Consider the following 70792-nt stretch of genomic DNA (forward strand, 5'->3'; position numbering starts at 1 on the left):
GAATAAATAGATCTAGGTTCAGGACCAGACTGAATTGACTGAATACTCAGTTCATCACCCCAGGTTGATATTGAGCCACTGACACTACAGAATAGTAGTTTCAAATACAAACTTTTCCATCAGGTCCTGAAGAAGACTAAGCAGGCATCTCTTATGCCCTAGGGACGCCCTGGGCTATGGCTCGTCTTCAGGGGCACCTCAGAGAATAACTTTGCAGTCTCCTCGGCTCAGCCGACTGAGCATCTCACGTCAATCAGTGGTATTTATTGAGCACTTACTGTTTACAGAGTATTGTACTAAGCACTTGGGAGAGTACAGTGCAACACAGTTGGTAGATAAAATCACTGTCCACAAGGAGCTTGCAGTCTGTGGAGGGGATTAGGCCTTAGGATAAATTACAGATAAGGGAAATAGAACATAAGTATATGAACATAAGTGCTGTGGGCCTGGGAATGGGGTGAAAATCAAAATGCTTAAGGGGTACAGGACCAAGTGCATAGTCACCGGGAAGGGGAGGGATAAATAGGGGAAGGCCTCTTGAAGAAGATTTGATTTTAGTAGGATTTTGAAGTTGGAAAGAGTGGAGGTCTGTCGGTTATGAAGGGGAGTTCCAAGCCAGAAAGAGGATGTCGGTTAGGAGTTAGCAGTGATATATAAAAGATCAAGGTATCATGAATCAGTTGGGGTTAAAGGAGTGAAGTGTGAGGGTTAGGTTGTAACAGGAGATCAACGTGGTAAGGTAGGAAGGGGAGAGCTGATTGAGTGATCTAAAGCCAATGTTAGTAAAACTACTGGGGATTTGTTAAGCTCTTTCTTTGTGCCAAGCCTATACTAAGCACTGGGGGAGATTCAAGATAACTGAGTCAGGGTTCCGCATGGGCGTACAGTCTAAATAGAAGAGCAAACGGGTATTGAATCTCCATTTTACAGATGAGCCAACAGAGGCAGAGAGAAGTTAAGTGACTTGTCCAAGGTCACACACTGCAGGCATGTGAAGGAGCTGAGATTAGAATTCAGGTTCAGTTGTCTCCCAGGCTCATGTTTAACCCACTAGACCATGATGCTAATAAGGAGTTACTGTTTAATGTGGAGATGGATGAGCAACCACTGAAGATTTTTGAGGTCTGGGGAGATATTAACTAAAGGTTTTTTCAGAAAAATGATCTCAGCAGCAGAGTGAAGTATGAACTGGGGATGGGGGAGAGAGAAGGCAGGGAGGTCAGTGAGGAAGCTGATGCAGTAGGTAAGATAGCATATGATAAGTGTTTGGATCAGGGGGTTGCAGTATGGAGCACTTACAAATACAACAATTATGATTATATGGAGCATAGAAGGGGACCTGGAACTGATCCTTGAGGGACTGCTAGTTGGGGGTTGGGAGAGAGAGGAGTCTACAAAAGACCCTGAGAAGAAGTTTCCTGCAAGATAGGAGGAACACCAGGGTTGAAGCAGTGTAGGCTAGTGAATAGAACATGGGCCTAGGAGTCAGAAGAACCTGGGTTCTTCTCAAGACTCCACCACTTGTCTGCTATGTGACCATGGGCAACTTACCTAACTTCTCTGTGCCTCAATTACCTCATATGTTAAGTGAAGCTTAAGACTTTGAGCCCCATGTGGGATACTGAATGTGTCCAGCTATATTACCTTGTATCCATCCCAGTGCTTAGTACAGTGTCTGGCATATATTAGGTACTTAACAAATAGCAAAAAAAAATGTTTCCAGAAGAAGGGGTTGGTCCAGAGTACCAAAGGCAGCTGAGAGATCAAGAAGGCTTAGGATGAAGTAGAGGTAATTGAAATGTCAAGGAGATCTTTGGTGATCTTAGAGAGGGCAGTTTCCGTGAAATGGAAGGGGCAGAAGCCAGATTACAGGGGCTCAAGGAGAGAACTGTAGAAGAGAAAGAGGAGGCAGCAGATGTAAACAACTTGCTTGAAGAATTTGAAAAGGAATGGTTGGAGGAAGATGACAGTGGGATAACTGTAGAGTGCCATGGGGTCAAAAGAGGGTGTTTTTTTTTTTTTAGGGGATACATGGATATGTTTAAAAATACTGTGGAAAGAACCATTGGAAAATGAACAGTTAAAGAGGGCAGTCAGAATGAGAAGAAGAGGGCAGGGGCAAGTATTTTTAATAAGGTGTGAAGTGATGGGGTCGGCAGTGCAGGTGGATGGGGTAGAATTTAAGAGGAGGCGGGAGATCCCTTGAAACGTTGCTGGGAAGGATGGGAGACTCAAAGAGAGGAAGAGGGAGGGCTGGGCTGGGGAGGAGCAGGGTAAGTTTTAGCGGTTCCCTGGGCCTTCGTTCCTCTGCAGAGGCACCCAAGTGCCAAGCTCTGAAACATACCCAAAGGAAGGTATCTCTCTGGACAAAGGAAGGGCCCCTACCTGTCAAAGTTTCATATCCTGCTCCTTCTATCTGTTTTTCCCACTTTTCTTCCTCCTCTTTTCTTCTTGTCCTCTGGATGCAGCTGAGAGCTACCCCAGCCCAACCCAAGCGGTACCAAATGGACTCCAAACAATCCTTTTAGTGTCCCTCTTCTACTGCTCCCTCCCTGCATCACTTCTGCAAAGCAGCTTGGTCAACCTTGAGAGCCACTGCTCTCCCACTAGCTGGTCCCCACTCTGTTCTCCCACCAATCAGTCAGTCAATTGTATTTATTGAAGGCTTACTGTATGCAGTGCACTGTACTAAACACTTGGGAAAGTACAACTATAAACAGACACGTTCCCTGCCTTTTATAAGCTAACAGTCTAGAGGGGGAGACAGACATTAGTTTAAATAAATAAATTCCAATATGTTCAGAAGTGCTATGGGGCTTGCAGGAGGTGGGGGGAGGGGGGTGGTGAATAAAGGGAGCAAGTCAGGGTTATGCAAAAGGGAATGGGAAAAGAGGAAAGGAGGACTTAGTCCAAGAAGGTCTATTGGAGGAGATTTGTCTTCAATAAGGCTTTGAACAAGGGAAGAGTAATTCCTGTCAGATATGAGGAGGGAGAGCGTTCCAGGCCAGAGTCAGGACTTGGGCAAGATTTCAGGAGTGGCATAGGCAAGATCAAAGTACCGAGAGAAGGTTAGCACTAGAGGAGAAAAGTTTGCGGACTGGGTTGTAGTGAGGAGTTTCTGTTTGATATGGAGATGGATGGGTGACCACTGGAGTTTCCTGAAGAATGGAGAAACATGACCTGAACATTTTTCTAGAAAAATGATCCAAGCAGCAGAGAGAAGTATGGACTGAAGTGGGGAGACAAAGGAGACAGGGAGGTCAGCTGGGAGACTGATAGAGTAATCAAGAGGGGATAAGAGAAATGATTGGGTTAATAATGATGATGGGATTTGTAAAGTGCTTTCTAAGTGCCGAGCACTGTTCTAAGTGCTGGGGTAGATGCAAGGTAAGCAGGTTGTCCCACGTGGGGCTCGCAGTCTTAATCCCCACTTTACAGATGAAGTAACTGAGGCACAGAGAGGTTGTGACTTGCCCAAGGTCACACAGCAAACAAGTGGTGGAGCTGGGATTAGAACCCACATCCTCTGCCTCCCAAGCCCGGTTCTTGCCACTAGGCCATGCTGTTTCTTTAATGAGGTAGTAATTTGGTTGGAGAGGAAAGGGCAACTCTCACAACTTCTTGCCAGAAATATAACCTGGGAACTCTGACAAAGGTCCGATTTCTGACCAACTGAAATACTTTGCTGAGTCAGATTTCTGCCCCATGCGGTGCAGGACCAGTCTTCTCACTTTCATTTCTTGCCAAAGGGATGACCCCAACTTGAGACTGCTTGTTTCCTTTCCTGAGATCTTGCCAGGCATAGGACAGGATTATTTGTCTAATCAATCGCCGATTGCCTCACAGCGAAGTCTAGTCCATGTACCTGATGTGAGGGAACTCTGATTGGTTTTGCACATCCTTATCAGATGGCATCTTCCAAACATGACAAGAGGGTGGCTGAGCATAAAGGTCCATGGGACAAGGCAAGGAGGACAACTGTCCAGGCAGATGAACCTGCTTTGAGAAGCACTTTTGCCTAGTGGACAGAGCATGGGCCTCTAATCCTGACTCCACCACACACCAAGACCTGCCAGTCTCACCTTTATAATATCGCCAAGATCCGCCCTTTCCTCTCCACCCAAACGGCCATTTTACTGGTACAGGCTCTCATAATATCCCAGCTGGATTATTGTGTCAGCCTTCTCTCTGATCTCCCTTCCTCCTGTCTCTCCCCACTCCAGTCGAGTCTTCATTCCGCTGCCCGGATCATCTTCCTGCAGAAATGCTCTGGGCATGTCACTCTCCTTCTTAAAAACCTCCACTGGTTGCCTATCAACCTCCACACAAAACAAAAACTTCTCACTCTGGGCTTCAAGGCTCTCCATCACCTTGCCCCCTCCTACCTCTCATCCCTTCTCTCTTTCTACTGCCCACCCCGCACACTCCGCTTCTCTGCTGCCCACCTCCTCACCGTCCCCTGTTCTCGCCTATCCCGCCATCGACCCCTGGGCCACGCCCTCCTGCCGTCCTGGAATGCCCACCCCCTCACCTCCACCAAACTAACTCTCTTCCCCTCTTCAAAGCCCTACTGAGAGCTCACCTCCTCCAAGAGGCTTTCCCAGAATGTTTCCCCTTTTCCCTCTGCTTCCTTGGCTGCCTCTCTGCCCCCCCCCCATCTCCCCTCAGCTAAGCCTTCTTTCCCCACCTTTCCCTCTGCTCCTTCCCCTCTTCCTTCCCCTCCCCTCAGCATTGTGCTCATCTGCTCATTTGTATATATTTTTATTACCCTATTTATTTTGTTAATGAGATGTACATTCCCTTGATTCTATTTATTGCTATTTTTTTTTGTCTGTCTCCCCTGATTAGACTGTAAGCCCATCAGTGGGCAGGGATTGTCTCTATCTGTTGCCGAATTGTACATTTCAAGCGCTTAGTACAGTGCTCTGCACATGGTAAGTGCTCAATAAATACTATTGAATGAATGAATGAATGCTGTGTGACCTTGGGCAAATCACTTAACTTTCCTGTGCCTCATCTTTTTACCTCATCTGTAAAATTGGGATTAAAATTGTGAGTCCTATGTGGGACAGGGACTATGTCCAACCCTATTTGCTAGCCCAGCACTTAGAACAGTGCTTAACACATAATAAGTGTTTAACAAATAACACAGTTATTATTATGAACCCAGTGGCAGACAAAGAACTATGAAGGGGTGGAAAGAGGCAGAAAGGGAATAATTTAGCAGAGTCCTTTCACACGGTGATGTGCAGCTCTTCACACTCCTGCCCCAAGAGCCTCACTGCTAGTTTACTTTCAAGGAGCTAAAGTCAGACAATCAGTTGTATTTACTGTGTGCTTACTGTGTGCAGAGCATTATACTAAGCATTTGGGAAAGTACTTTATAACAGTATAACAGACACATTCCCTGCCCACAACAAGCTTACTGTCTAGAGGAAGGACAGACATTGATATAAAAAACTTTTAATTAATACTAATAATAATAATAATGACATTTGTTAAACATTTACTATGTGCCAGGCACTGCTCTAAGCTATAAAGTAGATACAAGCAAATTAGGTTGGACGCAGTCCCTGTTCAATTTTACAGAGGAGGTAACTGAGGCACAGAGAAGTTAAGTGACTTGCCCAAGGTCATACAGCAGACATGTGGCAGAGCTGGGATTACAGTTATGACCTTCTGACTCCCAAGCCTGTGCTTTATCCACTACACCTTGCTGCTTCCGATAATAATTATGGTATTTGTTAAGCACTTACTATGTGTTGTACTGTTGCAGTGCTAGGGTAGGTAAAAGCTAATTAGGTTGGACGCAGTCTCTATCCCACATGGGGCTCACAGCCTTAATCCCCATTTTACAGATGAGGTAACAGATATGTACATAAATGCTGTGGTATGCAGATACGTACATGAGTGCTGAAGGCATGCAGGTTGTGGGCAGTGTGACAGGCTGATTTTCATGGCCCTCTACAGCAATGCATGACCCATGGTGTCTCCTCCCTGTGTCAAATTAAGAACTGTGGCACTGGTTAAGTGCTTACTATGTGCCAAAGCACTGTGCTATATGCTGGGAGAGGAAGCCCCTAATCAGATCAGCCACAATCACAAGCTCCAGGGAGCCAAGGGCACGACTTTTCCCAAGAAGGGCCACATGGGGATGAAAATAGCCAGCAGCGGCTTGAAACCAGGGGCATGGCAGAGCTGGCCGCCCAGAACTGGCTCTGAATTGTCTGTTCCTGAGTCAAAGGGCCACATATTCTCCCAAAACGAGGTCCTAGCTTGCTGACCCACTCCTGGCCAGGGTCATTTGACCTCAAGGTAACTGGCTCTACTGGTGCCCTGAGCTCCTTGCGAATCCCTCAGTCCATCAGAGGCATTTGTTCAGTACCTATTGGCAGCAAAGTACTAGACTGAAGGGTTGGGAGAGTACAACATAAGCAAAAGACACATGCCCTGCAGTTATGGAGTTAATCATCTATTGCAGAAGACAGACAAAAATGATTTAGAAAAAAAGGAAGCAGGAGGAAGAGTAAGGAGTTAACAGGTCTTTATCCAGATATGAGAGGATGAAATAATGGGATAAAGAGTCAAGTAAACCATCCCTACTCCCTTTTGGCTCCTGGTACTCTACTGTTTCCCCTTACTGTAATGTAATTTAATGCCCAATACATCTTCTATCTTGTAAGCTCCTTGAGGTCAAGGATCATGTCGACCAACTCAAGTGTATTTTACTCTCCCAAGCATTTAGTACAGTGTTCTGAATGCAGTAAATGCACAATAAATACTACTGATTGATAGATAAGTACTATTCATTCATTCGATTGTATTTTTTGAGCGCATATTGAGTGCAAAGAGCTGAAATAAGTGCTTGGGAGAGTAGAATGTAACAATAAACAGACACATTCCCTGCCCACAACAAGCTTACAGTCTAGAGGGAGCTTATTAATGCCACTGATAGATTGACAGATTTCCTCTATGCAATAGTGTTGTTCAATGATTTTCCCAAGAGATCCCCAGCCAGTCTTGAATCATTTTAGATATTTGGGAATCTTACGTTTTGCAAAATTAAGCATTCTCTGCCATGTTGCCCACAGAATCAGTCCCTTTTACCAAGGAGTCATTTCTGGCACTGAAATCTTACCCAAATTTGGTTGGACCTCTGACCTCACTGAGTGACCAGGCAAGAGGTGGTTAAGGAAGGGCTTTGGAAACAGCACTTCCAAGAAAGTCAAATATTTGTGGACTCAGAGAGCTAAAATCCAATGCTCCATAGAAGGATGAGCCAATGGTCAGTGGCATTCTTCCCACTCTCAAACCCAAACACTCAGATTCAATTCTTCTCCAGAAGAGATTAAGCTTTAACCAATGTAATAAAGTGGCTGAACTTTATTCTGACCGGCCCCCTCCAAAACGTAAGTGTGGGCTCTGTTAAAAGCTGATTGAGAAAGCAATTTAGCCTTGTCTCACTCTCTGTTCTTCTGAGACTGGTCATGGGCAGAAGACTAGGGCCCACACCCAGCATAGGAATTTCTGAGTCTGGCTCTTCTCCGGGAGAATGTGAGTAACTGAAAAGTTCACCCTGAAAACAACAGAGGAAAGCAGTGACCAAGGCCCTGGGGCCGACATTCTCCCTCCCTCTACTCACTTTCCTCCGGTTTGGAAGGAAAAGGCAGCATAAGACTGAGTCTCCAATTTAGCCCCGCTGGGCCTTAGGACCAGGATGTGTTGCTTGTCTCAATTCTCTTGAGCCAATTTAGAGCCGTGATCTTTCCAGCAGTGCTTCCGGCTGGCAGAGCCCACAGCTCTGGGCAGGCACCATGGGTTTTGATGATCTGCTGGATCAGGTTGGAGGTGTGGGAAAATTCCAGGTTATCCAGTTGGTTTTCCTCGCCATTCCCATCTGTTTCACCACCCCGCAGCTCCTGCTGGAGAATTTCTCTGGAGCCATCCCTGCCCACCGCTGTCGAATCCCTCTCCTGGATAATCACACTGGTTCCTCGGGAGTCCTGGGGAATCTGAGCACAGAAGCCCTGCTGAGAGTCTCTATTCCCCTGGACCAGAACCAGAAGCTTGAGAAATGCCACCGGTTCTCCCAAACCCAGTGGCCACTCTTAACCGAGAACGGGACAGGCCCACAGCCCCACGAGCCAGCCACTGAGCCCTGCGAGGACGGCTGGGTGTATGACCGGAGCGTGTTTACCTCCACCTTTGTGACTGAGGTAAGAAGATCTGGACTCCCCAGCCCTCCCGAGGGGACCGCACCTCCTGAATAGAGCTGTGAATCCAGGGCAATAACCGGCCTTACCGGCCCACTTTTCCAGCCCAGAATTTCTGTTCTGTCTAAACCCTAAACTTCTGAATTCTTTCTGTTCCAGTGGGACCTGGTATGCGAACTGCTGCCTCAGAAGGCAATGTCTCAATCAATTTACATGGCAGGGATTCTGCTGGGCAGCATCATATATGGCCATATCTCAGATCGGTGAGTGCCTTCAGTCGGTGGCTGTCTCTCTACAGGCTCTCATCCTTTCCCCGGAAAACTCAGCGGTGATTCCCCAAGCCCTGAATCTCAGCTCCGGGGGCAGGGAGTGGGTCTCTGCTCCCCTCTGTGGCCTCGACTTGCTTTTCTGTGGCTTAGGTTCGGACGAAAGTCTGTGCTGATCTGGGCCTATCTACAGCTGGGGATGGCCAGTACCGGCGTTGCTTTCTCACCCACATTAACTATTTACCGCCTGCTCCGCTTCCTGTCGGCCTTTGCCTTGGCTGGGATCATGATCAACACGGGGTCTCTCAGTAAGTCTCTGGCTGAAGAGCTACCTGGTTTCTCCTACTAAATATTTTTGTCTTCATTTTCTCTTTTGTATTTGGGAGAGGCTAGCTATGAAAATTCCCTGGGCATCTCAGTACTGGGGTGAGAGTAGGTGGCTGTTTGTATACACTGTGCCCTCCCCCAGCACACACTATGCTAGCTAGCATCTGGTGAGTGTCTGTCCAGCTGTGGGGAGTGGTAACAGCCAGGAACCTGCCCTCCTGAGTCATGTAATCCCACATCCCCTTGCCCCAACTCAATCATACAGAGAGAGATGCTGCCTTTGGAAATACTCCAACACTACTGGAATCAGGTTTTGGAGAAAGGAAGGAAAGGAGGGAGGGAGAGAAAGAGGAAAGGAGAGAGAGCAAAATGATGATGTTGGTATTTGTTAAGCGCTTACTATGTGCCGAGCACTGTTCTAAGCGCTGGGGTAGACACAGGGGAATCAGGTTGTCCCACGTGGGGCTCACAGTCTTAATCCCCATTTTACAGATGAGGGAACTGAGGCACAGAGAAGTTAAGTGACTTGCCCAAAGTCACACAGCTGACAAGTGGCCGAGCCGGGATTCGAACCCATGAACTCTGACTCCAAAGCCCATGCTCTTTCCACTGAGCCACGCTGCTTCTCTAAAGCAAAAGGAAGGAAGAACTAGAGAGAAAGAAAGGAGGAAAGGATGGAATGAAGAAAGGAGGAGAAAAAGAAAAGAAAGAAGTAGGAAAAGCTTTTGTTTCACAGTTCTGAGGTACTAAGCAGTGTCAGAACCAGGTTTCATTGGAATGGAATGGGGAAATGATTGCATTCTAGACTGCCCAGGATCCCTCCTTCCAGAAAGATCATTGCTGTTTAACAGACAAGGGAGGTTTCAAGTGGTTCCTTCTCCTCTTGATGATGCAGCGTGGCTCAGTGGAAAGAGCACAGGCTTTGGAGTCAGAGGTCATGGGTTCGAATCCCGGCTCAGCCACTTGTCAACTGTGTGACTTTGGGCAAGTTACTTAACTTCTCGGTGCCTCAGTTACCTCATCTGTAAAATAGGGATTAAGACTGTGAGCCCCACGTGGGACAACCTGATTCCCTTGTGTCTACCCCAGCGCTTAGAACAGTGCTCGGCACATAGTAAGCGCTTAACAAATACCAACATTATTATTATTATTATTATTATTATTATTATGCAGCTTACCCCAACTTGATCTTATGGGGGAGATGGCTGGGGAGAGGAAGGAGTGGACAGGAGAGGCTGAATCTTAGTTGTTGAGGAATTTGGGGAAAACCTGGGGGTAAGGGGGTTGGCTGTGTTAGCGGAGAGGGAATGTGTTGCAATTCTGTTAAATCAGGAGGGTTCTCGTGGAAAACAATGAGTCTCTGACAGTGAAGATGGAAGCTTTGGGGGAAAGAAGGCGTCACTGCTTGAGAAAGGAGGGGATTCAAAATACATCCAGTTTCCAGAAATCAATCAGGGCGGGAATGTCCACATTACACTCCTCGCAGATCTCAAAGCGCAGAGCTAACTTCCCTCTTGTGGTTTCCTTTCAGTTCTGGAATGGACTCCAACTGTATCCCGGGCCTTCTTCATGATGATGTTTGTAGCCTGCTACAGCGTGGGCCACTTGGTGTTGGCTGGGTTCGCATATGCCATCAGAGACTGGCGCAGCCTCCAGGTGGCTGTGTCTGTGCCCTTCTTTGCCATCTTCTTGTATTCCTGGTACCTAGTTAGTTTTCTTTCCATTGGAGCATTGTGTCCTGGGGAAAGGAAAGGGGATGGGAGTCAGAGTCATTGCAGTTGGCATCCAGGCCAGGGTGAACATCTAGGGAGAGAATGAGTGGTCCAACAAAGCAAGCCTCCTGACCGAGCACCCCTTGGGAGCCCGACGGCCTCTAGGCCCAAGGAGAGAGTGCAAACTCTTGGAGCAGAGGGAAGACTCTGCTCTCTCTGCCCTTGCAGGCTCACAGCACACCCAAAGAAACTGAAAATCAGCATATGGGAAGGTGGGGTTGGGTTTGATGAGGTGGAGAATTTCTGCAGGTGAGACCAGGTAGCAGGTCTGGAGTGACTGAAGATGCCTTTAGACTTAAAGTTCATTATGGGCAGGGAATGGGTCTGTTATAGTGTTCTCTTCCAAAAGCACTTAGTACAGTGCTCTGCCCACAGTAACCACTCAGTAAATATGATTGACTGACTGTGTCACCCATAGCCTCTTTCTCTAAGCTGAAATTCATGAAAGAGTTCTGATGCCATCAGAGGGATTCCCTTCTCAGGCCCAGTGCGCTCTTGTGCCCTGTCGTTCTCCCTGTTTACCCAGGGGGTATGCAGAGTCCGCTCGATGGCTCAGCATGGCAGGGAGGCCAGGCCAAGCACTGAAGGAGCTCCGGAAAGTTGCCCGGATAAACAGGAAAGCAGTCGCGAAGGGCTGCCTGACAATAGAGGTAAGAAGGAAGAAGCAAAGCTGACTAGACCACTGCTTGTCCTCTACACTGGAAGCTCGTTATGCACAAGGAACATGTCTGCTAATTCTGTTGCATTGGACTCTCCCAGGAGCTTAGTACAGCACTCTGCACATAGTAAGTGCTCAATACACACCACTGAATGATTATAATCACGTAAGCTCAATATGGGCAGCGAATGTGTATTGTCATTCTGATGGAAAGGACTCTCCCTAGCAGTTAGTATAGGGTTTTGCACACAGTAAGTACTCAGTACATACCACTGAATGATTATAATCACATAAGCTTATTATGGGCAGCAAAAGTGTGTGCTAATTCTGTTGCACTGGACTCTCCCAAGTGCTTAGTATAGAGTTCTGCACACCATAAATGCTTAATAAATACCATTATTTTTATGTTAGCTCCTTATGGGCAGGGAATGTGTCTGCTACTTCTATTGGATTGGACTCTTCCAAGTGCTTAGTACAGAGCTCTGCACAGAGTAAGCACTGTATAAATATGATTGATTGATCAATTGCTCCCTCTGGCCACCCCAATGGTGGATTTAGTGGCTAAGCAAGCTCATGTTTAGTGGCTAAGCAGAGGACTGTGGCTAAAGTAGGACATGGTTTCCAGCCATGACATGCCCCAGCGCTCTTGATTACTTTGCCTCAGTCCCTTGCCTTAGCAGAGTGCAGTACTAGTAATAGTAGTAACTGTAAGCTCCTCCTCAAGTCTGCAGTCCTGTTATGGGCAGGGAAGGTGTTTACCAACTCTGTTGTATTGTACTCTCTGAAGTGCTTAGAACAGTGTCCTGCACATAGTAAGTGCTCAAAAAATGCCATAGATTGATAAATAGCATTTGTTAAGTATTCACTGTGTGCAGAGCACATTACTAAGTGCCGGGAGAGTTACAGGTGGGAAGAGCACTGACTTCATTCATTGATTCTTTCAGTTGTATTTATTGAGTGTTTACTGTGTGCAAAGCACTGTACTAAGTGCTTTAGAGACTACAGTATAACTACAAACAGACATATTGCCTGCTCACAGCGAAGTTATTAGAAGTCAGAGGATCTAGGTTCTAATCCCATTCCTGTCATTTTTGTGCTGTGACCTTGGACAAGTCACTACACTTCTACATGCCTCATATGTCATCTGTAAAATGGGTATTAAGACAGGGAGGCCCACGCGGGACAACGACTGAACAATTAACCTATTTCTACCTCAGTGCATAGTATGTCTGGTATATAAAAAGTGTTTAACAAATTCCATTTTCAAAAAATTAGACAGGGACCCCTCCCTGGGGTGGCCGGGGCCAGGGAGTGGGAGGGGGGTTCGTTTCAAAATCTAAAGCACAGCAGATCTAAAGCAGTTCCTGTGCCACTTGGGCCTCACACTTACAGTCTTGGTGGGGTTAGGACTGTGATAACAGAAGCAGTGAAGTCCAGGAGCCAAGTGAAAGAATGGCTTTTGGAGTTAGGAGTCCCCAGTCTCTCCATTGCCCCAGGTAACAGTCCTTAGTTACAAAAAAATCCTCTAGACTGAAGCTCGTTATGGGCAGGGAATGTGTCAGTTTACTGTTATAGTGTACTCTCCCAAGAGCTTAGTACAGTGCTCTGCACACAGAAAGTGCTCAATAAATACAACTGAATGAAACCCCCACAGCCTCCCTAAGGTTCACGGGGCTGGGAAAAGCTGGACCTCGGGGTGAGAGCAGACTCAAGGAGCCCCAGCTGTAAGGGGGCATCCAGCCACAGTAGCACTAATTAAACACCCACTTGGAGCTGTACTAGACACTTGGGAAGTACAGAATACCCACTCGCCACATTCCCTGCCCATGAAGAGCTTTACTCTCCTAAGGGGGAGACAGTAAACATAGCCATACCTATCTCCTGGTGAACAAGGGCTCTGCCCACCAAGTGGTGATGATGGTGAGGCCTCCTGGTGGGTCTGCTTCTCTCCCTAAAGATGCTGAGGTCCCTCTCGCAGGATGAGCTGACAGCAGCGAAATCCCACTATACGGTGATCGACTTGTTCCGCCTGCCCGCCCTGCGCCGGATCTCCTGCTGCATCACCTTGGCATCGTATGTTTCCCTCATTCTGTCCCTCGGGGAGGCCTGGGTCCTTAGTGTTTGTTCCTGCAGCCTCTGTTCAGGTGGAGAGCAGGACCAGTCCCCCAAGGGAAATAGGTTGTTGTCCATCAGGGGCAGCCCCTGTCTTCTGGCTTTCTGCTATCCCAGGGAGGGTTTCGGCACCAGTCCAGTAGGTCGCCGGTGCCAAGTTTGGATGGGGAGGAAGCAGGAATCTCCTCCCCAGGCTGGTTTCCCCCCAGGATGCCATGGCTTTCTGCCATGAGTCTGTGCAGCAGGCCTGGCCCAAGAGGTTTGTTCCTGTGGGGGAGTATTCCCAGATGGAATGGGAGCATGAGCTCCCCAGAAACGAACCGAAGAAACCATTGCCATTAGAGAAACACTCTAGTCGCTCTGGTGCTTGCACTGCTCAACGCTGTTGGATTTTCAGGTCTCCTGTCTCAGGGCTTTATGCAACTTAACACTTTGGGGGTAGAAACCAGGGACTGTGTTTGGCAGATTTGAAATAGGAGGAAGTTCCAGGAGAGAGGAAGGACGAGAGCCAGTGATCGGGGGCTGAAGAGCCGAGAATGAGGAGTGAGAAAGTGGACCTGGCAAGACCAGCCAATGGCCTTTTCTTGCTCCAGGACCAGATCCTTCAACAGTCCGGCAAGCCCCATACGGGGGAATACCTTCTCCCAACAGAGCTGATAGATTTGCTGCCCGGTCCCTCCTGCTGAGGGGCTGCAGAAATGCTTTATCATTGGGGGATTTCCTGGAATTCCGAGGTTAATGCGATCGGACCTGTGGCCACTCTTTATTTAGCTGGGTCACTTGCCACACAGGTGCTGGACTGACTAGCTAAGACTCCCTTAGGTGAGATGCCCCCCGTGGCCAGGAGGAAAGATTTGCTAGTCAACCTGGTCCCAGCTGGCCTCCTCCTGGCCTAGAGGCCTAGAGGGCAGGGCCGGTGACCTCCCAGCTCTCCTCCACAGGTTTGCAGTCACGTTTTCCTTCTATGGCCAGTCCCTGGACCTGCAGGACCTCGGTGGCAACCTGTTCCTGACCCAGACACTGTTCGGCTCAGTTGACTTCCTGGCCAAGCTCATGGCTTACATCTTCTTGAACCACCTCAGCTGCCGCACGACCCTTTCAGTGTTCATGGTCCTGTCTGGGCTTTTCCTCCTGGCCAACATCTTTGTGCCTGCAGGTGGGCCCAGGGCAAGCTGTGGGAAACAGGCGGATGGGCCCTGGCCTTGGCTTTTGAGCTGAAGGAGTGGGCAGAAGGAGGCGGGCCATATTTGTGCTGTTGCTGCCAGAGAGGAGGATAACCCTTGGTGATGCCTTGGAGGCTATCAGTCTAGGAGTCCAAAGGAGATGGGGGAAGTCAGAGGGGTGGAGTCACAAAGTGGGGATCAGGAAGTGGGGATATGCAATGGTGGGGGTCCCCCAGATCCTCTTCTCCCAAACAGATTGCCCCTAGTGGCTGTTCCCTTCCTTGGGGAGTGAGGTGTCCTCTCCAAGCCCTGAGTGATGGCCCTGTGATGCCTGAGGAAGCATTGATTTCTGCCCCGGGCCGTGTTCCTCTGGTTGCTCTGGTATCTTTTATCTTGCTGCTCCTTCCACACTGCTCAGGTTGAACTGCCTTGTCTTCCTCAGAGAGGACTCACCTGCTCAGGACTAAAGTATGTCCCCCTTCTCGCTCTTCCTTGTAGAGAAGTAGTGTGGCTCAGTGGAAAAAGCCTGGGCTTGGGAGTTGGAGGTCATGGGTTCGAATCCCAACTCTGCCACTTGTCAGCTGTGTGACTGTGGGCAAGTCACTTCACTTCTCTGGTCCTCAGTTCCCTCATCTGTAAAATGGGGTTGAAGGCTCACAGTCTTCATCACGTGGGACAACCTCATTCCCCTGTATCTACCCCAGCACTTAGAACAGAGCTCTGCAGTAGTAAGAGCTTAACAAATACCCACATTACTATTATTATTATTCCTTTCCAGACCAGCCGGGCCTGCGTGTGGGATTTGCCGTAATTGGAATTGGGTGTCTGGGAACGGCAGTCAGCTGCATCACCCTGTGTGTGGGCGAACTGTACCCCACCGTGCTGAGGTAGGGGTAGGATAGAAGGCCCGGAGATCAGAGGGAGTGCTGAGAGGGTTGCGGGGAGAGAGAGCCAGGGCATTGTGCTTCCCCCAGATTCTCTGGTGGTGACTGTGGCTACAGGTGGCTCGGAGACCCACTCAGGGGCTGTCGTTCCTTCAGGCAGCAGCAGCAGCAGCAGAGGCTGAAAGGGTTGAGGCCCTTGATTCTCTCCAGAAACTGGAGGTTTCCAATCAGTCAGTCAGTCAAGCATTTTTTTGAGTGCTTACTGTGTGCAGAGCACTGTACTAAGACTGTAAGCTCATTGTGGGCTGGGAATGTGTTGGTTTATTATTATATCTCCCAAGCACTTAGTACAGTCCTCTGCACATTGTAAGTGCTCAATAAATATGAATGAATGAATAAGCACTTGGGAGAGTACAATATAACAATATAACAGACACATTCCCTGCCCACAACAAGCTTACAGACTGGAGGGGAAGACAGACATTAATATTATTAAATAAATGAAAGATAGGGACATAAGTGTTGTAGGGCTGGGATCAGGGCTGGGCAGAGCCCAGGGTGGCAAGAGGAACAGCCTGAAGTTAGGGTGTGGTGGAGCAGTTGAGGGTGACTAGAGAAGCAGCTTGGCCTGGTGGAAGGAACATGGGAAAGGGCGTTGGGACACTTGGGTCCTAATCACGGCCGCTGTGTGACCCTGGGCAAGTCACTTTAAGTCTCTGTACCTTAGATCTCTGATCTGAGAAATGGGGATAAAATATCTATTCTCCCTCCCCGTTAGAATGTGAACTCCATGTGGGACAGGGATTGCGTCCAATCTGATTGTATTGTATCTATGCCAGTGCTTAGCATAGTACTTGGCACATAGTAAGCACTTACTATCACAATTATTATTACCGATTATGCTCCTGCTGTCCAGAAGGGCTTTAGGGTGTTGTGGCCCTAGGAGGAGAACTCTGGGCTGTCCAGCTGGTTCTGACCCTTCTGTGGGCATTGCCCACCTGCCTGGAAGGGCACCTCCCCTCCAGGCCTCAGATTCTGGTTTTCCACATGGGCAAAGTCACCAATCAATAGGTAGTATTTATTAGGGAGCTAACTCAGGGCAGAGCACCGTACTCAGCTTTAGGGAGAGTACAATAGAGGGAGTAGACACTATCCCTGGCCTCAAGGAGCTATGGCCCAGCAGGAAAGAGAGAAAGAGATGCTAAAATAAATTATAAGTAGGGGGAAGCTCCCTCTCCTCCTTCTGGGGTTTTGTCTAGGGCTCCGGCCTTGCCCCGGGTACTACAATCCTGGACCCAGGAACAATGACTAAATTCACTTGTCATCAGAGTTGCTGCTGCTGTGCTACTGCTCCCCTGTTGCTCATTCCTGCTGCTACTGCTGATCTGGGACTGCTACTGCTGTGCTGCTGCTACTGCTGTGCTGCTGCTGCTGCTATGCTGCACTTGCTCCTGCTGCTACTGTTGTGCTACTACTATTGTGTTGCTTCTGCTGAGCAACATCAATAAGAAGGGTGGGTCCCGTGGGCCCCACCATGCCCTGCCCTCAGCAGGGTAGCCTCTTCCCCACAAAGCAGAGACCTGGACCTGGGGGAGGCTGAGATGAAGCAGCCTCCAGGTCACACAGTCTGTCTTGGCAGGCAGACGAGCAGCGGGCTGGACCACGTTTCGAGGCGCATCGGAGGCATCCTGGCTCCTCTCTGGAGAATAATGGGGGGACACTTCTCACTTCTCCCCACAATTTTCTACGGAGCCATCCCCATCACTGCTGGAATAGCGGTCCTCTTCCTCCCCGAGACCCAAAACCGACCGCTGCCAGACACCATCCAGGATGTGGAGGGCTGGTGAGTGCTGGGGACCTCTTTGGGCAATTAGGAGGAGGGGCGGAAATGCTGCCCAGTCTGGGATTGAACCCAAAAGGCCCTAGGTTGGAGGGTCTCAGCTGCCCCTGGATCGTTAGGGTGGGGTTAGCTCAAGGCTCAGCCCCCTCAGCATTCCCCATAGAAGTCTGACTCTTCTAAAGGTGGGAACACCAGACCCCACCTAGCTTCCAGTGTCTTTGGAATGGTAGTGGTTATAGTAGTAATAATATTAGGAGCTTGCTGTGTGCCAAACACTGTACTAAGCAATGGGAAAGAATACACTGGTGGCATTTAACAAGAGTACTCAGTATTTCTTTATATTAATATCTGTCTCCCCATTTTAACTGTAAGCTCCTTGTGGGGAGGGAATGTGTTTACCAACTTTGTTGTAGTGTACTTTCCCAAGTGCTTACTACAGTGCTCTGCATACAGTAAGCACATAATAAATACGATTGATTGTTGGATTGATCAGGTCCCTGACCTTTAAAGGGCTTGCAATCTAAAAATAAAGTGGGGAAAGGGGATTGGTGACAGGCATATAAGGAGAGATGAAACAATAAAACACCAAAAAGACTCAGAACCACTGCAGATCTGAATGCCATTTGTTCAGTTTCTATGTAGGTGCACTCAACTTTTGGTCTTTTTCTTTTCTTTTTTATTAATAGGACTTGTTAAGTGATTACTATCTGCAAGACATTGTACTAAGTTCTGTACAGGGTGATTAGGTTGGACAAAATCTTGGTCCCAAACGGGGCTCACAGTCTAAAGCGGGAGGATTTAATCCCTATTTTACAGAAGAGGCAACCGGAGGCAACAGTGAAGAGAAAAGACTGGCCCAAGGTCTCACAGCAGAGAACTCTAATTCCTAGGCCTGAGCTTTTTCCACTAGACCACACTGCTCTTTGCCTCAGGGTTGTGAGTTGCTACAGATGGCATCCTGGGCCACCTGGTCCTAGGAGCTACTGCTGCAGCTGCAGAAGTTTCCCCTCTCCAGGTTTTCCAGCCTGATGGAAGAGGAAACCCGTGAGATGGGCCTAGGAGGTGAATCTCCATTGGATTGGGCTGGGCGCTGGCCATGGGCTCCCTGGGCCCAAGTCCCAGACATCCCAGGAGAAAACCCTGAGCTGTCTATGCCAGTCATGGCCAAAACCTATATGACTGAGTGAGTCTGGGAAAGGATTTTTCTCACAGTGTATCTGAACTGATCCTGGCAGACTAAATCCTGAGCACCAGAGTCCAATTTTTAGATCTTGAGTCCCCCCAAGGATCAGGGACAAGGTCTGTATTTAATTCTCACATGGATATTAGATATTACTATTACTTGTGGTATTTAAGCACTTATGTGTCATGCACTGTACTAAGCTCTGGGGTAGATACAAGATAATCAGGTCCAACATAATAATAATAATGGTATCTGTTAAGTGTTTACTATGTGTCAAGCACTGTTCTAAGCCCTGGATTAGATACAAGGTAATCAGGTTGTCCTACATGGGGCTCACGGTCTTAATCCCCATTTGACAGATGAGGTAACTGAGGCACAGAGAAATTGAGAGGCTTGCCCAAAGTCACACAGCTGACAAGTGGCAGAGTAGGGATTAGAACCCATGATCTCTGACTCCCTAGCCTGTGCTCTTTGCACTAAGTCATGCTGCGTCCCATAATCAGATAATCACATAAGATAATCAGGTCTCACAGTCCAAGTAGGAGGGAGACCAGAGATCGAATCTTCATTTTGCAGATGGCGGAACTGAGGCAGAGAGAAGTTAAGTGACTTGCTCAAGGTCACACAGCTAACAAGTGATGGAGCAGGGATTGGAACCCAGGTCCTCTGACTCCCTGGTCCAGGTCTTTCAATTAGGGCACATTGCTTCTCTGCTGCTGCTACTAAGGGCTGGGAATTATTCCCAGTCTTTAATACAGTGCTCGACACATGGGCTTAATAAATACTTCTACTACTAGAATACTTCTACTACTAACATTGTATAACACTCTGAGTGGGCAGAACCCATGCGACTGGTTTCCACCCTCAGCCCATGCCAGGGACCCCAGTGCCATACCTCCCACCCTGTCCTATCTCCTAGTTGCCCCCCAGAACAGGGTCATTAATCAGCAGAGCCCCAGCAGCCAATGTGGGGAGTGCAGGGACCAGCATGTGTATCCTCATGGCCACCAGCCACAAGCAGAGACCCACACACTCTCAGTCTAACCACAGCCCCCACCCTACAATCCCAAATAGTCACAGAGGCCTGCTGAGATGCAGATGAGAAACAGCATGGCCTAATGGAAAGAGCATGGGCCTTGGGAGTCAGAAGACCTGACTAGTCTAATCCTGACTCCACCACTCGTCTGCTATATGACCTAGGCATGTACTTTAACTTCTCTGGGTCTTAGTTACCTCACCTGTAAAATGGAGATTAAGACTGTGATTAAGAATGTCCCATGTATCTACCCCAGCACTTAGTACAGTGCTTGGCACATAGTAGGTGCTTAACAAATATTAAAAAAAGTATAAGGCCCTGTTGAGCCATGGGCAGTCAGGGTAGAGGGCACAGGTGTGGTCACAGCTGACGCTCATCATGCCTACTTAAATAAGCTGTCTTTGTTCTTGCAAAAGGAAAAGCTCCCGGCAACAGAGACTCCAAGATCCCAAGCAGGAAGACTTCTCTGATAAAATCACACAATTTTAGGCCTCTTCCTCAAAGCCGGTGCCAGGGAAAGGAATGGAGAATCAGTCAGGTTCCATCTCCTCCAAGAAGGGGGGTGTGGATCCCCCACCTCCTGGGTTAGGGCCAGAAAGGGGGTTGGAGGGAGCCAGGGCTCCCCTTGCTTTCTTTCTCCAAGTCTTCCTCCAATCCTGCTTCTCACTCTTGGATAAATCTCTTGCCTCTCCCTGCCTCACTTCTACCAAGACAATATTCTAATTCCCACATTGCTGCAGCTGTTCCAGACCTCGGCACTAAGAAAGAGACCTCCCCCTTCTTATCAGGCCTTCTCTTAATGCCCTTCTCCCTGCTACCCTCTTCTTTCTTCTCTTCTCCCTCTCTTCTCCCTATCTCCTTCCCTCTCCTCCCATTCCTCGGTTCTGTTTTTGTCTGGTGGGCTGTAGTGATCACCTACTCAAGTTGGGGCTGTAAATGGTTTTCTTTGCCAGGCTATTGATGCCAATAGCGCTGATCAATAAAACATGCTCCTTTCAATACTGCTGAGTCTGCTTTTCTGGAAGAGAAAACCAGCCCATATAGCTTCCTCAGGGGGCCCATACCAAACCATACCCTCTGTCTATGAGTTTATGATGAATTCAGAAATTAGAAGGTCCATTTCTTTTCTTTTTTAAAAAGTAGTCTTTGTTATGTGCTTAATATGTGGCAGGAACTATACTTAAGTGTTGGGCTAGATGCAAGATAGTTGGGTTGAACACGGGCCATATCCCCCACAGGGCTCACAATCAATCCCCATTTTACAGATGAAGTAACTGAGGAACCGAAAAGTAAAGGGACTTGCCCAAAGCCACCCAGAAGACAAGTGGCAGAACCAGGATAAGAACCCAGATCTTTCTGACTCCCAGGCTGTACTCGATTAAGGGCTGTGCCCAGCTCCAGTGGGTCTATGCAGGGGGAGATTAGCTCAGATTGAATCATAAATACAAGGATTTTTTCAAAAGTTGAACCTTGTTCCTGAGATGAGGGACAAATTGGTCAATCCCAGCTCCAAGATGACTACACTTGCATGGTGTTCTCACTCACTGATGATGATGATTAATAATAACAATAATAATAATTGTAGTGTTAAGCACTTATATATGCCAAGCACTGTAATAGACTGCAAAATAATCAGATCAAACACAGGCCTGTCTCACAGGGGATCACAGCCTAAGGGGAAGGGAGAACAGGTGATGATTCCCCAAATTACAGATGAGGAAGCAGAGGCACAGAGATGGTAAGTTCTAGACTTTAAGTTCTTTGAAGGCCAGGAACATATCTACTAACTCTCTTATTGTACTCTCCCATGTGCATAGAACAGTGATCTACACACAGTAAGCCCTCAATAAATACAAATGATTGATAGCTAAGTGACTTGCCCAAGGCCACACAACAGACAAGTGGAAGAGCCTGGATTAGAACCCAGGTCTTCTGTCTCCCAGGTCTGGGCTCTTCCCACTAGTTAGTATGGATAGAGGTGACTATGAGGGCCCCCAAGCTGTAGTCTGTGAGCCCCTGTGGCCCAGGGATCATAGCTGAATCAGCACCAGGGAAACCTAGTAAATACAATTATTATTACTGTTATTATTTGTTAAGCACTTACTATTTTTCAAACATTGTTCTAAGTCCTGGGGTAAAGCTAATCAGGTTGTACAAAATTCCTGTATCTCATGGAGCTCACAGTCTCAGTCAATTGTATATATTGAACACTTACTGTGTGCAGAGCACTGTACTGAGTGCTTGGGAGAGTACAATATTACCTGCCCACAATGAGTTTACAGTCTAAAGTGGGAGACAGACATTATTCATTCATTCATTCATTCAATAGTATTTATTGAGCGCTTACTATGTGCAGAGCACTGTACTAAGCGCTTGGAATGAACAAGTCGGCAACAGATAGAGACAGTCCCTGCCGTTTGACGGGCTTACAGTCTAATCGGGGGAGACGGACAGACAAGAACATAAATTACATATATATACATAAATGCTGTGGGGCTGGAAGGGGGGGATGAATAACGGGGGTAAGTCAAGGTGACAGAGAAGGGAGTGAAAGAAGAGGAAAGGAGGGCTTAGTCAGGGAAGATATTTTGGACAAGACGTGCCTTCAGTGAGGCTTTGAAGATGGGGAGGGTAATTTTCTGTCAGATATTCTGGGAAGCAGCGTGGCTCAGTGGAAAGAGCCCGGGCTTTGGAGTCAGAGGTCATGAGTTCGAATCCCAGCTCTGCCACTTGTCAGCTGTGTGACTGTGGGCAAGTCACTTAACTTCTCTGTGCCTCAGTTACCTCATCTGCAAAATGGGGATTAAGACTGTGAGCCCCACGTGGGACAACCTGATTCCCCTGTGTCTACCCCAGCGCTTAGAACAGTGCTCTGCACATAGTAAGCGCTCAACAAATACCAACATTATTATTATTATTATATGAGGAGGGAGGATATTCCAGTCCAGAAGCCTGTCAATTAATTTTGCGCCGCCCTTCTTGAACCAGAGTCAAACCCAAATCCATCCAATCAAGTACATTCATTCATTCTTTAAATCATATTTATTGAGCACTTACTGTGTGCAAAACACTGTACTAAGTCCATCTTCCTGGACCTCACTATGCCATCTTTCATGGAACCTCCAGCTGGTGAATTTGTGTAGCTGATGCTGGCGACCAGCTGGGGGCTGTAGAGCTCCAGAGTTCCCCAGTCATAGTTCACCTGAAGGCCACATCGAGTCTCCGCCTCTCAGTCTTCACATCTGGACAGGGATCATTCTGGCATTTACCATGGAAGATTCCTTTAGCAGCATTTGATGATACCCTGGGAGTCTAAGCAGCCCAATTTTGGAAGCCACCGAACACCCTAAATGGTCAAGGGACTAGAAAAGGAGTCATACACTTCACACCTGTTCTCCCATTTATTACAGGAGACTGTCCTGGTTCTGACTCGGTATTATACAGCCAGCTTCCACCAGACATTGGGAGAGAAGCGGATGGATTGGTGGCTCTTTGTGGTTGGACAACTCCCTGTCCTGCATTCAAAACCTGACTAGTATGCAGGAATTAATGGGCAGATTTTCCCACCCATTGGTTCTCTAGTTCTCTGCTCCAGAATGCCAGAACTTTCAGCAGTGGCCAATCTCTATTCCTTTAGACAGGGGCAAAAGTCACAACCCCACAATCCCACCCTGAAAAGGCTGTGTGTCTCGGCAATGCTGGGGCACTCTACTCCCTACATCCTTCGAGCATAGGCCCCCTGGAAGTTGGGACGTAAGTTTAGGGGACACTATATGCACCCAGGCCCAATCCGTGGTCCGGGCCGATTCTGCTAGAGGGAACCACTTTCGGGTCAGGATCCACTTGTCAATGGCTGAGAAATGCTCTTCAACAAATACTGCACCTCGAATCATGTAGAATGTGGGGGATAGCAAATCTGCACCACGACATTGGAGGTGCTGGAGCCAGCACAAGTCAGAGAGTGCTTTTTGGTGGAGATGGCTTTTTAAGAGGACATAGGAGTTACGAAGGAAAATTAAATTAGGAAACTAGGAATGGTAAGAGGGACAGGCCTGGGCAATCTATCAGTGAATGATAATGAGTGTTTACTGTGTACAGAGCACTATATTCATTCATTCATTCATTCAATAGTATTTGAGCGCTTACTATGTGTAGACCACTGTACTAAGCACTTGGAATGTACAATTCGGCAACAGATAGAGATAATCCCTGCCCAATGACGTGCTCACAGACTAAACAGGAGAAACAGAGAGCAAAGCCAAACAGAACAAAACCAAAGCAAGACAACATCATCAAGATAAATAGAATTATGGAGATATACACCTCTAACAAAATAAATAGGGTACTAATATATACAAATGAGCACGGTGCAGAGGTGAGGGGAAGAGGGAAGAGCAGAGAGTGGGCAGGGAGGTGAGGGTGTGGAGAGAGGGGATACTATACTATAGTAACGAGCCTGCACACTTGGCTCCTCCTAAAGCTAACCTTCTCACTACGCCTTGATCTTACCTATCAACAGCCGACACTCAACCCACGGCCTGCCTCTGGCCTGGAGCTCCCTCCCTCCTCAAATCCGATAGACAATGACTGTCCCCGCCTTCAAAGCCAAATTGAAGGCACATCTCCTCCAAGAGGCCTTCCCAGAGTAAGTCCTTCCTTTCCTCTTCTTCCACTCCCTTCTGCATTGCCCCGACATGCTCATTTGGTTCTTCTCACCAGCCCCCACCCCCGCCAGCCCTGTAGCACCTATGTACAAATCTGTAATGTATTTATTTGTATTGATGTCTGACTCCCCCCTCTCTAGACTGTTAGCTCATTGTGGGCAGAGAATGTGTTCATTGTTGTATTCTCCCAAGTGCTCTGTACAGAGTAAGTGCTCAATAAATGCAATTGAACAAATGGCAAATACCTTTTTTAAAAAAAGAAGAGAAACTTACAGTTTTACAGTCTTCAGCCAGAATGTACACTGGCTCCAGGGCAATCTCATGATCTCAAAGTCAGAACTGTAAAGGTTTCATCTCCCTGCAACTCAAAGCCACATCCTCATGGCATTTATAAATCTGGGCAGGAAATTCTGGCCAAGGTGAATTTTACCCAATTGATCTGGATATTGAGTTTAGTTTTCTCCTTAATGCTAATGAAGATGTGACCTGACTTGGAACTGATAGGATTGAAAAATTCCTTTCTTATTAATCCTTTTTTTCTTGGATCAGTTTTTCATACTAATGTTGAGACCACGAGCAGCACAAGAAATTGCTGAGAGACAATCCACTAAGACCTCTCTAGTAATGCTGGTGGTGTTGGAAATACTGTTGCTGATGTCTGGCCCCTTCGGCTCTTTATTTCTGCTTTAAGTTCAACAGATCCAAACCAGCAGTCTTTGAGGAGATAACCCTCCCCAGCCCCACCAAATCAATATTGTTCAGTGGCCTAAGAAAGGTGTAACGATCACTGTGGGCAGGGAACATATGTACCAAGTCTATCCCAAGCGCTTATTTCAGTGCTCTGTAAAAAAAAAAAAATATCATTGATGAAAAATATGATCAATTGATCTGGACTCTCTGAGAAGACTGATGGGGACTTCCCAAACTCCTATCCTTGGCCTCCTTCCTACATATGCTATCAAACACACCATCCCTCTGATGCTCCCAACCAGCTGTATAGCAATATTTGAAATCGCCAAATGGGCTGTGTAACCCAAGTCGACAAACCTTTTTTTTGTTTGTTTTTGGTTTTTTGGATGGTATTGGTTAAGCACTTACTAAGTGTCAAGCACTTTTCTAAGCGCTGGGGTAGATTCAAGCTAATCAGGTTATTCACAATCCATGTCCTATATGGGGCTCACGATCTTAATCCCCATTTTACAGATGAGGTAATTGAGGCCCAGAGAAGTGAGGTGACTTGCCCCAGGTCACAGAGCAGACAAGGGGCAGAGCCATGACTAAAACCCAGGTCCTTCTCACTCCTAGGCCCGTCCTCTATCCTTGAGGCCATGCTGCTTCTTATTTGGGACAGGGACCCCTAGGCCTGTCCTCTATCCATGGAGCAACTCTGCTTCTTATTTGGGACAGGGACCGTTGTGCTGAAGGGGATGTCGGTGGTGATTACGTAACCATTTCAACAGACAGAGGTATTTTTTAAGGCTCTGATTGGCTGGCCTCCTTAGGAGTAGGAGACCGAAGAACAATAAATCCAGCGACAGCCCAGCAGCTGGGCCTGTCCATCCCTGGGGTCGTGATTTGCGTTGCGTGGAGCAAACGCCTGGGAAGATGAAGACACTACTGATTTTGATAACTTTCCTGGTGCTATACTTCGTGCTCTCGATTGAAATGCACGTCTACTTACAGATGCCGTTCTACCTTAATCAGGTAATAGCCAAAGGCCTCCCTCCCAACAGTTGGAATGGTGACTCACTGCACTTCTCTGGCCTCTTTCTGCCATCAGGAGCCGCTTGGGCTTGGGATCAAAGTAAGAGAGGGAGGGCAAGGGTACCAGGCCTGGGGTGAGGGGAAGCTGACAGGGGGCACCACTTGGAAAGGGGCATGTGAGGGACGAGTTATTAGCCAGTCGATTGCCCAGTCTCAGAGACAGAGGGACAGCTACAGCTAACCTGCTCAGCTCCAGGAGCCAGATGAGGCTGACCCAAAGCGAAAATCATCAAAGTAGAGGCTTAAATTTGTCCCAAGCTCCAACCCCCTCGAGGCTGTCCAGGCCTGCTACTACCCCAGGGCAAGGCAAGGCTTCCAAGCCTGCTTTGGATCTGGAAATGCCATGAAAGACTTTTGCTCCTCCCCAAGTCCCATCGCCATCTGTGGTTGGTAGTGAGTGTGCCACATCCTTGGGTATGAGAATAATAATAATTAACAATAACTGTGGTATTTCTTAAGTGCTTACTACGTGCCAGGCACTGTTCTAAGCAGTAGGGTAGATACAAGCTAATCAGGTTGGATGCAGTTCCTGTCCCACATAGAGTTCACAGTCTTAATCCTCATTTTACAGATGAGGGAACTGAGGCACAGAGAAGTCAAGTGACTTGCCCAAGGTCACACAGCAGACAAGTGGTGAAACCAGAATTAGAACTCTGGTCCTTCTGACTCAGGCCTGCGCTCTATCCACTAGGCCACACTGCTTCTCAGCACCTCCACTGGGCCCATGCACTCTCTCCCATCCTGATCTTGGCACTCTCCCAGCAGTGATTAACCTTTGCCAGTAGTAGGCAGGTCCCAGGTGGGCAGCTGCAAGGACCCTAACCCCAGCGAGCACTAAGAAAATGTTTCTGATTTCCTCAACTCTGACTCTCTCTCTTTTCTGATTTCCTGGGTCTCTTTTCTCTCTGACATCCAGGCTCAAAATGAAGAACCATTTGGAGGCCCGCTGATGTAGAAGCAGCGTGGCTTACTGGAAAGAGCACGGGCTTTGGAGTCAGAGGTCATGGGTTCGAACCCCAGCTCGGCCACTTGCCAGCTGTGTGACTTTGGGCAAGTCACTTAACTTCTCTGTGCATCAGTTCCCTCATCTGTAAAATGGGGATTAAGACTGTGAGCCCCACGTGGGACAACCTGATTCCCCTGTGTCGACCCCAGCGCTTAGAACAGTGCTCGGCACATAGTAAGCGCTTAACAAATACCAACATTATTATTATCTCTTCATTCATTCAATCATATTTATTAAGTGCTTACTGTATGCAGAGCACTTTACTACACGCTGGGGAGAGTACAATATAACAATAAACAGACACATGCCCTGTTCACAATGAGCTTACAGTCTAGGGAGGAAACAGATATTAATGTAAATAAATAAATTGCAGGTACGTACATAAATACTGTGGGACTGGGAGAGGGGATGAGTAAAGGGAGCAAGTCAGGGTGATGCAGAAGGGAGTGGGAGAAGACGAAAGGAGAGTTTAGTCGGAGAAGGCCTCTATGAGGAGATGTGCCTTCAATAAGACTTAGAGGGTGGGGAGAGTAATTGTCAAATTTGAGGAGGGAGGGCATTCCAGGATAGAGGGAGGATGTGGGCAAGGGGTCAGTGATGAGATAGACAGGATCAAGGTACAGTGAGAAGGTTAGCATTTGAGGAGCGTAGCTTGAAGGCTGGGTTGTAGTCGGAGAGTAGTGAGGTGAGCTTAAGAGAGGGCCAGATGATTGAGTGATTTAAAGTCAATGGTGAGGAGTTTTTGTGTGATGCGGAAGTGGATGGGCAACCACTGGAGTTTCTTGAGGAGTGGGGAAGGAGGGAGGGAGAGAGACTTGGGAGGGACAGGGGAGATTTTAGAGGGAAACCAGTGTTTGTCATCTCTCTGCAAATCCATTCCTCTTCCTAAATTTCCCATCTCCATTGTAGCATCCGCCTGAAAAACATGACTGAACGGCCTCGTCGCTGATCTTTCTCCCTTCTACCCTCTCCCCTACACCCCCATCATCCATCTAAAACATTCAGAACATCACTCTGCCCCTCTAATCCACTAATAGTGACCCATTTCAAATCACAGCAAGCCAAAACTCATCAGTACTGGCTTCGAGGCTCCCTGCCAAGTCTCTAATGTTACCACTTTGCACTTTTCATCCACCCCAACCCAGTTCACCCTCTTTGCTGCTTCCACAGCCTGGACCTCAAATTCCACTATCCCTTTACTTCCCCCTCTAGAATGTAAGCTCACTGTGGGCATGAAATGTGTCTAACAGCACTGTTGTATTGTACTCTTCCAAATGCTTAGTACCTCCCCCTGCACAGAGTAAGTTGTTAATAAATACCATTGATTGACTGATTGATTCCCCCTAACTGGGGTTCCTTCCACCTTCCACCTCCAGCTCTTTCCACCCTCATTTGTCTCCCAGGACCCATTCTCTGATCAGTGTCCATTTTCCCTGGTTTGTGACAACCCCACAATCACCTCAACCCTTATGTATGTATCGATTTATAAACTCCTCTCAGTTACTCATTCCATTTTCTTTTCTCCTGTCATCAGTCGACTGTTTCAACATCCCATTAGACCATTCATCTGCTGGCAAGAGTTCTTCTGCTTCTATTAACTGCTCCCAAAAGCTCAGTTTGTGCCTGTCAAAGAGCAGGGGTTCAGTAACTAGCAGAGATAAGGGCCACAGAGAGTGAGTGAGATACAGGTCTCAAATAGCAAAAGAAAGCAGGGTGGAAGGTTGAACGGGACATGGGAAGGGGACAGGAATACCAAAGGTCACCCAGCAGACAAGTGGCGGAGCTGGAGGTTCTCTGACTCCAGGCCCATGCTCTTGCCACTAGGCCATGCTGCTTCCCATTTCTGTTTGGGCTTTTTTTTAGTTTGTTTAGGAATTTTTTATGGTATTTGTTAAGTACCATATTGGTATTTGAAGCAGCGTGGCGCAGTGGAAAGAGCACGGACTTTGGAGTCAGGGCTCATGAGTTCGAATCCCAGCTCTGCCACTTGTCAGCTGTGTGACTGTGGGCAAGTCACTTAACTTCTCTGTGCCTCAGTTCCCTCATCTGTAAAATGGGGATTAAGACTGTGAGCCCCACGTGGGACAACCTGATTCCCCTGTGTCTACCCCAGCACTTAGAACAGTGCTCTGCACATAGTAAGTGCTTAACAAATAGCAACATTATTAAGTACTTTATTATACACCAGGCACTATAATAAGCCATCTAGGTTGGACACAGTCCATGTCCCACATATACAAGCTTATCAGGTTGGACAGTCCATATCCCACATGGGGCACACAGTCTTAATCCCCATTTTACAGATGAGGTAAATGAGGCACAGAGCGACTTGCCTAAGGTCACACAGCCAACAAGTGGTGGAGTCAGGATTAGAACCCAGGTCCTTCTGACTCCCAGGCTTGGGCTCTAGACACTAGGCCACGCTGCTTTACTGTCCTGTTGCCTAGGACAGCAAGCCCCCTCACCCCGCCCAGCCCGACATAGCAATAAGCACTTAACGACTGCATTTCCTATGCTTGGAACCCATTCAGATGCAAAAAAAAGCCTCAAGAGATAATGATAATAATAATAATAATAACTGTGGTATTTTTTTAAGTGCTTACCACATGCCAAGCACTGTTCTAAGTACTGGGGCAGATATAAGGTAATCAGGATGGACACAGTCCCTGTCCCACATGGTGCTCACTGTCTTAATCCTCATTTTACAGATGAGATAACTGAGGCCCAGGAAAGTGATGTGACTTGCCCAAGGTCACACAGCAAACATGTGGCACAGCCTGGATTAGAACCCACATCCTCTGACTTCCAGGCCAGTGTTCTTTCCATTAGCTTCATCTCTAATTTCCAATAGCCTCACCTATTGCCTCATTTGTCTCTGAAGTGGCAATAATAATAATTGTGAATTTGTTAAGCACTTATAATGTGCCAAGCACCGTACAAAGCTCTGAGGTAGGTACAAGATAATCAGGTCCTACATGGGGCTCATAATCTAAGTAGGAGGGAAAATAGGTACTGAATCCTCATTTTGCAGATGCAGGAACAAAGGCACAGGAGAGTTAAGTGACTTGCCCAAGGTTATGAAGCAGGTAAGTGGCAAATCTAGGACTAGAACCCAGGTCCTCTGACTTCCATGTCCATGCTCTTTCTATTAGGCCATCCTGATTCTCCAAATGATCCATTTCTTCCAGTTTGCAGGACTATGGTTTCAAGTTGGTTTGGCAGCAAAATCAATAGAAATGAATCCGGAAGGACCCAAGCCAAAACGAGCCTTATTTGTAACAACTTCCTCCAATCACGTGCAATTCACCTACTTTCTAGATGAGTAAGTGGCTCCCTTGGACTCTGACATGCTCCTTAGTCATTTTCCTCTCTTTCACCACATCCACTGCCCAGATCATGAGTTTGCCCCTAGCAGGTGGGCAGGTGAGATTGCTACCCCTGTCCTGGTGAATCAGATTCAGTGCTCCAAGGCCAGCATGTGGTCCATCAAAGCTTCCACTAGACCTGCAAAGCCTCGTCCACCCCCAGCAGATGCCTGGGGCCATGGCTCACATAGAGCATCAGCACTGATCCATGTATGGGTGGGTGATAGCTGAACCTATGATCACGGAGTAGGGTCTGTGTTCATCCCTGGGCATTGATTGACCTAGCAGGAAGGAGAATTTGATCTGACCCAAATTCCACTGTCTTTCTAGTTCAACTGAATGTATTAAAGCAGAACGATTTGGAGTACAGCAAAACATACCAGGGAAATACTATTTTAAAGATGGTGAGTTGGACCCATGGAGCAGACCGATGAGTGCCCTGTGGCTCCCACACCCCCCTCCCTTCGGTGAATCTAGAACAGCAGGACCAGCTGTTCGTGTTGTGGACCCATCCACTGGTGTGGGGACTCAACAGGCAGAGACCACCCTGGCTCTGAGTGCCTTGTTGGGATTTTGAGTTATTTCTAAACTGTTGACCTAGTTTCTAGTTTGTCTCTAGACCATAAACTTGTTCTCTAGACTGTAAGCTCCTTGCAGGCAGGGAATGCATCTGTTCTATTGTTGTATTGTACTTTCCCAAGCGCTTAGTACAGTGCCCTACATAGCACTGTAGGGCATAGTGGAAAGAGCACGGGCTTGGGAGTCAGAGGTCATGAGTTCTAATCCCAGCTCCGCCACTTGTCAGCTGCGTGACTTTAGGCAAGTCACTTAAGCTCTCTGGACCTCAGTTACCTCATCTGTAAAGTGGGGATTTAGACTGTGAGCCTCATGGGGGACAACCTGATAACCTTGTATCTAAACCAGCACTTAGAACAGTGCTTGGCAGATAGTAAGCACTTAACAAATACATCATTATTATTATTGTTGTTATTAAGCACTCAATAAATATGATTGATCGATCCATTACTCTCCCAAGGGCTTAGTACAGTGCTCTGCACAGGTAATACCATTGATTGATTCCCAGGCATGCTAACAGATCATATGACCCTGGACCGGGTGGGCACTCAGTTAACCAATCAATGGTATTTACTGAGCACTTGCCATGTGCAGAGCACTGTACTGAGCACTTGGGAGAGTCCAATAGAACAGAGCTGTTAGACATGTTCCCAAGGTGCTTACAGTCTAGAGGGGGAGCTAGACATTAAAATCAGTTGCAGATGTGGGACATAAGTGTTGTGGGGCTGAGGGTGGGGTGAATTCCAAGTGTTTAAAGAATACAGATCCAAAGCCTTAAGTGATGCAGAAGGGAGAGGAAATAGGTGAAATGAGGGCTTAGTTGGGGAAGGCCTTTTGGAGGAGATGTGATTTTAATAAGGCTTTGAATGTGGGGAGAGTGGTGGTCTGTCTTACTTGAAAGGGGAGGGAGTTACAGGCTGGGAGGAGGTTGTGAGTAAGGGGTTGATGGTGAAATAGATGAGATAAGAGTACAGTGAGCAGGTTGACATAAAAGGAATGAAGTGAGTGGACTGATTTATAACAGGAAATCAGCAAGGTAAGGTAAGAGGGAGAGAGTGCTTTAAAACCGATGGTGGCATTGGACCTGCGCTTGGATCTCTACTCTTTAAGCACTTGATATTCATCCCATCCTCTTTCCCCACGCACTTGTGTACATAACCATAATATTTTTTATAGTCTGTCTCCCCCTCTAGACTGTAAACTCCTTATCAGCAGGAAACTTGCCTACCAACTCTGTTGTACTGTACTCACCCAAGCACTTAATAGAGTGCTCTGCATTATGTAAGTGCTCAGTAAGTGCCATTGATCAATTGATTGAGTAAATGGATGGGCAACCACTGGAAGTTCTTGAGGAGTGAGGAAACATGGACTGAACAGTTTCTAAAAAATGATCCAAGCAGCAGAATGATGTATGGACTGAGGAGGAGAGAGAAAGGAGGTAGGAAGGTCAGAAGGAGGCTGATCCATTAATCAAGGCAAGGACAGAATAAGGGCTTGGATCAACCTGGTAGTAGTTTGAATGGAGAAGAAAGGGCAGATTTTAGTGTTATCGTGACGGTTAAACTGACAGGACCTGGGGACAGATTGATTGAAAGATGCGTTGAGGATAATGCCATGGTTACAATCTTGTGAGAAAGGGAAGTTTGGATAGTGGTACTGCCTACAATTATGGGAAAGCCATGGTTTAGATGGGAAGATGAGCAGTTCTGTTTTGGACATGACAAATCTGAGGGACCAGCAGGGCATCCAAGTTCATTCATTCATTCACTCATTCCATTGTATTTATAGAACGCTTACTGTATGCAGAACACTGCACTAACTGCTTTGGAGAGTACAATACAACAATAAGCAGGCACTTCCCCTGCCCACATTGAGCTCACAGTAGAGAGGGTCATCAAACTCCAGTGTCAACACTCAGCCCAGACTAGATCAACAGTCACTCAATCCATAGCAGCATGGCCCAACGGATAGAGCATAGGCCTGGAAGTCAGAAGGACCTGGGCTCCAATCTCCACGCCCCTACATGTCTGCCATATGATCTAGGGCATGACCTAACTTCTCTGTGCCTCATTTCCCTCATCTGCAAAATGGAGACAAAGTCTGTGAACCCCACATGGAACAGGGACTACATCCACCCCAGCACCCAGCACATACCTGGTATACAGTAAGCACTCAATAAATACCATTTAAAAATTACATTGATTCAGTGCCTACTGTGGACAGGCAGAGGACTAAAATAATAATATTATGGCATTTGTTAAGTGCTTACTATGTGCCAGTCTAGAGGAAGAGAAAGACGTTAATGTAAATCATAAATAAATTACGGATACATACATATGTGCTGTGGGGATGGGAGGGAGGATGAATGAAGGGAGCAAGTCACAGCGATGCGGAAGGGAGTGGGAGAAGAGGAAAGAGGACTTAGCCAGGGAAGGATTCTTGGAGGAGATGTGCCTTCAGTAAGGCTTTGAAGTGGGGGAGGGCAATTATCTGTCTGATATGAGGAGGGAGGGTGTTCCAGGCCAGAGGTAGGATGTGGGCGAGAGGTCAGTTGTGAGATAGACGAGATCAAGTATTAAGCACTCACTGTGTCCCAAGCACTATCCCTGGCAATGGGATAGATACAAGATCTCAGTCATGGTCCCTGTGTCACTTGGGGTTCATAGTTTGAAGGGAAGGGAGAACAGCTATTTTATCCCCTCTTTACAGTTGAGGAATCTGAGACATAGTTAAGTGATTTGCCCAGTGTCATCCGGGAGGCAAGTGGCAGAGCTAGGATGAGAATACAAGCCTTCTGATTTAGTCTTGGGCTCTTTCCTCTAAGGCTACACTTTTTATTGTGGGCCCCTGTTTTGTTACCTTCGGGATGAGGCGAGGGGTATGGAATGCACTTGCTGTTTTACTGAAAGTTGTCTTTTCATGGTTGAGTCATTTTCGTGAAACTCTCCTGGGAGCATCTCTGCCAGTTGAAACCATCCTCGTGGTATTTCTCTGCCAGGTGAGACCATCCTGGGGGTATCTCTGCCAGGTGAAACCCCTGTGGTGGCATCTCTCTGCCAGGTGAAACCCTTGTGGTGGCATCTCTCTGCCAGGTGAAACCAGCCTGGTGGCAGCACAGTATATGATGTGTCTGAAAAGCCACAATTTCTCCTCCCAACAAAACTGGTCATTGCAGCTCCCTGTTTTATTCCATTTTCCGAGAGCCAGTCAGTCCATCTTCTTGATGGTTAGGATGCTGCTTTTCGATGCATCGGATCTGTAGGTTGCTCAAGTTTAGAGCACATTCTGTGGGAATCATGCCGGGACTTAATGTTGGGTGGAGCTGCAGTCCTCTGAAGGACTTTGATGGATGATGATGTAGTCTCTGAGATTCCATGCGTGGGATCTGGTTTTGTACACACATAGGTATCCCAGCGAGACCCTGGCTCAGGGCTCCAGCTGGGGCGAATCATGTGATTCTGATGAGGAGTGGTCAGCAGTGTCATTGAGGCTGAGAGACTGACCCAAAGGAAAGCAGCAGCTCAGGGCATCCTCAGACCCATAAGTGAGCCTCACACTCTCTTTCTTCTTTAGATAAAATGTATATAACTGTTATGAAAACGGATTATTCAAACTACGCCATACTCCACGCCTTGAAGAAAATAGGGCAAGAGATGATCCCTTCGGTGATCTTTCTCAGTAAGTGAAAGGCTGATGAACAAGAGAGTAGCTGTGCAGCACAGGGGGTGAGGAGGAGGGTGCATGTGGCAACAGGAGCAGAGCCCACCCTGGAGGAGCCCCTGCCCCCAACCCTCTAGCCTAGCCCCAGGAGAGGTCATTGAGATCTGGTTCTGTGGGGCTCCAACTCCAGTTGGCCAGAAGCCCAGACCCTGAGCCGGATTGAGGGAGAGCCAGGCTTCCTGCCCCATCACTGACCCTCAAGCAGAGGCCTCAAGTCGGGGCCTCTAGAGGGAAGGGGTTTCTGTGCCCCAGTAGCTGAGAGAGTAACTAACCCCTGCTTAGGTTTGAAGACCATCCACTTCTCCAGAGGGCTAACGAGGTGGCTTCCCTTCCCGGAATAATCAGGGTAATCAGGGCAGGGTGAGAGATGGGCTCTTCCCCACAGCCAGGACCCAGTACTCCAGATAAATCAATATTCTTTCCTCTCCTTTGCTCCTAGGTCGAAGACTGAGTGTTGATTCATATGAAAAATATCTTTTTCACTTCAAAACTCTCAGCCAGGAAATGAACTTCAGTGGAAAGAATATAAACCTATTTGAAGACATAGGTAAACGCATCTCATCCCTCTGTCCATCCATCCTCCGGGTTCATGTCTGCTCTGTTCTAGAAATGGGCAATGCAGGCTAAGTGAGAGAACAGGGGAACGAATGTGCCTTCTCTGCCATCCCTTTCCTGGGCAGGAAGAATCCCATTGGCTTCCCTCAGTGAGTCAATCATACTTACTGAGGGCTTAGTATATGCAGAGCACTGTACTAAGAGCTTGGGAGAGTCCACTACAACATAATTAGCAGACACATTCCCTCAGAACAATCCATCCTTTCAGAGACCTTGAGTCCCCGGGACAGCTCTATCTCTCACATACTCCCCTTTATTCCCACAGATCAGTGTGCCAAAATTATCAGTGAGGTAAGTCAGCACTCCTCTGTCAGAACTGCTGCCTGTTTCCTGAAAACAGTTATTTGTCTGTCTACCTGCCTGACTGTCTTTATGGCTGCCTATCCATCCATCTGTCAGTCTGCCTGTCTGTCCATTCATCTGTCTGTCCATCCATCTTTCTAATTTATCACCATGTCTGATATGTGTTGAGAGCTCACTTTGCCGAGCTTAAAGGAAAAGTCCGGGGACCCCACCTCAATACCCACACATTCCACAGCCCACAGACGACTCCAATGTGCACAGCCAAACCGGACTTCTCTGATGCTTACAGACACGAGCTCAGTGCCTGTCCAGCTCTGAGATGAGGAGGGGAGGGATGGGTTGGGTTGGGATATTTCAGGGGAAGTGATGTTTTGGCTGTCCAGATCCTCAGCCCTTGCCAGGGGCCTCTCATTCCGGAGGCCCTTTTCCCTCTGAAAAGTGGGGGACCAGGCTATTTAGCAGCTGTACAAGGATTCCCATCTCTCCTCCAGAGAGTCTTCCTTAAGGAGCTACCCCATCTGCTACAGCCCAGGGCCCAGGGCATTGAGACCCCTGCCCAGAACCGTCCAAGCCCCCATCTCTTCTCAGTGGGGAGCAGAGCTGGGGGGGGGCCTGAGCTGAACCTCCCCCTGGCTCCCTGAGGGAGAGTGGGTGACGCCAGAGCTCCAACAGGTGGCGCCCTACTACCCAGATTTAGGCGAGTATTTGGGGAATAATACTGTTGGTATTTGTTAAGCGCTTACTATGTGCAGAGCACTGTTCTAAGCGCTGGGGTAGATACAGGGTAATCAGGTTGTCCCGCATGAGGCTCACAGTTAATCCCCATTTTACAGATGAGGTAACTGAGGCACAGAGAAGTTAAGTGACTTGCCTACAGTCACACAGCTGACAAGTGGTGGAGCTGGGACTCGAACCCATGACCTCTGACTCCCATGTCTGGGCTCTTTCCACTGAGCCACGCTGCTTCTCTAAGGTGAACAGGGTTCAAAAGAGTTTTCCCCCCTTCCCAAACTCAAAAGAAAGAATTTAAATTCTCACTTCTGAAAAGCAGCGCACCTAATAGAGAGAGCCCAGGTCTTGGGAGTCAGAGGTCCTGGGTTCTAATCCAGGTTCTACCACATCCGATGTGTGACTTTGGGAAGTCACTTAACTTCTCTGTGCTTCCATTTCCTCTTTCGTTAAAAAAGGGACTAAATACTTCACAGTGAGCCCCATTTGGGACAGGACTGTATCAGGCCTGATTTTTTTTTAACCTATTCCACGTTTAGTGTTGTGATTGGAAACTAGTAATCACTTAACAAATACCACAATTATTGTTAGTAATTATAATTATTATTATTAGAGTTAAAACTTCTTGGTGATGAGAAGAGGAGGAAGATGAGGGTGAAAAATATGAGGAGGAAGTAAAGAGGAAAAGGATGAGGGTAAGGAAAATGAAAGAGGGAAAGAGTAGAAGAAAGGAAAGGGAAGAGGAGGAAAAGGAGGAGAAGAAGGAGGAGGAGAACGACAAGGAGGAGGAGGAAGAAAAGGAGGAGGAGGAGGAGGAGGAGGAGGAGGAGGAGGAGGAGGAGGAGAACGAGGAGGAGAGAAGAAAGAGAAGGAAGAAAAGAAAGAAGTGAACAAGGAGGGTGAGGAAGAGGAAGAAGGGGAGGAGGAAGGGAAGAGAGAGGAAGAACATGGAAGGGGATGAATGAAGGATGATGAGAGGAACAGAAGGAGGAGAAGGAAAAGGAGGAGGAAGACAAGGAGAGGAAATAGGAGGAGGAAGAGTAAGGAAACGAGGAGCTGGCAGAAGGTAAGGAAGATGAAGAGCAGAAGGAGCTGGAGAGAAAGGAGCAGGAAAAGGAAAGAGTTATTAATCATATAAATTTGACAAGAAAAGGAGAATGAGGAGGAGGAGGAGGAGGAGGGGAAGAGGAGGAGGAAGAGAAGGAGGAAATGGAGGAGGAAGAAGAGGAGGAGGAGCTGGAAGGGGAAGGGAAGAAAGGGGAGGAAGAGAAGGAAAAGGAAGACAGAAGGAAAAGGTGGAGAGGAAGGAAGAGGAGGAGGAGGAGCCGGAAAAAGAAAGAACTTTTAATAATAGAAATTGAATAAAATTCTCTTCCCTGGCAAAAGTCTGTGCTGGTAAACTCACCAGGTCTGCATGGGGCTGGGGGCAGGTTCTACAGGTCCCAGATCCACCAGGAGTGAATTCCAAAGAAGAGCTTATTCCCCAGCTTGTTACGGAGACATCGCCAACTTCTCGTAGCCCATTCCTGTCTTGCTGGAGCTCCTTGTGTGTGCTGGCCTATCGCGGCCTAGAGCTGCAGAGCGGGGACGCCGGGGATCCACAGCCAGAGTATCCGATAGGCAGGGAGATCCTGGGCAGCCAAGGGGCCAACACAGTGATGCCTCTGGAAGCACAACGGAGCAGGAAAGTGCTAACAGTTCATCCAATTGCATCTGCATCACACTGTGGGCCATGTGGGACCAGTTCAGTCCTCCCTGACTTCAGGTTTCTAGGGTAACACCAGCCCAGAACCCCACATCACCCTTCTTTCCCTCCCTTCCTATCTCACAGTCTCCAAAAGGTTCTCCTATCAAGATTTTCTGAATCTTCATCTCTGCAATGCTGCTACTTGGCTTCACCCTCCAAGTCTCCTCCTCTGGCTCCTTCCTCCACCCTCCCATCCACCTGGAATCAGGACTCTTCTTGGTTTGCTGATTGAATGTGCCTCTGAGGGGAAAATTCAAATAAACAGAGACTCAAATCCTCTTGGGGCTGCTTCTTTAAAAAAAAAAAAGGTATTTGTAAAGTGCTATGTGCCAGCTCTGAGGTAGATACAGGCTAATCAGGTTGAACATGGTCCATGTCCCACATGGGGCTCACAGTCTTAATTCCCATTTTACAGATGAGGTAACTGAGGCACAGAAAAGCAAAGTAACTTGTCCAAGGTCACACAGCAGACAAGTGACAGAACTGGAATTAGAACTCAGGTCATTCTGACTCCCAGACCCGTGCTCTATCCAACTGCTTTCTTAACTGAAAACTGGGAGACGCCTGAGACAAACAGACAAGCAGAGAGCATTGGGTTCCATTCATTCATTCAATAGTATTTATTGAGCACTTACTATGTGCAGAGCACTGTACTAAGCACTTGGAATGTATAATTCGGCAACAGATAGAGACAATCCCTGCTCATTGACGGGCTTACAGTCTAACCGGGGGAGGCAGACAGACAAAAACAAGACAACTTAATCACAATAAATAGAATCCAGAGGATGTACATCTCATTAACAAATAAATAGGGTAATAAAAATATATACACATGAGTACATTGCTGAGTGGAGGGGAAGGAAGAGGGGGAGGAGCAGAGGGAAAGGGGACTTAGCTGAGGGGAGATAAGGGGGAAGGGAGCAGAGGGTGGAGGGAGAGCAGAAAGGGAGCAGAGAGAAAAGGGGAAGCTTGGTCTGGGAAGGCGTCTTGGAGGTGGTGAGCTCTCAATAGGGCTTTGAAGTCGGGAAGAGAATTAGTTTGGCAGAGGTGAGGAGGGAGGGCATTCCAGGTCAGAGGTAGGACGTGGGCCAGAGGTCGATGGCGAGATAGGAATGAATAGGAGACCGTGAGGAGGTGAGCAGCAGAGGAACGGAGCTTGCAGGGTGGGCAGTAGAAAGAGAAGGGATGAGAGGTAGGAGGGGGCAAGGTGAGGGAGAGCCTTGAAGCCCAAAATGAGAAGTTTTTGTTTTGTGTGGAGGTTGATAAGCAACCACTGGAGGTTTCTAAGGAGGGAAGTGACATGCCCAGACCGTTTCTGCAGGAAGATGATCCAGGCAGTGGAATGAAGAATCGACTGGAATGGGGAGAGACAGGAGGAAGGGAGATCAGAGAGAAGGCTGACACAATAATCCAGCCGGGATATTATGAGAGCCTGTACCAGTAAGATAGCCGTTTGGATGGAGAGGAAAGGGCGGATCTTGGCGATATTGTAAAGGTGAGACTGGCCGGTGTTGGTGACGGATTGGATGTGTGGGTTGAATGAGAGAGTTGAGTCAAGGATGACACCAAGTTTGCGGGCTTGAGAGACGGGAAGGATGGTCGTACGGTCCACAGTGACAGGGAAGTCAGGGAGAGGACAGGGCTTGGGAGGGAAGACAAGGAACTCAGTTTTGGACGTCTCCAGAAAGGAGAAGCGGTTTGGGGAGAACTATGGAACAAGGAGGCTAACGTAGAAACAGCACCAGGTTCAGCAAACAACAGACAAGACAGCACAACAAAGGACAGACTATTTGTGCACATGATTTGACTGGGACACTGGATAGTCCTTTGGTCTTTTCAGACACACACACACACATTCATAAGTAAGCATCATTATTAATGGCATGTTTTTTAGATATGAATAACAATTATACATCTCTGTCATATTATACTGACCTTTCTACTAGCCAGTCAGTTCTGGAAGTCAGCCTATCTTCCCCAGGTAGATTCCATGTGGGGTCCCAGAAGCTTCTTGCTGGTGCTGAGGAAATGAAGGCAGGAGGTGCAGCAACAGGGAGAGGGGAGGACAAGGGGAAGGGGCGGATGGACGAAATGAAAGGTTTTCAGTGATGGGGAGGAAATGCAGGCTGGGGGTTGGACCACAGGGTATTCCAAAACAAGAGCTCTGTCAGTGACCCGGAAAAAAGATCAGGTGGTGGGTTCCAAGACAAAATTGGGGCAGGGTAGACAGAGGCCAGGAAACTTTTTTCGGGTTGTTTCCCAGAAGACCACCACGTGCCCCAGGCAAAGCACTGGGATCTTAATTATTTGAAAAGAATCTAATTGCTTACCAAAAAAATACAGCAACTAGCCAGGTACTCTTGTTGATCCGTAAGCAAAATATAGGCAAGAGAAGCATTTAACAATAATCAGGGATGAGAGAGGTGAAAGGGCAATGGGAATAGTTTCTTATGGTATTTGTTCAGCACTTACTATGTGCCAAGCACTCTACTAAGTGATGGGGTAGAGACAAGCTATCAGATTGGACAAAGTTCACATCCTAAATGGGGCTTACAATCTTAAATTTCACTTTACAGATGAGGTAACTGAGGCACAGAGAATTTAAGGGACTTGCCCAAAGTTACCCAGAAGACAAGCCATGGTATCTTTAGGCTGTTAGCTCTTTGTGGGCAGAGAACTTGCCCACCAACTGTGTTGTACTGCATTCTCCCAAGCACTTAGTACAATGCTTTACACACAGTAACTGCTCAGTGAATATCATTGACTGATATGAAGAGCAGGGAATTCAGGAGTCAGTGCATGTATGGAATCCACTCCCTTAAAATTCCCATTTCAACTTCCCCCCCAGACCCTTACCCCCAAGACAAACCCCATTTTTTTTATATTTGTTAAGCACTTACTATATGCCAGGGACTGAACTAAGTGCTGGGGTAGATGCAAGCTAATCAGGTTGGACACAGTTCATGTCCCACATGGGGCTCACAGTCTCAATCTCCATTTTTCAGATGAGGTAACTGAGGCCCACAGAAGTAAAGTGATTTCCCCAAGTTTACACAGCATACAATTGGCGGAGCCAGGATCTAGGTTCTTCTGCATCCCAGGTCTGTGTTTTTTCCACTAGACTGCACTGCTTCTCCCTGGAATGGGGCAGGAGGACGGTGCCCCTCAAAGAAACTATCACTGGGCCAGTTTTCAACCAGCTCTCCACCAAAGCCACAATGTATGTACACATCCCGAGCTCTTTTGAGAGAGGATCTGCCCCGACTAGGCCCTTATTCCCTCTTTTCCCACTCCCTTCTGCATTCTTTGCATCATTTATTCAGCCCTCCCTCAGCCTCATACCACTTATTATTATCAAATGCCATTGAGTCATGTCCAATTCATAGTGACTCTATGAATATATTTTCTCCAGGTCATCCTGTCTTCTGCCATAATCCATAACCTTTCTAATGGTTCTTCCATTATCATTGTTATGGTCTCTATCCATCTGGATGCAGGTCTGCCTCTTCCAGTTTTCCCTGGACTTGGGTACCTATCTGTAATTTCTTTATTTATATAACTATCTGCCTCCCCTTCTATACTGTAAGCTCACAGTGGGCAAGGAACGTATATGTTAACTCTGTTGCATTGAGCTCTCCCAAACACATAGTACAGTGCTTTGCATATAGTAAGTGCTCAGTGAATACAACTGATGATTGATCATGATTGCTTGATTGGGCAGGAGACGTTTACCAACTTGTTATATTGCAGTCAACCAAGTCTTAGCACAGTGCTCTGTATGTAGTAAGTGTTCAGTGAATAAGATTGATTGATTGATTAGGAGCTGTGTCCCAGCAGCAGACTGGGGAAATTCCAACAGCCCAGAGAGGATCCAATATGTCCTGATGACCAGGATAAGGAAACATCTGAAGCTCCTTACATTGAGACCTGCAGCAGGACTCAATCAGTCAGTCAGTTGTATTTACTGAGCGCTTTCTGTATGCAGAGCCCTGTGTTTGGGAGAGTACAGTTCAACAATATAACAGCCACATTCCCTGCCCACTACTGTCACTCTATTTTGCTCCCACTCTCTAGGTAGTAGGGGACCACTGACTACCCAGCCATCCAGCGAGTTCATTTACAGAAAAAGACGCAATGGGCTTGGAGTTACTCAGAGAAACCCATTTATTTAGCCCTGAGAAGAGCATCCCATTTGTGAACTGGTAAATAACTGAGTCACGGAGGAAAAGTGGGAGGAGGGGAGAGAGGAGAAGGAAGCTGTGAAGGGTGGTCAGGTCTGGGTTAGGAGTTGGGTGAGGGTAAGGGTAAGGTTGGGGTTAAGGTTAGGAGATCGCAGGTCTTCTTCTGGTGTCTGATGAGGCTTCTGCTAGGTACAAAGGCTCTTCAGAAGCTGTAAGACAAGGAGGGTGAGCAAAGACATGATGTCTCCAGGCGAGGATCACTCCAGGACAGAACCCAGACGTGGAGACCTGCCCGAGGATGCAGCTCTGGGGTGACCCAGCATCATTTGTCTTTTTGTTTAGTTTTGTTTTGTTTTCTTAATGGCATCTGTTAACTCCTTACTATGTGCCAGGGATTGTACTAAGCACTGGAGTAGATACAAGCTAATCAGATCAGACACGGTCACTGTCCTGCATAGGGCTCACAGTCTTAATCCCCTTTTTACAGATGAGGTAATTCAGACTGAGAGAGGTGAAGTGACTTGCCCAAGGTCACAAGGCTGACAAGTGGCAGAGCCGGGATTGGAACTCAGGTCCTTCTGACTCCTAGGCCTGTGTTTTTTCATTCTTCTTCTGCGTGTAAATGGCCCTAACCAAACTATGGTAAACTAGTATATGGGAATCGATTGCTCTTGGGCTCTGCTAGCCAGGAGCAGCAAGTGCAAGGCAAGCAGCAGAGGCTTGGGGCAGCCATGAGTATATTCATTCTTGCAGCCAAGAACACAGATCCAGTTTTGAGGTGAAGCACTGAGCCTGACCTCCCCTTATTGTCTAGGAAAGGGCATAGTTAGTACCTTAGCAAACTCAAGGAGGAAAACAGTTATTACCAGGTAATAAACCTAATCTCCTTACATTATCAAACAAAAGCTTCTTCCCATAGGCTTTAAAGCAACCTCCTATGATACTTCCCTGATTTCCTACTACAACCCAGTCAGCACACTTCATTCCTCCAAAGCCAACCACTCCTCTCTCTCTCTCAACCCCCATATGCAATAATAATAATAATAATGTTGGTATTTGTTATGCGCTTACTATGTGCCAAGCACTGTTCTAAGCGCTGGGGTAGACATAGGGGAATCAGCTTGTCCCACGTGGGGCTCACAGTCTTCATTCCCATTTTACAGATGAGGGAACTGAGGCACAGAGAAGTGAAGTGACTTGCCCACAGTCACACAGCCAAGTGGCAGAGCTGGGATTCGAACTCATGAGCCCTGACTCCAAAGCCCGTGCTCTTTCCACTGAGCCACGCTGCTTCTCAAGCAATCCGTCTTGCTTCTCATGCTTCCGTCACTAAATCTTGTTGGTCTTCACAGCATCGCTAAAATCCACCCTTTCTTCTCCATCCAAACTGCTACCACATTAATCCAAACACTTATCCTTCTCATGCAATCCATCACTAAATCTTGTTGGTCTTCACAGCATCGCTAAAATCCACCCTTTCCTCTCCATCCAAACTGCTACCACATTAATCCAAACACTTATCCTATCCCACCTTGATTACTGGATCAGCCTCCCTACCTCCTGTCTCTCCCCACTCCAGTCCATACTTCATTCTGCTGCCCAGATCAGTTTTCTACAGAAACATTCAGGCCATGATGCCCCAGTCCTCAAGAACCTCCAGTGGTTGCCTATCCACCTCCACACCAGATAGAAACTCCTCACCATTGCCTTTAAAACAGTCAATCAACTCGCTACTCTCCTACTACGACCCAGACCTCACACTTCACTCCTCTAATGCCAACCTTCTATCTTGCCATCGACCTCTTGCCCACATTCTGACTCTGGCCTGGAACACCCTTTCTCCTCATATCTGGCAGACAGTTATACTCCCCGGCCTTCAAAGCCTTATCAAAGGCACCTCTCATCCAAGAAACTTCCCCCACTAAGCCCTCTTTCCCTTTGTTTCAACTCCCTTCTGCATCACCCTGACTTTCCCCTTTATTCATCTCTCCTCCCAGTCCCACAGCACTTCTGTTCATAACTGTAATTTATTTATTTATATTCACTTCTTGTAGGCAGGGAATGTGTCTATTATATTGTTATACTGTACTCCCCCAAGCACTTAGTACAGTGTCCTGCACACAATAAGCACTCAGGAAATATGACTGACTGACTTACTGACTACTCACTGTATCTCGACCTCATCTATCCCACCCCGCCCGGCCTTCTAGCCCATGTCTTGCCTCTGGCCTGGAACGCCCTCTTTCTTCACATCAACACATTATCACCATTCCCACCTTCAAAGGCTTCTTTAAAGCACTACTCCTCCAAGAGGTCTTCCTCAACTAAATATTCATTTCCTCCTCTCCCACTCCCTTCTGCATCACCCTTAAACTTGGATTCTCACCCTTTATTCACCCCTTCCTCAGCCCCATAGCACTTACGTATGCATCTATAATTTATTTATTTATTTATATTAATATCAGTCTCCCCCTAGGCCAGAAGCTTGCTGTGGGTAGGGCTTGTGTCTACCAACTCTGTTACATTGTACTCTCCCAAGCACTTAGCATAGTACTCTGCACACAGTAAGTGCTCAATAAATACGCTTGATTAAATGATCATCACAGAAATCACCATCATCCAGTAGGCTCTAAACTTCCTGAGGGCAGGAAGCATGTTTTCTTGCTTCTGTGGTATTACTATTAATGTTGTGTATGTTAAGTATTTATTATGTGTCAACCACTGTCCCACACGGGACTCACTATCTAAGTAGTATTCTCCCAAGGACTCGATGCAGAGCTTAGCACTCATATGCACTCAGTAGATACCATCATCATCATCCTCTTCGTGGCTGACATCATCACCGGGCTCATCATTGAAATCATCTTCTTCCTTATCATCATTGCCATCACACTGAAGACTTTCCCTTGTGAGAACCACTGAAATGTGGCATTAGCGATTCTAAAATCCAAATTAAATCATTGTCCTGAATCTTCTCATTTTAGGACTGCCTTCCCTGCCCTCCATGGTTTGGGGAAGACTAGAGTCATTTCCTCCCCTGGTACCTGGAGGAATCCTAATCGATTCTGGGAATGTGATATGGATGTATCCTGAGAGAGACAGGGTTGCTTCTGACCTAGATAAGGAAAGCAACACTGTCATCATCACCAACTCACCTGAAGGTTCTTCTTGGCACATTCATCTGAGGAAACAAAGAGAAATCGGTGAGAGATTGAGGCAGTTCAGGACTTGATGAAAGGGAGAGCCCTTGGAAGCAATAGGAAAGGCACAGTTCCAGCCCAGGAGAGGCCAATGGCTGAGAGCCACAGTCTCGAGGGGCCTTCTTCTTCCCAGTCCTCCCATCGGGGGACAAGGATAGAGGGAGGAAAGGAGAGAAGATGAGTTTACCCTCTTTGAAGAAGTCAATCCTTTCCTCCTCAGGAAACCCATGTTCTTTCCTAAGCTCTTGGAACCTGGAAGTTCCCTGGTCACTCTTTGTCACAGTCCGACCTGTGAACAGAGAAGAAGTGGAAAGTGGAATTGGTCTGAATTTTAAGAAGCAGTGTGGTCTACTGGAAAAGACACAGGCCTGGGAGTCAGATGACCTAGGTTCTAGTCCCGGCTCTGCCACTCGTCTGCTGGGTGAGTTGGACAAGTCACTTTACTTCTATGGGTCTCAATTTCCTCATCTGTGAAATGGGGATTGAGATTGTGAGTTCCGTGTGGGGCAGGGACTGTGTCCAACCTGATAAATTTGTATCTACCCATGAGCTTAGTACAGTGTATGCCACATAATAAGTGCCTAACAAATACCACAATTATTATTAGTACTATTATTCAATAGTATTTATTGAGTGCTTACTATGTGCAGAGCACTGTACTAAGCACTTGGGATGAACAAGTCGGCAACAGATAGAGACAGTCCCTGCCGTTTGACGGGCTTACAGTCTAATCGGGGGAGACGGACAGACAAGAACAATGGCAATAAACAGCGTCAAGGGGAAGAACATCTCGTAAAAACAATGGCAACTAAATAGAATCGAGGCGATGTACAATTCATTAACAAAATAAATAGGGTAACGAAAATATATACAGTTGAGCGGACGAGTACAGTGCTGTGGGGATGGGAAGGGAGAGGTGGAGGAGCAGAGGGAAAAGGGGAAAATGAGGGTTTAGCTGCGGAGAGGTAAAGGGGGGATGGCAGAGGGAGTAGAGGGGGAAGAGGAGCTCAGTCTGGGAACGCCTCTTGGAGGAGGTGATTTTTAAGTAAGGTTTTGAAGAGGGAAAGAGAATCAGTTTGGCGGAGGTGAGGAGGGAGGGCGTTCCAGGACCGCGGGAGGACATGACCCAGGGGTCGACGGCGGGATAGGCGAGACCGAGGGACGGTGAGAAGGTGGGCGGCAGAGGAGCGGAGCGTGCGGGGTGGGCGGTAGAAAGAGAGAAGGGAGGAGAGGTAGGAAGGGGCAAGGTGACGGAGAGCCTTGAAGCCTAGAGTGAGGAGTTTTTGTTTGGAGCGGAGGTCGATAGGCAACCACTGGAGTTGTTTAAGAAGGGGAGTGACATGCCCAGATCGTTTCTGCAGGAAGATGAGCCGGGCAGCGGAGTGAAGAATAGACCGGAGCGGGGCGAGAGAGGAGGAAGGGAGGTCAGAGAGAAGGCTGACACAGTAGTCTAGCCGGGATATAACGAGAGCCCGTAATAGTAAGGTAGCCGTTTGGGTGGAGAGGAAAGGGCGGATCTTGGCGATATTGTAGAGGTGAAACCGGCAGGTCTTGGTAACGGATTATTCACTCCTTCTTAGAGTGTGAGTCCCATGTGGGACAAGGACTGTGACCAATCTCATTATCATGTATTTACCCCAGCACTTAGTACAGAGATTGGCACAGAGTAAGTTCTTAATGCCAAAATGAACGAACCTAAAGAGGACCCAGCGTTAAAACGTCCATCCCTCCTTGGCCAGGCTGCAGGGCTTCTGGGTCTGGGATGGAGAGATTCAGCTCCTCCTGCCACAGAAATATTCAGCCTCTTCAGGCTCTGAGCCCTAAATCCCATAGGCCGTGAGTCCCTTTCGGGGGTAAGAACTGTGTCCGATCTGATGATATTGCATCTACTCCAGGACTTGTCACAGTGCTTGGCACGTAGTAAGTGCTTAACAAATGTCACTTATCATTATCACAGGCCTGGGAGTCCGAAGGTTCTAATCCCAGCTCTGCCACTTGTCTGCTGTGTGACCTTGGGCAGTTCACTTAACTTCTCTGTGTCTCAGTTTCCTCATCTCTAAAATGGAGATTAAGACTCTGAGCTCCCTGTGGGACAGGGACTGTGTCCACCCAATTATCTTGTATCTAACCCAGGGCTTAGAACTATGTCTGACACATAATGAGTACTCAACAGATACCACAATTATTATTGTTATTGTCATCATTATTATTATTATATAAATAATATTATTTAGCCCTACGGCCATGGAGTTTCTTTCCGGCCTCTCTACTCCCCAGCTAGCGGGAAAGAGACTCTTCACTTACTGTAATAGAGCACACCATGTCCCTTTCTGTCAGGATGGTTGATATTGACGTGCAATACAGCATAGTCCCAATAGTCGGTTTCCATCACTGTCATCTCTATTCCCACTGTAAAAGAGCATAAACTTCAGACTCTGAGTTTCTAGCCTGATGAGACCCAGAATCCCCATTGTGTAACTGGGCACGTGGCCACGACAGGCCCAAGACTGAGACCTGACATGATGGGCCTGACACTGGACACACCCATTACTCTCAACCTGAGAAGCAGTGTGGTCTAGTGGATGGAACATGGGCCTAGGAGTCAGAAAGACCTGGGTTCTAATCCCAGTTCTGCACTTGCCTAATGTGTGACCTTGGGCAAGTTGCTTCACTTCTCTGTGCCTCAGTTACCTCATCTGTGAAACGGGGATTAAGACTGTGAGTCCCATGTGGAACGTGGACTGTGTCCAACCTGATTACTTTGTATCTACCCCAGCGTCTAGAAGACTGCCTGGCATGTAGTAAGCGCTTAACAGACACCACAAAAAAATCCTAAGGACACAAGTCTGGTCCTACTCATAACCCTCAGAAAGGACTGAGATTGAGCATTCTTCGAGGCATCATTGCCTCGATCCAGGCTGACTTCCTTCACCATGGACTCAGCAACCCAAAATCAGAACTTCTGGCCACAGTAGTGATTGAGGTGAGATCAGGATAATGGTTAGGGTTAGAGACCCTGTGGTGGTCTCTAGAGAGGATCATTGGCTCTTAGCGGCCACAGAAATGCGTCCAGAAGGGGCCAAGCAAGGGTAGCCAAAGCCTCTGGCCCTGAGTCTGAGGGCAGTGTAACAAGCCTCATTCAACTGGGTTCAGGCTGGGTTAAAACCATGCCTGGCTGCCCTACCAGCCCCCTTCTTTAGCCAGTTCAGCCATGGACTGACATCTTTGATGCTGGAAGGACAGGAGTGAACTCAGACAGAATGGTCTTTTGGAGAGCAGTGCCACCCTACAGTTGCTGAGCGGAGAGCTGAGAGAGGGGGAGGGAGTTCCAAGTGGCAGCTGGACCTCTGACAGCCCAGTCAGAGAATCAGGAAGGGGCAGAGAGAGGCTCCTCTCCCCTCATAGTCCAAGAAGTTCAATTATTTCCTCCTTCCTGGCCCACAGGAGAGACTCTGCTTCCATTACAAGCTCAGGAGCATCTAATGCGGTCATACTCACTCTGTGGAAATTGATATTTTCCTGGAACGTCCTTCTCCACGCCCAGAGAATTTGTTTTCTCACATTCAGAATCACTAGAAAAACAGCAAGATGCCAATTAGACCAAGTCGGCCCCTTCAGATGCTGTCCCGTACGCAACCACTTATCGCGAGAGCACTCGCAGGATGGTCTAGCAGAAAGAGCATGGGACTGTGAGTCAGAGGACCTGGGTTCTCTTCCCGATCTGCCACTTGCCTGCTATGTGACCTTGGGGAAACTACTTCACTTCTCTGAGCCTCAGTGTCCTCATTTGTAAAATAAGAATTCTCCTTCCTGCTAAGACTATGAGCCCCATGTGGAACAAGGATTGTTTCTGACCTTATTAATTGGTATCTACCACAGTTCTTAGTACACTGCTTGGCATCTAGTAAGCACTTAACAAATTCCACAGTTATTAACCTTTCATTGTATTTTTCTATGAATCAATTTTTGTACTCTCCTAATTTTTCCCTCTTACTTGTAACTGCTGAATGAGTTATTGATCATCATCCTTTTGGGTTACTGATGGTCCTGATGATGATAGTAATAATAATAATGGTGGTATTTGTTAAGTGCTTAACTATGTGCCAGGCACTGTACTAAGCGCTGGGGTTGATACAAGCAAATTGGGTTGGACACAGTCCCCGTCCCATGTGGGGCTCACAGTTTCAGTCTGCATTTTACAGATGAGGTAACTGAGGCCCAGAGAAGTGAAGTGACTTGCCCAAGGTCATACAGCAGACAAGTGGACAAGCCAGGATTCTGACTCCCAGGCCCGTGCTCTATCCACTACGCATTGAACCAATGTGTTAAAGGAACAGTCAGCAATTACTCCAAGACCTCTTTCCTGAATCATTCCAGATAGCTCAGTGTCTATTATCATAAGATGAAAAACAGACTATTTTTCCCTAGTGTGTTGACCCAAACTTGCTCATATTGAATCTATTCTGCAATTTTTCAGCCCTCTCACGTGCCCTTCAGATCTTGCTGGAGTCTGTTCACCTCTGAATAGCATTTCACCACCCAGAAGGATGTGTCCTCTGCAAATTTAAAGTTTTCACTGCATATTCCCTCTTCTAGAGTATTTCTGATGATATTAAATTCAATTGTTTATTATATCAATACTCCATTAGCCATACCTCTTTTCCCTACCCTCTGTTTTCTACCTTTCAGTTTGGTTTTGATCCTATCTCAGGATTTTTCAGGGTTTTTCTTCAAGCCTGTGGTGTGGAAGCATTATCTTTCATCAGATAGATTGTTTTCAAGTGATCTCACTAATATCGATCATCATCAGTGGTATTTATTGAGTACTTACAGCTTGCAGAGTACTGAACTAAGTGTTGGGGAGAGTATAATTCAGCTCTGGAGCCCTAGTTAGAGATGGGAATTGTCACTAGCAATTCACCCATCCTCTAAAACTGTCAATGCTGGAAACAACAGGTTACCTATTCTCCAGAAGTCCCACAACGTCTGCTTTGAGCTTCTTCAAAACGCTTCTGTCTTGTCCTTGTGGGTTTATGTTTTTTTTTCTTACATCGAGTTTATTAAGTTAGTCTAAAGCATGCAGGAATTGGACCACAAGTTGATCCAGTACCCAGTGTTTGATTTATCCAGTGTTCCAGGATCACTCCAACCCATTTCTCCTCCCTGTTCTCACCCCTCCCAGCCGTGTAGAGGTTGAGAGGCAGACTTTACCTTCTGTCACCTTCTGCCTCTGTCTAGCAGAGCCAGTCTGGGGAGGAAAATGGGATCCAGCTTCCTGGACCCTGCCCCTCCTCACCCAGGGGTCAGAGTTGGTGAGGGCCCGGACTCCAAGGAGATCATCCGGATCTCTCCCACCACAGGACTGGTGTGCAGCAGGGGCAGAGGGAGAGACTGAGGGTGGAACAGGGGGCAGACCGAGCGGGGAGAGAGACCATGAGGAGGTGGATAGATAAACTACTACAAGATGTCCAAACGTACGACTTTGCAAAGAAACTGAAACGCATTTTGCTTCCTTGAGGAGTTATAAATTCAGCGGTGATTCCGGTTTTGAGCTTTAGATTTTGAGGCTTGGAAACTTTGGACACGGAAACTTCATACCACAACCCTGCAAACTGGATTAAAAAAACAAACAAATCTAGTATGAGATATCAGAACTAGAACAAGTTTCATAAAGAGCAGCTGGAGCAGATGCCTACTGGGGGAGGACCAAATGTGCAGAGTGTTGTAGTAAACACTTGGGAAAGTACAACAGAATTAGCGAACACTTTCCCTGCCTGTAATGAGTTTTCAATCTAGAAGGGGAGACGCACAGTTATACAAATAAATAACTTATAATATATAGTTTAAAGATACGTACATAAGTGTTGTGGGGTTGAGGGTGCGGCGAATATGAAATGCCCAAAGGTCACAGATCTAAGTGCATAGATGAGGCAAAAGGGAAAGAGAGCAAGGGAAAAGAGGCCTTAATTGGGGACATTACTCAATCAATCATGTGTATTGATCACTTACTGTGTGCAGAGCACTATAATAAAAGCTTGAGAGAGTACAATATAACGGAATGGGTAGACAGGTTAACTGAGACCTGAGATACACAAAGTAGGTGCCCCCTGCCCTTGGGCTAGGGTCGGTGTCTGCCAGCCCTCTCTTCCCTCCCAGAGAGACCCCACGGAGGTACCCATTTGTCCTCTGGCTAGAAGCAGTACCAGCTAGCCCTTCCCTTCCCTCTGAGGCTTCACATGGCCACTCCCTAAGCTGGTCCAACATGCTCAAAGGCCTGAAGGGAAAGGGACCAGGCTGAGGGGTTCAGCAGCGTGGTCTGTCGGATAGAGCCCAGACTTGGGAGTCACAAGAACCTAGATTCTAATCCCGGCTCTGTCGCTTGCCTGCTGGATGACCTTGGGCAAGTCACTTCACTTCTCTGGGCCTCAGTTACCTCATCTGTAAAGTGGGGATTAAGACTGTGAGCCCCCCATGAGACAGGGACTGTGTCCAACCTGATTAGCTTGTATCTACCCCAACGCTCAGTACAATGTCTGGAACATAATCAAGACCACAATTACTATCATTATTCCAGGGCAGAACTGGGGGAAGGGAGTGGGAGAGAGGACAGAGATAAAAGGGAAAAGCAGGAAATGGAGAGGAAGAAAGGAGAGAATAGGAGCTAGAGAAGGGGCTGGTGGCGAGACACTTAGCCCCTCTTCCACCCACAACGATCAATGGCCTCCTTCTGCTCCCCCTGGCCACCTGCACTGCCCTCTCACCTCCGACCCGGACCACAGCAGATCTATTTGCCTAAAAGGGCTGGGTTAGTAGCAGTGGCAACCGTCCAGTCACCCGAAGGCGCCTAAACTACTCTGTGGGACTGAGACAGAAGTGTCAAGCTTCTGGCTTGATATCAACCGGTTGCTCTGAGCCAGTTGAGCCACGGAGGCAAAGGCGGCAGCTAAACTCTTCCATTTCTCCAAAGATAGCCACAGCTGCCACTGCCATTGCCAGCCAGAAGAGGGGCTCTCCTTACCACTTGCCCTGACCCCTTTCTGGGTCCCCTTTAGCCACCTGTCCACCTAGTTCAAGAGCCTATTTGAAAGTCTTTTGAGTTAGACTTCAGGAAGGTCCTGAAGAGCCAGAGAGGAGCCGAATGCTTCCAGGGACACTGGGATGCCAGAGACCCCAGCTTCCCACTCTCCTAGGATCCCAGGCCAAAGCTTGTTATTTAATGATGTTACTGTTATCATCACTATTACTGTTGTATTTGTTGAGTTACTTGTTAATGGCTTACTACGTGTCAGCCACGGTTCTAAGCACTGGGGTAGGTACAAGATAATCGGGTTGGACACTGTCCCTGACCCACATATGGCTTACATTCTTCATCCCTATTTTTAACACGTGAGGGTACTGAGGCCCAGAGAAGTGAGGTGATTTACCCTAGATCACACAGCAGAGAAGGTGGAGCCGACATTAGAACACAGGTCCTTCTGACTTCTAGGCCTGTGCTCTATCCACTGAGCAATGCTGCTTCTCATAATTATTATTAATTATATATCATTATTATATATTATATATCAATTGCGGATGCCAAATACCCCCCTTGCAAGATGACATTCCTGGCTATCATTGAAAGGAGGAAATGGAATGAGTGAGAACACCTGTTTGGAGCAACGCTAATGGCAGGAAGGTCTGGCCAGCTGAGACAAGGGGCGGAATTCTGGAGTGAGCCCGCAGCAAGCCACAAGCGACTGTTTTTTGAACCCTCAAAATAAACAGTGAAGAAAGACTTCGCAAGGGTCCTACGTGGCTCTACATTCTAGGACAGATTATTGCAAGGCTGGTCCACGGAGCCAGGCATGGAGGGAGAAGTGGTTTTTCCTCTCTGCCCTGCCCAGAACTGGGCCTGGACCAATCAACAACTGCCTCATGGAGCCACTGAGATGCCCAAGGCTGATAGAAGTGGCCACTTTGAACCCCCCTGGGAGGAAGGAGAGTCCGGGGGCATGGGTTAGTGTTATGCACCACCAGCATGGACTCGAGCAGAGCCGAGCCAGCAGGAACTTCTTCAAATCTTCTGACATGAGATCAGCAGGACAGACTCCATTAACCGTCAGACGGGTACCTACATTTGTTGGAGTGCGTGTGACTGAGTGTGTGTATGTGCTACTCCTCTGTGCCTAGGTTAAAAATTGAGTAAAGCTTTCCACAGTAATCGTGGTGGTTTGGCTCTACACTTTTGAACTTTCATTCATTCGTTTATTCAATTGTATTTATGGAGCAATTACTGTGTACACTGCACGATACTAAGCCCTTGGGAAAGTACAATGCAACAATAAACAGTGACATTCCCTGCCCACAACAAGCTCACAGTCTAGAGTGGAAGAGACAGACATCAATACCAGTAAATAAAATTACAGATAGGTACATAAATGCTTTGGGGTTGGGAGAGGGGAAGAGCAAAGGGAGCAAGTCAAGGTGATGCAGAAGGGAGTGGGAGATGAGGAAAAGTGGGGCTTAGTCTGGGAAGGTCTCTTGGAGGAGATGTGCCCTCAATAAGGCTTTCAAGTCGGGGACAGTGGTTGTCTGTTGGATTAGAGAAGGGTTGGTGTTCCAGGCCCGAGGCAGGATGTGGGTTAGGGGTCGGAGGTAAAACGGGTGAGATTAAGGCATAATGAGAAGGTTAGCACTAGAGGAGAGAAGTTTGCGGGCTGGGTTGTAGAAGGAGAGAAACGAGGTGAGGTAGGAGGGGGCACGGAGTGCCCAATCTAGGAGATTCCTCATTGGTATGAGTCCAGGGCTCATGAAAGATTCGATTTGTGTCCCCGGGGAGTCTGCTGCCAGGGAACCTACGGGTCACGCCCGGCACCAACCACTCCCAAGTTTGGGGAAAATGGCTCCCACTACCTCAGGGTACCATTCAGATGTTACTAAGACCACTGGCATGAGGAGCCTCTGGCTGGGGGAAAGGAGAAGAGTCTGGGAGGGATGGGATCTGGGCCTGGAATGGCATATACCTGTTTAGCCAAGCCAGCAGTGGGCACCATGCCCGGCAGAGCTTATCCTCCCCAAAGCATGCCAGGAGCCATGCAGGGCATAGGAGTGTCAGACCAGAGATGGCCCAGCCCCAGCTGGACAGGAGATCATATTTATTGCTATCTTGATTCTATTTATTGCTATTGTTCTTGTCTGTCGGTCTCCCCCGATTAGAATGCAAGCCCGTCAAAGGGCAGGGACTGTCTCTATCTGTTACTGATCTGTCCATTCCAACCGCTTAGTACAGTGCTCTGCACATAGTAAGCGTTCAATAAATACTATTGAATGAATGAATGAATACCCCAAGAGCAAGTGAGCACGACCCCTCCGTGCCAGCTATAACCTGGCCTTAGCTTCCCAGTTGGCAGGACCCCCAATTCACCCCCAGAGAGTCACACTAACATTACCTTCTTCGGGTCGAAGTTCTTCTGCACCGAAACCAGGTCCGGGGAAGGGATCAAGAGCTCCGCTTGAGCCTGAAGCCCCCAGACCAGCCCCCAGAGCACCTTCAGCAGCCCAGTTTTCATCCTCCCAGGTGTCCCCACCCCACCCTGCCCTGCCCTGCCCTGCTGGATTGAGGGAAGCTCTGGCCACAGCTCCCAGGGGTGAACAAGCGGATGTGCCTGGCAGTGCCCATGTTTATACCCCTTGGGGCGGATCGTCAAGGATACTGGCCAATCTCTCCGAGAATCTCTCCAGGGCCCCGGGGTGGGGAAGTGGTCACCACCGGCTCATTAATCACAGTTGTGGCCCACACAGGAGTCAGGGCCCAGAAGTGTGATTCTACGGGAGGAGAGTGGCTGCACAGAGCCGCAAACTTGAGCACGTGAGGGTTTGAGTCCACCAGAAGGGTTTTTCCCCTCCCTGGGTCAGGGGCCCTGGTTTACACTGGAAAGAGACCACTCTTGCCCCTGAGTGTGCATTCATATGGATGGACACACACATGCACATACACACACTGACTCACACTCACATTCACATATTCATATTCACACAGAGTCACATACACAAAACACACTTACATACACACTTATACACAGTCACACAAAAAACACACTCACATGCATACTCACATATGCACAATCATACACACAAAATACTCATATACACACTCGCAAGTACACACTTACACTTACATATGCAAAGAGTGACACACACACACACAAAACACACTCACATACCTATTCACATATTCACACAAAACACTCATTCATTCAATAGTATTTATTGAACGCTTACTATGTGCAGGGCACTGTACTAAGCGCTTGGGATGAACAAGTCGGCAACAGATAGAGACAGTCCCTGCCGTTTGACGGGCTTACAGTCTAATCGGGGGAGACGGACAGATGAGAACAATGGCAATAAACAGAGTCAAGGGGAAGAACATCTCGTAAAAACCGATGGCAACTAAATAGAATCAAGGCGATGTACAATTCATTAACAAAATAAATAGGGTAACGAAAATATATACAGTTGAGCAGACGAGTACAGTGCTGTGGGGATGGGAAGGGAGAGGTGGAGAAGCAGAGGGAAAAGTGGAAAATGAGGGTTTAGCTGCGGAGAGGTAAAGGGGGGATGGCAGAGGGAGTAGAGGGAGAAGAGGAGCTCAGTCTGGGAACGCCTCTTGGAGGAGGTGAGTTTTAAGTAGGGTTTTGAAGAGGGAAAGAGAATCAGTTTGGCGGAGGTGAGGAGGGAGGGTGTTCTAGGAGCGCGGGAGGACGTGACCCAGGGGTCGACGGCGGGATAGGCGAGACCGAGGGACGGTGAGGAGGTGGGCGGCAGAGGAGCGGAGCGTGCGGGGTGGGCGGTAGAAAGAGAGAAGGGAGGAGAGGTAGGAAGGGGCAAGGTGACGGAGAGCCTCGAAGCCTAGAGTGAGGAGTTTTTGTTTGGAGCGGAGGTCGATAGGCAACCACTGGAGTTGTTTAAGAAGGGGAGTGACATGCCCAGATCGTTTCTGCAGGAAGATGAGCCGGGCAGCGGAGTGAAGAATAGACTGGAGCGGGGCGAGAGAGGAGGAAGGGAGGTCAGAGAGAAGGCTGACACAGTAGTCTAGCCATGATATAACGAGAGCCCGTAACAGTAAGGTAGCCGTTTGGGTGGAGAGGAAAGGGCGGATCTTGGCGATATTGTAGAGGTGAAACCGGCCACACTTGAAAGTAGCTGTGGGTGCAAGGGGGGGAGGGGGGGAAGAGCGGGGGGAGGGGAGGGTTTGGATGGGAAGAAGGTGACGGGGCCCTGGACGGGGAGAGGGGGATGAGGGGTAGCGGTGGGACAAGAGGACTGGGATGGGGCATGGGTGGGGAAGAGAGAAGGGGGGAGGGGGTGAAGAGGGGGTTTGGTGGGGGGAAGAGTAGGGGGAGGGGGAAGAGGGGTAGCGCTGGTAAAGTGGGGTTCTAGGGCGGGAGAGAGGAGGGGGGGAGGAGACAGAGGAGAGAGCGGGAAAGAGCTGAGCGAGAGAGGGGACGGGGAAGGGGAAGGGGAGGATAGGAAGGGGCGGGAGGGGGGAGGGGGGGAGGAGGGACATGGCGAGGCCAGAGAGGTGGGTGGCAGCACTGACAACAATAAACAGTAATAAACGAAATCGGTAATATAGCAACATGATACAGTATGATACAATACAGTAGTGCTAATATAGCAACATGACACAGTATGATACAATATAGTCGTGTTAATAAAAGAGGCGATGATCAGGGTCGGGGGTAGACTCGATTAAGGGGTGACCTGATCAGATTCAAAGTCTGACGACAATAAACAATAACAAGCGAGATCGCTAATATAGCAACATGCTACAGTAAGGCACACTACAATAGTGTTAATAAGCAGGCGATGACCAGGGTTGGGGGACGAGCTGACCCTACCCGATCAGACTCAAAATCAAGCGGCCAGCGGCCGAGAGAGTCCCAGAGCTCATGACCAAATAACCCTGTGGCGGCGGGGGGGGGCCCTGAGGTTGTCCGGGGTGGGTGGCGGCCGTAGGCGGCGGCTAAGGTAAGGTAACATAGTGAGAACAAGGACGTCGTCGCCCGGGGCGGGGGCGGGAGAGATGAATCACCTCAAGAGGGAAGAGGGAGTGAGGCCTTCCCAAAATGGCCGCCTCAGGCAGAGTGGGGGCTTCCCAAAATGGCCGCCTCGGGCGGAGTGGGGGAGCGGTTGGGGAACACAATGTCCCCGGGCCCGAGCAGGGGGACACAGTGTCCCCCGAGGACACAATGTCCTTGGGGCCGAGAAGGGGAGCACAATGTCCCCAGGATCGAGAAGGGGAGCGCAATGTCCCCGGGCCCGAGCGGGGGGCGGGGGGGTGGACTGGAAGCTGGTGGCTGGGGGTCTGTCGGGGCGAAGATCCGTAGTGTCGGAGTTCCCGAGCGGGGGTGCGGAGATCCAGGTTGTGAAAGGCTGAGGCGGGCGCGGGTCCGGACGGTCCGAGGCTCAGCTCCCCGGTGGAGGCGGAGGAAGCGCAGATGAGTCAGCGAGCGGTAGGCGAAGGGGGGCTTGTCGGGAATCGGGGCCGGGTGGGCCGAGGCTGCGCCTCAGGGGAGCAGAGATCCCGAGCCCACGAGGTAATGGCTCCAAGGGTCCGGGCGATGACAAGGCTCAGCTTCCTGGGAGAGGGGGGTGGTCTCGGCGTGGATGAGTCGGCGGTCGGCGGCCAATAAGCCGCTAAAGTCGGCGGTCGGTGGCCAAAAGGCTGCTAAAGAGCTAGGCTGGAAACGGGGGGCAGGCAGCCCAAGGAACAGATAGGATGTGTGGGGTGAACGAGAGAGACGAGTCAAGGATGACACCGAGATTGCGGGCCTGAGAGACGGGAAGGATGGTCATGCCATCGACGGTGATAGAGAAGTCTGGGAGAGGACCGGGTTTGGGAGGGAAGATGAGGAGCTCAGTCTTGCTCATGTTGAGTTTTAGGTGGTGGGCCGACATCCAGGTGGAGACGTCCTGGAGGCAGGAGGAGATGCTAGCCTGAAGGGAGGGGGAGAGGACGGGGCGGAGATGTAGATCTGCGTGTCATCTGCGTAGAGATGGTAGTCAAAGCCGTGAGAGCGAATGAGTTCACCGAGGGAGTGAGTGTAAATGGAGAACAGAAGAGGGCCAAGAACTGACCCTTGAGGAACTCCAACAGTTAAAGGATGGGAGGGGGAGGAGACTCCAGCGAAAGAGACCGAGAATGACCGGCCAGCGAGGTAAGAGGAGAACCGGGAGAGGACAGAGTCCGTGAAGCCAAGGTGAGATAAGGTATGGAGGAGGAGGGGATGGTCGACAGTGTCAAAGGCAGCAGAGAGGTCAAGGAGGATTAGAATGGAGTAGGAGCCATTGGATTTGGCAAGAAGGAGGTCATGGGTGACCTTAGAGAGAGCAGTCTCGGTAGAGTGGAGGGGACGGAAGCCAGATTGGAGGGGGTCTAGGAGAGAATGGGAGTTAAGGAATTCTAAGCATCGATTGTAGACGACTCGTTCTAGGATTTTGGAAAGGAAGGGTAGTAGGGAGATAGGGCGATAACTGGAGGGGGAAGTGGGGTTAAGAGCGGGTTTTTTTAGGATGGGGGAGACGTGGGCATGTTTGAAGGCAGAGGGGAAGGAGCCCTTGGAGATTGAGTGGTTAAAAATAGAAGTTAAGGAAGGTAGGAGTGCAGGGGCGATGGTTTTAAGAAGGTGAGAGGGAATGGGGTCCGAGGCGCAGGTGGAGGGGGTGGCACTTGCGAGGAGGGAGGAGATCTCCTCTGAGGATACTGCAGGGAAGGATGGGAAAGTAGGGGAGGGGGTCGGTGGGGGGGAGGGGAGAGGCGGAGGGGTGACTTTGGGGAGCTCAGACCTGATCGTGTTGATTTTCGTGAGGAAATAGGTGGCCAGATCATTGGGGGTGAGAGATGGGGGAGGGGGAGGAACAGCGGGCCTAAGGAGAGAGTTAAAGGTCCGGAACAATCGGCGGGAGTGACGGGCATGGGTGTCGATGAGGGAGGAGAAGAAGCTTTGCCTGGCAGAGGAGAGGGCAGAGTTAAGGCAGGAAAGGATAAATTTGAAGTGTGTGAGCTCGGCTTGGTGCTTGGACTTTCGCCAGCAGCGCTCGGCAGCTCGAGCATAGTAGCGTAGGAGGCGGACGGAGGAGGTGATCCAGGGCTGTGGGTTAGTGGAGTGAGAGCGGCGGAGGGAAAGGGGGGCGAGAGAGTCGAGATGAGTAGAGAGGGTGGAGTTGAGAGCGGAGACCTGATCGTCGAGAGTGGGAAGAGAGGACAGGGCGGCAAGGTGAGGAGAGATGCTATTGGAAAGACGGATGGGATCGAGAGAGCGGAGGTCTCTGTGGGGCAGTAGCGAAGATTTGCAGGGGGAGGGAGTGTGAGAGATGAGGCAGGTGAGAAGGTTATGGTCAGAGAGAGGGATTTCAGAGTTGGTGAGGGAGGAGATAGTGCAGCGGTAGGAGATGACGAGATCGAGGGTGTGACCGAGTCGGTGAGTGGGCGCGGAATGGTGGAGGAGGAGGTCGGCAGAGTCGAGGAGGAATAGCAGGCGGGCGGCAGAGGAGTCGTCGGGTACATCCATATGGATGTTGAAGTCTCCGAGGATCAGAGTGGGCAGAGAGAAGGAGAGAAGGAAGGTGAGAAAGGGGTCAAGGTGGTTGAAGAAGTCGGAGGTGGGACCAGGAGGGTGGTAGATGACAGCGACAAGTAACCGGAGTGGGTGGTAGAGGTGAATGATATGGGCTTCGAAGGAGGGGAAGGAGAGGGAGGGGGTGGAGGGATAGTGCGGAAGCGGCAACAGGGTGAGAGGAGGAAGCCGACGCCTCCTCCCTTACCGGTGAGTCTGGGGCAGTGGGAGAAGGAGAGGCCTCCGCTGGAGAGAGCGGCGGCGGAGACCGTGTCTTCGGGAGAGAGCCACGTTTCCGAAAGGGCGAGGAGGAGGAGAGAGCGAGAGAGGAAAAGGTCATGGATGAAAGGTAGCTTACCTGTAATAGAGCGGGGGTTCCAGAGGCCACACTTGAATCACATATACACACAGTAAAACACACAAAACACACATACTCACATACACACAGTCACACACACTGACCCACATTCACCCAAAACTCCACCGAGTGGGTAAAACTCATCCAACCAGAGCCCCCATCATGGATATAAGAACTACACTTTGGCCATGGAACTTGTTCCCATCACCAGAGCAGGCAGATCTCCAGCCAGAGGGAAACCAATCAATAATCAATCTTATCTGTTGAGCTTTCACTAGCGTCAGAGCACTCTACTAAGCACTTGGGAGAGTCCAATCCAAAAGACATGATCCCCTGCCCTCATGGAGCTTACTGTCCTGTGAGGGGAGCTTATATGCTCTTCTCTGATTCAGTGAGAGGACAGAGATGAAAATGAGTTTGCTTCTTCAGTGTTCAGACATTGGCCTCAGTTCCCCACATTTAATTCCCCTCCATCCCATCCCCCTCATGAAGGTCCACACTGTGAAAGCAGTCTGCACGGGTGGATGTGTGGAAAAATCAAGGCCAGAAAGACAGTTTGTCTCAGCCAGTCAATCAGTCAATCCTATTTAATAAGCATTGACTGTGTGTGGAGCACTCTACCTACTAAGGGCTTGGGAGAGTACACTATAACAATAAACAAATACCTTCCCTGCCCACAACGAGCTTACCGTCTAGAGGGCTCAGGACCTAGCAAGGGTGGAAAGGAGTTTCCAGCATGTGATTCAAACTGTGGAAAAGTAGCAGAAAAGGGCAGATGGAAAGGGGGTTTAGTGGAGACTTGCAGATTGGCCAATTCCCATTTAAAAAATCATTATCAAGAAATCCACACTGTCAGACTAATGGATGTGAAATATATTTTCTGTTTTCTGTGCAGTACCATTACTCCTGCTCAGAAGAACAGAATATTCCCGTAAACCCATTAAATATGCCGACTTTTCAATACAGCCCAAGAGCTAATCCCTTTGAAATGAAACAAGCAGTAATTCTACCATTCTCCAGGCCCAACACTGTGCTGTAAGCTTCCTCTTGGAAGCCTGATGATCAATAAGGAAGCCAGGCTTTCCACTGCCACATTGAAGCCACAGAATGGACAGATTAAGTGCCGGTACCTCTATCTTATCTATCTTGTTGCCAACCTCTGGCCCATGTCCTGCTTCTGGCCTGGAACAACCCTTCCTTTTCATATCCGACTATCACTATACCCTATCTCAAAGCTTCGGTGAAGGCACATCTCCTCCAATAGGCCTTCCCTGACTAAACCCTCATTTCCTTTTCTTCCACTCCCTTCTGAATCACCCTGACTTGCTCCCTTTATTTATCCCCCAGCCTCAGCCCCATGGCACTTATGTACATATCCATAATTCATTTATTTATGTTAATGTCTGTCTCCCCCACCAAATGGTAAACTCACTGTGGGCATGGAATGAGAATGTTATGTTGTTCTATTGTACAATAGATTCTAACCCTGACTCCGCCACTTGTCTGCTGTGTGACCTTGGGCAATTCACTTAACTTTTCTGTGACTCAGTTTCCCCATTTGTAAAATGGGGATTAAATTGTACTCCCTGTGAACTCCTTGCAGGACAGGGACTGTCTCCAACCTGATATCCTTGCATCTTAGCTAGTGCTTAGAAAAGTGCTTGGCACATGTCAATAGTGGTATGTGGTTTTTTTATGTATTTGTCAGCTCTGAGAACAATGCTTGGCACATAGTAAGCACTTAACAAATACCATCATTATTTATTATCTAAGCGCTTCCTATGTGTTCTAAGTTCTGTAATAGATACAAGGTAATCAGGTCAGACACAGTCCATGCCCCAAATGGAGCTCACAGTTTTAATCCCCATTTTACAGATGAGGTAACATAGGCACAAAGAAGTGAAGTGACTTACCCAAGGATGCACAGCAGGCAAGTGGTAGAGTCAGGATTAGAACCCACTGCTTCCTATGTGCAGAGCACCATACTAAGTTCTTGAGAAAGTATAATACAACAGAGTTGGTAGACTTATTTTCTGCCCACATAAAAAGTGCTTAACAAATACCACAACTGTTATTGCTATTATTATAATTACGATTATTATTGTCTTGGGAGATCTGAGGCAAAAGGGGCCAATCTGAGGGGGAGGGAGAGCATCTTGCAGGGGGAAGACAGTTTCCTTTTCTCAGGAATGATGCTCTCCTTGGAATCAGCCCCCATAAGGGATTGCTCTTCCAGACTGGAACCAGTTGCCAATATTTCAGTACGGACTGTACCCGTTTGAATCAGGGACTAGGACCTTATACATCACATCATCACAGGATAGGCCATCATTTCAGGACTCTGTCTGCACTGGCTTGACCTCCAGGATAGCTTCTCAAGGAAAGTTCTGCCCTTTTCAACTTCAATCAATGATATTTACTGGGCACTTACTCTGAGCAGGGCACTGTACTAAACGCTTGGAAAAGAAGACCCAGGACTCTGTCTCCAGCAGCACGGGGATTCTGGAAGGAACCATGTTTTAGTTACCCTCCTGGATGCTCCTCCTCATAGTTGAGGATCCATTAGTCAATGACATTTATTAAGCACTTGCTGTGTTTACTTAGGGAAGTAAACACAGGACTCTAACACAACACTGGGACTCAGGAAGGAATCACATCTTAGTTGTCCTCTTGGACCCCCTCTCTCCGCCCCACAGCATTTATGTATATGTGTATATAACTGTAATTCTATTTATATTGATGCCTCTTTATTTGTTTTGATGTGCATATATCTATAATTCTATTTATTTACATTGATGCCTGTTTACTTGTTTTGATATCTGCCCTCCCTCTTCTAGTCTATAATCCCAGTGTGGGCAGGGATTGTTTCTCTTTGTACTTTCTGAGAGTTTAGTACAGTGCTCTGCACAAAGTAAGTGCTCAATAAATATGATTGAATGAATGAATGAATGCTTCTTCTTGTGGTTGATGATCCAACAATCAATGGCAACTATTGAGCACTTATTATATGCAGAGCACTGGGTCATCCTTCATTCCTTTTATTCCCCTCTCCCTCCCTAGTCTTTTTTAAATGGTATTTGTTAAGTGCTTACTATGTGCCAGGCACTATACTAAGCACTGGAGTAAATACAACATAAATGGGTTGGAAACAGTCCCTGCCCCATACGGGGCTCATGATCTTAATCCCCATTTTACAGATGAAGGAACTGAGGCCCAGAGATGTGAAGTGACTTGCCCAAGATCACTCAGCAGACACATGTCAGAGAGGTATAATGAATGAATCACCTTTTCCTAAACAAGACAACAACAGCACACTGAATCATCAAAGCTCAACTCTAGGGACTGAACAGTGCTTTGCTGTAGTCTAGGGATTAATTAATTAAACAAAAGAAACAGCTTAAAAAAGTATTTAATGTTTTCCCTCCAGCAGCAGGAGCAGCAGTAGTAGTAAAAATAATGTGATTTATTGGGTTTCTACTGGGTGCAATGTCCTAAACTAAGAACCTGGAAGGTACAACAGGAAGAATAGATATGTTTCCTTGCCCACAAGGAGTCTACACTCTAATGGGGAAGATATAAAAATATTTACAAATAGAGTAATCTGTCATTCAGCAGCAGTGGAATTTAAAACTAAGTAATCCTAGTAAGTCCTCCCTCTAGGTAGCTAAAGTGTAAGCTGTTTATGGGCAAAGAACATGTGTACCAACTCTTAGTGCTCTGCAAACAGTAAAGGCACAATAAAAAAGCACTGATTGATAACACCATCACAACTATCCCAGAAACCCCCAAGCTTGTTGTCATCCTCAACTCTTCACCTTCTTTCAATCAGTGGTATTTATTGAGCACCTACTGTGTGCAGAGCACCGAACTAAACACTTGGGAAAGTATGGATGCGGTGAGCCCGCAACAAGTTTGCCTTACTAGTGACTGTTTGTGAGCCTGTGAACAACAAGGAAGAGACTTGCTAGGGCACTGATGTGGCCTACTTGAGGACAGGTGGTCGCTGGCCCGTGGGGGTCTGAGTGTGGAGGGAGGTACGGCCTTCTCTCCCTGCTCTACCCAGTAACGAGCCTGCACCAATCAATGACTGCCACATAGAGGCACAGCTGTGACATCTAACACAGATAAAAGGAGCTCATTTTTTGAATCACGAGTTAGCAGGAGCAGCAGAAAAAGGAGGAGCAGCAGTAGTCAAGAAAGAAGAAACATTTGAAAGCAGAGATGAAGCAGGTTGTGGGGCAGTGGGGAGGAGATTTGCAATGTCAGTGGTCTGTGTCACCAGGAACTTCTCCCAACCTTCTGCCATGGGATTGGCAGAAAGGGCTCACTTGACCCGCAGGCTGGTAGTGGACCCTCCGTGGAGTGAGTGAGTGAGAGTGTGTATATGTCACTCCCCCGCATGTTGGTAAAAGAATATTTAAGTGCTTACTATGTGCTAACCACTGTTCTAAGTGCTGGAGTAGATACACGGTAATCAAGATGTTCCATGTGGGTTTCACAGTTTTATTTCCCATTTTACAGATGATGGAACTGAGGCACAGGGTAGTTGAGTGACTTGATCAAGGTCACACAGCTAACAAGTGGTGGAGTCAGGATTAGAACCCACGATCTCTGATTCCCAAGCTCATGCTCTTTCCACTAAGCCATGCTGCAATGCCTATTCTCCCTCCTACTTAGCCTGGGAGGCCCATAAGGGACAGGGGCTGTATCCAACTTGATTTATCTACCCTAACACTTAGAACAGTGTTTGACCCATAGCAAATGCTTAATAAATATAATAATAATTAGTAGTAGCAATGCTAATGTTAATTATTAAGCCTTTATTGTGGACTAACCACTGGGTGAACAAGGGGGGTAGTTAGATCAGACAGTGTCCTCTGGGTCACCTGGTGCTCACAGCCTAAGTTGTGGGGGTGGGTAGTCAGTCTCTTAGAGCAATTAGTGTGATATTTAGGAAGAATTCATTCATTCAATAGTATTTATTGAGCGCTTACTATGTGCAGAGGACTGTACTAAGCACTTGGAATGAACAAGTAGGCAACAGATAGTGACAGTCCCTGTCGTTTGACGGGCTTACAGTCTAATCGGGGGAGAGAGACAGACTAGAACAATGGCAATAAATAGAGTCAAGGGGAAGAACATCTCGTAAAAACAATGGCAACTAAATAGAATCAAGGCGATGTACATTTCATTAACAAAATAAATAGGATAATGAAAATATATACAGTTGAGCGGACGAGTACAGTGCTGTGGGGATGGGAAGGGAGGGGGGAGGAGCAGAGGGAAATGGGGGGAAAAGAGGGTTAAGCTGCGGAGAGGTGAGGGGGGGCGGTGGAGGGAGTAGAGGGAGAAGGGGAGCTCAGTCTGGGAAGGCCTCTTGGAGGAGGTGAGTTTTAAGTAGGGTTTTGAAGAGGGGAAGAGAATCAGTTTGGCGGAGGTGAGGAGGGAGGGCATTCCAGGACCGTGGGAGGACGTGGCCCAGGGGTCGACAGCGGGATGGGCGAGACCAAGGGACGGTGAGGAGGCGGGCGGCAGAGGAACAGAGCGTGCGGGGTGGGCAGTAGAAAGGGAGAAGGAAGGAGAGGTAGGAAGGGGCGAGGTGATGGAGAGCCTTGAAGCCTAGAGTGAGGAGTTTTTGGAGCGGAGGTTGATAGACAACCACTGGAGGTGTTTAAGAAGGGGAGTGACATGCCCAGATGGTTTCTGCAGGAAGATGAGCCGGGCAGCGGAGTGAAGAATAGACTGGAGCGGGGCGAGAGAGGAGGAAGGGAGGTCAGAGAGAAGGCTGACACAGTAGTCCAGCCGGGATATAACAAGAGCCTGTAGCAGTAAGGTAGCCGTTTGGGTGGAGAGGAAAGGGCGGATCTTGGCGATATTGTAAAGGTGAAACCGGCAGGTCTTGGTAACGGATAGGATGTGTGGGGTGGAGGATAGAGAGGAGTCAAGGAAGAAAAAACTACAAAATCAACTATCCAAGATAACATTGTTTAAGTAACTGAACAGCCTTTGTAAGAGGCAGCCTTAAGCCCTTCACCTTACCAGACAACCAGACTCAGATCCAACCAGCCTCCCCAATCCCACTTCCTTCATGGCTGTCCGCAGTAGATAGGAAAAAGGGGGCAAGACCCCCTCAACCAGCATTCCCAGTTTTTATTTTTAAATGGTTTTTGTTAAGCATTTACTATCTGCCAGGCACTGTACTTAGCTCTGGGGTAGATACAAGCTAATCAGGTTGGACACAGTCCCTGTCCTACATAAGGCTCACAGTCTTATACGCCATTTTACAGATGAGGAAACTGAGGCCCAGAGAAGTGAAGTGATGCCATGCTGTTTCTCTGTTTCAAAAGGTCCTTGTAGATTCTGCCTAAACCCCACTCCTGCAGGAGTTGGAACATGCCGCAGCTCTCTTCAGGAGGGAGTAGGGAGCTAGCCTAAGCACTCAACATCAGAAGCAAGCGGAGCCTAGTGGAAAGAGTAGTGGCCTAGGAGTCAGAGGACCTGCGTTCTTGTCCTGACTATGCCACATGTCTGCTGTGTGACCTTGGGTAATGCATTTCATTTCTCTGTGCCTCAGTTCTTTCATCTCCAAAATGGGGGTTCTGTCCCTGATTACTATCTGCTCAAAACTTGGTACAGTGCTTGGCACAAAGTAAGAGCTTAATAAATACCACTAATATCATTATTATCAACAGAAAGTACTGAACATTGGCTTCAAGACACTCCAGCAGCTCTTTCCCTCTGACTTTTCCACATTTTTCACCAACTACACCAGAGTCTGCACTCTCTGCTCCATTCCACCTAACTATCTAACCTTTGGTGCCTCTCTTTCGACTCTCCAGCCTAAATCCTTTACTCTGCCTGGAACTTTTTCCCAGTCTAATTCTCCAGACCTCAGTTCCCCTGGAGCTAAAACCTTCCTGAAATCCCACCTCTCTGCCAGGAGACATTCTCCAATTAATCTTCTCCTTTTTAGGTAATAATAATGATGATGATGATTGTGGAATTTTTAAGCACTGCCTTTGTGCCAAGCACTGTATTAAGTACTGGAGTACAATAAGTACTTATTGATCATTCATCTCCCCTTCCAGCCCCACAGCACTTATGTACATATCTGTAATTTATTGATTTATATTAATGTCTGTATTGAGGAGGAAGGAGAGAAGGAGGAAGAGGAAAAGTAACAGGAGGAGGAAGATAAAACAAGAGAAGCTTATCAGTTCCTAAAGGTCTAAGCAAAATCTTGAGCACTTATGTTTATCTTTTAATGGTATTTAAGTGCTTACTATGTGCCAGGCACTGTGCTAAGCACTGGGGTGTATACAAGCAAATCAGGTTGGACAGAGTTCCTGCCCAATTTTCAACTCACAGTCTTAATCTCCATTTTACAGATGAGATACCTGAGGCACAGGGAAGTTAAGTGATTTGCCCAAGGTCACACAGCAACAAGTGGTGGAGCTGAGTTTAGAACCCAGATCTTTCTAATTCCCAGGCCCATGCTCTATTCACTAGGCCATGCTGCTTAGGCACCAATCCTTAGCTCTAATGTATATCTTGACTTTTGTTAATTTACTTTTATTTTTCTATTTATACTTTCACACTCTTAGCAAAAGTTGTACTGCTGTTCTTCCTCCTCTCCCAATCTTTGTAAATAATATTGTATCTTTCTATTGCTTCCATTACATCAAAAGATCCTTAAGGGCAAGGACTACTCTTCTCCTTTTATTGTTTTCTGCTAACTTCTTAGTATAGTAATCAATCAATCATTTGTGGCATTTGTGAAGTAAGAGCTTACTATGTGCAAAGCACTGAACTAAGTGCTGGGGTGGATACAAGATCATAAGGTTAGACATAGTCCCTTTCCCACATGGGGTTCCCAGTCTAAGATCAATCCATTAGTGGTATATATTGAGCACTTATTGAATACTGTACTAAGCACCTAGGAAAGTACAATAAGATAGTGGTAGACAGGTTCCCTGCCCTCAAAGAGCTTACAGTCTAGGGAGTAATTCTACACTCAGTAGGAGATGAGCAGATATTGATGACTGATGAGCAGTCACCCCCACTGCTACCTCTAGTCATATCTCAGAGGTTTCTGGTCTGGGCCAAATGTCAAGGAAGGAAGCAAACTAGGTGGCTACCCCAGAAACCTTTGTCCTAGCCCAGCTTTGTCACTGAGCTTCTCCGTTCCTCGGTTTCCTCACCTGTAAAATGGGGATTCAATACCCGTTCTCAATCACCTTGCTTCCTCTTACTTCACCTCAGTACTCTCCTACTACAACCCAGCCCACACAGTTTGCTCTTCTAATGTTTACCTTACCTTACCTTGCCTCATCTATCTTGCCACCAACTTCTCACCCATGTCCTGCCTCTGGCCCGGACACCTTCCCTCTTCATACCTAACAGAAAATTACTCTGCCCCTCTTCGAAGTCTTATTGAAGGCACATCTCCTCCAAGAAGATTTCCCTGACTAAGCCCTGCCTTCCTCTTCTCCCCTCTCTTCTGCCCTTCTGCATCTCCCTGACTGGCTTCCTTCATTCATCTTCCCTCCCAGCCCCACAGCATTTATGTACATATCTGTAATTTATTGATTTATATTAATGTCTGTATTGAGGAGGAGAGAGAGAGAAAGAGGGAAAGTAGGAGGAGGAAGATGAAGACAATGGGACTATTTTAGCCATAGATTCCCCCAAGTCTCTAGAGTTTGATTTCCTCTTGGGATTCATATTAATGCCTGTCTCCCCTTATACACTGGAAGTTCATTATGGGCAGGATCATGTCTGTTAGTTCTGTTGTATAGTAATCTCCCAAGGCCTTAGTACAGTGCCTTGCACACAGTAAGCACTCTATAAATATCATTGATTGAAAGATCCATGATTGAGCAGTTGGTTAAGGGGAAGGTCAGGTAGAGGGAAGGGGGAGTCTGTAATGTTGGATTGTCCTCCTGAGCCATGAAGATGGGTGTCCCCCTGTTCTTCTGACCATGGGAGAGCATCTCCAAAGGACACTTCCAGATATCTCCTCAAGGTAAATCTAGTGTGGCCTCTGAACACCGTGTCCTAGGACTTGGTATACAGATCACAGTGACACACTGGCTTCTGGTAACAACCCCTACCCTGAGAATGATGTCATCAGTGAAGAAAGTCAAGGAAAAGTGAGCCATTTGGCCACCTGCCTGCTATGTGACCTTGCCCTTCACAGCACCTCAGTTTCCTCTTCTGTGAAATGGAAATTTAATCCCTGTTTTCCCTCCTTCTTAGACCATATCCAACCTGATTATGCTTGGTGTATATTGAACACTTAAGAAATACCACAATGATTAATAATCCAGTAGTTAATAAGATTCTGCTATGTGCTAAGCACTGGGGTAGATAGATATAAGGTTACAAGATTGACCACAGTCCCGTCCCTGTCCCACATGAGGCTTAAAAAAATCAAATTTATCCCCATGTTACAGATGAGGGAACTGAGGCTCAGAGAAGTTAAATGATTTTCCCAAAGTTTCACAGTAGGCCAGGGGCAGACCAGAGACTCGTAATAATAATAGTAATAATGTTGGTATTTGTTAAGTGCTTACTATGTGCCAAGCACTGTTCTAAGCGCTGGGGTAGATACAAGGGAATTAGGTTTTCTAAGCGCTGGGGTAGATACAAGGGAATTAGGTTGTCCCATGTGGGGCTCACAGTCATCCCCATTTTACAGATGAGATAATTGAGGCCCAAAGAAGTTGAGTGACTTGCCCAAGGTCACAAGTCTGACAGGTGGTGGAGCTGAGATTAGAACCCATGACCTCTGACTCCCAAGCCCGGGCTCTTTCCACTAAGCCATGTACCCAGTTCTCCCACATCCAGTCCCATGCTCAAACCACTAGGCCATGGTTCCTCCCAGCAAGATGACCCCAACACCCAGGTGGGGCCTGAAAGGAGAGGGAGGTCCAGTTTGTTTCAAGGGGTCAGGCAGGAAGCAGGGTGGATGAGGGTCTAAGCACTGCTAGCTCAGCCCCACAGCACTCTGATCACAGAACAACTGTAAGCTCTTTGTGGGCAGGGAATGTGTCTTTTAATTGCTGTATCGTATTCTCCCAGATGCTTAGTACAGTATCCTACATACGGTAAGCGCGCAATATGTACAAATGAATGAATGAACGAACAACCTGTTGCATCTCAGACTCCAGGCTGCCTCTGCACTCTCCACATTTTTTAAGGTATTTTTTAAGCGCTCACTATGTGCCAGGCACTGTACTAATCACTGTGGAAGATTCAAGATCATCAGGATGGACCCAGTCCCTGTCCCCCATAGGGCTCACAGTCTTAATCTCCATTTTACATATGAGGTAACTGAGACATAGAGAAGCAAAGTGACTTGCCCAGGTCACTTAGCAAACAAGTGGTGGAGCCAGGATTAGAACCCAGGTCATCCTGACTCCCAGGCTTATACTCTATCCACTAGGCCATGCTGCTGCATCTCCCCATTTTTAAAGCCCTTCTAAAAATCATGCCTATTCTGGGAGGAAAG

At 47.9% G+C, this 70792-nt stretch overlaps 2 protein-coding genes across 6 annotated transcripts; both read left to right on the plus strand.

Moving 5' to 3' along the window:
• The first annotated feature begins 7444 nt into the window (after positions 1–7444).
• Positions 7445–23585, plus strand: LOC100075618 (solute carrier family 22 member 12-like). 5 transcript variants are annotated; one of them, XM_029063781.1, is made up of 10 exons: positions 7445–8216; positions 8373–8476; positions 8633–8787; positions 10338–10506; positions 11105–11228; positions 13194–13309; positions 14290–14504; positions 15290–15398; positions 17035–17238; positions 22865–22953. In XM_029063781.1, exons 1-10 carry the CDS (start codon positions 7815–7817, stop codon positions 22881–22883), a joined length of 1617 nt encoding a protein of 538 aa, XP_028919614.1. In that variant the 5' UTR covers positions 7445–7814; the 3' UTR covers positions 22884–22953. The 5 variants fall into 5 exon arrangements, with proteins under 5 accessions (XP_028919614.1, XP_028919615.1, XP_007667830.1 ...); XM_007669640.3 differs by lacking the exon at positions 22865–22953 and adding an exon at positions 19871–20455 and having other exon boundaries at positions 7447–8216; XM_029063782.1 differs by lacking the exon at positions 14290–14504 and having other exon boundaries at positions 22865–23585.
• Positions 23586–30083: 6498 nt separating this feature from the next.
• LOC114811323 (major urinary protein 3-like) lies at positions 30084–38200 on the plus strand. Its single transcript, XM_029063953.1, has 6 exons — positions 30084–30210; positions 30584–30657; positions 34403–34507; positions 34989–35096; positions 35430–35455; positions 38028–38200. Exons 1-6 carry the CDS (start codon positions 30125–30127, stop codon positions 38058–38060), a joined length of 432 nt encoding a protein of 143 aa, XP_028919786.1. The 5' UTR covers positions 30084–30124; the 3' UTR covers positions 38061–38200.
• The last annotated feature ends 32592 nt before the right edge of the window (positions 38201–70792 follow it).

The sequence above is a fragment of the Ornithorhynchus anatinus genome, chromosome 4 (genome assembly GCF_004115215.2).
Source record: "Ornithorhynchus anatinus isolate Pmale09 chromosome 4, mOrnAna1.pri.v4, whole genome shotgun sequence".
NCBI lineage: Eukaryota > Metazoa > Chordata > Mammalia > Monotremata > Ornithorhynchidae > Ornithorhynchus > Ornithorhynchus anatinus.

What these genes read in the sequence shown, in the direction of transcription:
- LOC100075618 (XM_007669640.3), top strand. Translation starts at nt 7,815, where the DNA reads ATGGGTTTTGATGATCTGCTGGATCAGGTTGGAGGTGTGGGAAAATTC. An exon ending in TATGGCCATATCTCAGATCG is followed by an intron (nt 8,477 to 8,632) that starts GTGAGTGCCTTC and finishes TCTGTGGCTTAG; the next exon opens with GTTCGGACGAAAGTCTGTGC. An exon ending in TGCTGCATCACCTTGGCATC is followed by an intron (nt 13,310 to 14,289) that starts GTATGTTTCCCT and finishes TCTCCTCCACAG; the next exon opens with GTTTGCAGTCACGTTTTCCT.
- LOC114811323 (XM_029063953.1), top strand. Translation starts at nt 30,125, where the DNA reads ATGAATCCGGAAGGACCCAAGCCAAAACGAGCCTTATTTGTAACAACT. An exon ending in CCCTTCGGTGATCTTTCTCA is followed by an intron (nt 34,508 to 34,988) that starts GTAAGTGAAAGG and finishes CTTTGCTCCTAG; the next exon opens with GTCGAAGACTGAGTGTTGAT. An exon ending in AAACCTATTTGAAGACATAG is followed by an intron (nt 35,097 to 35,429) that starts GTAAACGCATCT and finishes TTATTCCCACAG; the next exon opens with ATCAGTGTGCCAAAATTATC.